We start from the raw sequence: 72,089 nt of genomic DNA, 5'->3' as shown, positions 1-72,089 counted from the left end.
GCACGATGAGCCAAACATTGCTTATGCAGCTTGAGCTGACTTGATACTCCTTCATTGAGAGGAGTGTGAGCCGATCGGTGTAGAGTAACTGTTGCTGGCAATGTTTTGCAGAGCGGGGATGCTAAAGAGTGTTACGCGACACTGATGTCCATAAAATGTAGGGGCGGGGTAGCTAGGAGGCGTAACCTCGCCATATAGTCTCTGATACTCTATTATTCGACGCAGATGGAATGTAACCAATAACCATCTACATAGTTTGCCTTACATGAGCATTAATAACCGTCCTGAAGTTGTTTCCTGCTTGGGCTACACTTAGCTGGATTCCCCCCAGTCTGATGTGGGTAGCGTAGGTAGCCGTATCAGACTATGGTGCATAGGCAAGGTTGTTATAAGAATACACAATGAGGTTGTTTTCTATGATAATAGACAACCAGATGTAGGAAACGCCTTATTGATCGTCCGAGAATAGGAAAACCTTGTTAATTATAAGAGAAGAGACACCAAATGTGGTGCTAGACATGACCTGAATTTATGATCCGCGACTTACGATGCGCGACAATACACGACTTATGTTGTGCGGCTTAGAAGAAAAGTTCGAGCTTAGCAGCCAGCGGTCATGGAGATGTCACGCGGGAAAGCATCGCGTGGAACAGATCGGGTTTGACTGCCAGCGATCGTAGATAACTCACGCGGGAGAGCATCGCGTGGAATGGATCGGGCTTGGCTGCCAGCAATCGTAGATAAATCACGCGGGAGAGCATCGCGTGGAATCATATAGCCAAAGGTTGCAAACTCGGGAGAGCATCCGCGTGGAATCATTAATAATCGTAGATAATACTACTGTAGTGGAGCCGGGATGGGGAGTCGGGCGACTCGAGGCGAGGGTACTGAACCTCGCATGTGGAACTTGCCGCTATAATGGAGTCGGGCTGAGAAGCCACGTGACTCGAGACGAGGGTACTGAACCTCGCATGCGGAGCTTGCCGCTATAATGAAGTTGGGCTGAGAAGTCAGGCGACTCGAGGCGAGGGTACTGGACGTCGCATGCGGAGCTTGCCGCCATAATGGATTCGGGCTTTAAAAGCCAGGCGACTCGAGGCGAAGGTACTGAACCTCGCATGCGGAGCTTGCCGCTATAATGGAGTCGGGCTGAGAAGCCAGACGACTCGAGGCAAGGGTACTGAACCTCGCATGTGGAGCTTGCCGCTATAATGGAGTCGGGCTGAGAAGCCAGGCGACTCGAGGCGAGGGTACTGAACCTCGCATGCGGAGCTTGCCGCTATAATGGAGTCAGGCTGAGAAGCCAAGCGACCGGAGGCAAGGGTACCGAACCTCACATGATTGGGCGTAGCGCCCTACAATCTATGTGTCTAGCTCGTGTGATCAGTCTGGGTTAAAGCGGAATGGTACCTGATGCTTTGCTGCATCGCTAGTCGTACTAATAATTGATGCCTCGGTGTCTTGGCTGTTTGCGGAGAGCTATGTGGCGGTGCTACTTAGAGCTTGATAGTGTAGGTTTTGTTAGGAGATGCGCAGCGAAACTGCTGCCAGGAACTGGTCAGCAGGGCCGTTGAGGCCCGGGCAGCGAGTTGCTAGCGATAGGTGAGTAACACGACTATTGAGAGTTGGGCAACAAGACTACCGAGAGTTGGACCACGATGCTACTCTTTCGATCCTGAATACCAATGTCACATCGGGTATGCACCATCATGCATAGTGTCAGTTCTGCATGTACTTTAACTCTTCCCCTTGGGAATAAAAATCACTTCTACATAGTGTCGTACCAACCCTACTCCCCCCCCCCCCCCTTCTTAGGGTAGGCGAGGAATGGAAACAATGGATGCATAGTTGCAGGAAATTGGGCGACACAGCTACTGAGAAAAACTAAGCGACCCAAGTACTAACAAAAACTGGGCAGCGCGACTGGCACGACTACAGGGAGTTAGACAATGTAACTGCTGATGCCTAGGCTTTGCAGCTGCTGAGCTGGGTCGCATCGCTACTGAGGGTCAGGTTGCGCAACCACTGAGAGCCAGGTAGCTTGACTGCTGAGGACTGAGCAGCGAGGCTAGCGAGAGTCGGTCAACATGAATGGTGAGGGGTGAGTAGCAAGACTGTCTGCAGCTGGTCAACACGGTTGCTGATAGTTGAGCAACGCGGTTGCCGAGGGTTGTTTCGAAATATTTCACTGGTAATAGGAGCTACTACTCTGTCTCTCCCTTTTTTTTTTTAAAACATCGAGTTGGTTTGACTGCAATGCAACTTCTGAAAGTATATTTATTGAACGGAGTTTGCGGCACGCAACTATTGAATTTCTGATTTTTGTCTTGTAAAGATGGCTCATGTTACTTGTTGACGTAGCCAAATATGATCAAATACCAATATAATATGAGCTAAGATGTATTTTGCAGCCCAATAGCTTGGGAGAAAACATCTTTAAGAAACCCACTATAGAATTATTACCCAACTTTCTTGTATGAGAAATGCCCAACAATGTGAAGAAGCCCAAATGGGAGATGCCCGAAATAAAATGGCAACCCATTTTCGAAATGGCAAAAGCCCAAGATGAGGATTATTAGAATCACTCGTGATTATCAGCCCAATATTAATTTTCTTGCATGAACTATATACACAAATGGGTATCACCGCCTTCTCTTCTCTCTCTCTCTCCCTTTTTTTTAAAACTAAGTGGTACGGACTGCAACGCATATTCCCAAACATATTTCGTTGAGCGAAATCGTAATATTTAATCGTTGAACAGTTGATTGTCTAATTTATTCTTGCAAAAGTCAGGTCATTTGAGTCTTGAACCAGCCCAATAAAACATTATGAATTACAGTCGTGTTTGTGACAAGGGAGCCCAGTTGAGATAAGTTAATCCATTGCGAGTTGTGAGCCCATTAACAATTTGTTAGCCAAAGTCATTTTCACTGTGAAAATGAGATTTAACTTGCAAGCCTTTTAGGGTAGACGTAGAGCCCATTACACTTTCTCATTTGCCGAAAACAACAAAGAATTTCCCGGTTGTTCCTTTTACGATCCGTCACCGGAGATGTCAACTGAAGATCGATGACCGGTGGTCTGATGGCATCGTCCCTACAATTTTTCGCCGGAGTTCATATTCTGTGCGAGAGATCAGAGCAATGGGTTTATCGGTTGTGCTGCTCTGCTGGGATTGTCAATCTGTTAAGTGACGGTTGTTGTTGTTTGAACTTAGCAGGCGGATCTATGTCGACGAAGATCGTCGACTGGTGGTGCTCGGGTTCTGTTTGGTCCTCATTTGCCGATGGCTTACGGCTGAAGCTTGCCAGGTGGTGACGATGGCAGTTGATGGGTATCGCGTTGGGATGTTGTTACAGATGGCGTTGAACGGCGGCGGGGAGTGGATCGAAACCCTGGCCCATCCGACGGCGCTGGTCTGTTGGATGGTTGGCGGTTATATAGCTTCATTTACCGGCGATAAATTGAGAGACTGATATCGGTGGTAGTTCAGAGGTTGACTGGGGATGTCGATTCAAGAAGGCGGAGGTTGTGGTCTGCTGATGACGCCGACTTGGAGGGTCGGCAGCTCTTGGCCTCGATGGTGGGCGTGAAGACCAATGCCGGAGCATCTTAGGGACCAGCCGGAGACAACTGGTGGTGCTCAGATTCGGTATCGTCAACGGGACGAGGCAGCAGTTGCAAGTGGCGACAATGGTAGGGCTTTGGCTGTTGTTTCCGGTGGTCGACGAGTGGTGGTTGATGTGGTTTGGGCGGTCGCTAACGATAGAGTAACGACAGTCGACCGGTGAGGTTTCTATAGCTGTCGTCGATTGATCTAATTGGAAAGGACGAAGGTCGCTTTCGAGAATGGGGATGCCGAAGGTGGTCGACAGTAGTGATCAGGTTCTACTCGCTGGAGCAAGAAACGACTGGTAGCAGAGCAGCGGTGGTCTCGTTGGCAACCGGTGATTCCCGGGTTTGGACCACCGATGGAGTTAGTCCTGGACTGGTGGGGCCTATTTTTGTCGTTTGGTAGCTTTTGTTTCCTTGAATTTTGTGGTGTAGACTATACACCCATGCCTCCTCTTTTCTTTTTTTTGTCGTGTGTAGGGTTAGGGATGAAGCTCATTGTTGTAATATTTTGTACAATTTACTGTAAATATGAGGTGTAAAATTTTCTCTGTTTGTGTGTGCAGTTGCGTTTGTATACATCTTATCACTTCTTTGTGTAGAATTCACTTTCTGTCTTTTTTTTCTCTCTTTTTTTAAAAGGTAACACAAAACAATACTGTTTTTTCTCTTTTTTTTTTTTTTTTGTTATGAACTAATTTTTTGACATGATGAACTGCAACATTAACAATAAATTGGAATGGTTGGGATGTCACAAAACACAGCAAATGTTTGCAACATTAACAATAAATTGGAATGGTTGGGATGTCACAAAACACAGCAAATGTTTTGCATGAAAGTCAACTAAAAAGATTTTTTTGGTAATATAAACTTACAGTGAGGTAAAAACTCATCAAATATTTTCTTCCTTCATTTTGCTGAATAAATCATCTAAATAAAATAAAAGTCATAAACACTGCTTCTCTTCTCAACTCTCTTAGTAAGTTATCAAATAGAATGACATAACTTCTCTAAGATGAAAATGAGTTTTTTTTTTAAAGTTTGAGAAGGTAAAAAATTCATAGGAGCTTATTTCTTTCTTCAAGTTTCTAAACAACTTGAGTAAACTTGTATAGAGAATATCATAAGCTAAATGATATTTTCTGAGAAATTCATGCACTGAAAGTGGGTTAAGACCCATCAAAACTTCTCCTCCCTTCTTTTTTTTTATATTGAAGGTTCTGTAGGATATACAAGCCATATGGCTGTGTGTACAAATAGTTGTTGCAGTGGGAGTGAAGATGCTCACAGAAAATCTTTACTAAAAACGATTTTCTGATAATATATGGATTGAAATGGGATAAAAATTCATAAAAATTTCTTTTCTGTTCAACTTTCTGGAAAGACATCAAAACATAAACAAAAACGAATCTGAAAGAGTTTTTTTTTTTTATAAACTCTCTTTTCTTCTAAATTGCTGAGAAAACCCCATATCATAAATAGAAAATGGATCTGATGGAGTGTTGTTCATGAAACTTCATTTTCTTTTCAGCTTGCTCAACAAGCTATGAAGATATGAACAAGGAACAGATCTGGAAAAATTTTAATTTTCTATCTCTAAGCTTTTAGAAAAAACACTAATTAGACAACTCCATAAGAGCTTTACAAAGAAAATCATAAACTGAAGGTGGTTTCTTTGTAACATAAACTGAAAATAAGGTAAAAAATCACGAAAAATTTCTTCTCCTCTCAAGTTGCCTGAGATGAACACCCAAAATAAAAACGAAAATGGGTTTAAGAACTCATAAGAGTTTCTTTCTTCGTGACTTGCTGAAGAACACATCAAAACATAAACGAAAATAAGATCTGATAAAGTCTTTTAAGACTTGAGAGTTGCTCAAATGAACTAAAACCAAGCATATTTAGACATCTGAACAACAAACAAAGTAGATCTAACGATCTGAACAAAAAACTCAACAGATCTTGAGATCTGAACGAAAAACTAAGCAAATCAATAGATCTGAACGAAAAACTCATAAAAATTTCTTTTATCTTCATCCTACTCAAGAAACCCCAAGAATATGAACCAAAAAACGATTCTAAGAAGATTTTTGCAAACTCGGGGAGTGTTTGAGTGAAGGAAATCATATAGATCCATAGATCTGGACTAAAAAAAACGTGATAGATCTACAGATCTAAAAGATGGTGAAGCAAATTTGAACAGATCTTGGCAAAAATAAACAGATTTGAACAAATGATACTAGAAATTAACAGATCTGAAGAAACATGAGATGAAAACCCATCAAATCTGAACAGATGTGAGGATGAGCGAGCTTGAAACCAACTGAGGCTTTTGCTACATGCTCGAATCCGGGATGGCGCCAAATGATGTAACATTGATATTGGAGTTTATTTAACCTTATAATGAGCTAAATCTGGAGATTTTGTTTCAATTCACGTTATGAAATGCTATAGCAAATAAAAGTATAAAATCACTTTTCAAGACTACATCGCTTCCATGTAAGCACATTTTTATCACATTATATCTATGTTAAGCTAGTTTAAATTTATTTTTTAAAAATTCTATATTGTTTTTTATTTATATTTATTTTTACAGTTTTTTAATTTATATTCACATACCTTAAGTTTCTTTTAAAAACCATCAGAGCAATAAATAACAAAATAAAAGCCAATAAAATGGACATACATGCATAGGGCTGTAAACGAACTAAACGAACACGAACAGAGCTTGTTCATGTTCGTTCGTTTAAGTTAACCGAACAAATAAACGAACATGAACGGTTAAACGAACAAGTTTTCTTATTCATGTTCGTTCGTTTAACAAATTACATTGTTCATGTTCGTTCGTTTATGTTCGTGAACATGCTAAACGAACATAAACAAACGAACATAAACAAACATATATGAACATAAATGAACAATAATATAGTAATGTAATCAAACACAATTAAACATATATGAAGATAAAAGGAACTTATATGAACAAACATGAACAAACGTAAACGAAGAACATAAACGAACGTTCACGAACATAATTGAACGAACGAGACCATTTTTCATGTTCGTTCGTTTAACTAAACGAACGAGAATTTGTGTTCATGTTCGTTCGTTTATTAAATAAACGAACTTTCCGCCGAACGGTTCACAAATAGTTCGTTGAACATTCAGTTCGTTTACAGCCCTATACATGCATATACAGCAATAACAAAAACACTAACACCAAAGTGTGAGACTTATTATACTTAATTTCGTTTGATTCCTATGGTTTATTATTGCAGATAAATCCGATTGCAAATGTAGACAAGAAACAGAATGTTGATCTTGCCAATGCAAATGTACAATAAAAATTGCACAAAGTACAACTTCACAAATCACAACCCTCTTACACATCTCAACCTATAAATACAAGTATGAACCCCAAATCATCCTTCATTCGCCATACTCCAAAACACTTGAATCAACCAATTTTATATTTTTAACCATTTTTATAATTTCTTGAAATAATGAAGAGAATTCAAGATTTATTGGTTTACTATGAATTTGTTGTGTAAACCAAGAAAGATTTGGTGTTTGTGTAACTTGATGCTAATAACTTCCCAGCATTTGTTGGCTAAGAGAATGCTAACTCAGAATGTTCTAGAATCACATCCGAACTAAAACTTTTCCTACAATCATATGAAAAAAGAAAAGTTTAAAACTTTAAAGGCATAAGTGTGTGTGTGTGTGTGAAGGGGTAAGGGTACCTTATGGACTCGAGTAAATGAGTGGCAATGTGTTTTCTTCTGTTGGAGGGTGTGACCCAAATTGCACGGATTCCACAAACAGCAGGGATTGAGTCTTTTTCACAAATGATGGCTCCAAGAAGAATGTCATTTGAATTTCTTTGATTTTATCTTTTTTATGATTTCTCTTTGGAAACTGTAGAGTGGTTGGAGTTGACTTTTTGACCTCCATTAGAGTGGTGGTGACATCATGGTTTTGGTCTGAGTTTGAAACTAATGGATACGCTTTGTTTATTGGCTCTGCAACTAGACATCCAGCAACCCGTTGGGAGGAGATATAAAGATAAACCTAAGCATGAAAATTGAAAGATTAGTTACAAAATGGGACAAAAAATCAAGAAAATATTAAAGGGATTTGTGAAAAATAGTCACCTTACAGTGTTTATGGAAGATCCATCCATCACCAAGTTCCATCTCCATCATCTTTATAACCTCCTCAACCTGTAATTACAAGATTTTATTAAGCAAGAAATTGATTATTTAAAAGATGTTGAATGTACCTTTTTTATATGAGCAGGAGGATCATCATTAAGGACCAAAATAATACGTCCATGTTCTAATGAGTGTGTATCTATAACTCTTTCATTACACCAGCCCTTAAGTGTAAAATCAATGAAGAATGAATGAGTAGAAGAAAATTTTGGAAACTAACATTAATGAAATAGTAAACATCAAAGATATAAGGATAAAGAATCTACCTTGAATTGGATACCATGAGTGTAGCTTTTGTGAAATTCTTTGTGAACCTTTGTATCTTCTTCATCTCTAGGAGCAAACTTGAATCCACAAGTTTTACAAGTGTGTAATAGAAAATCGGATTGACCTAGATCCAAATGAAACTGTGCATACTTCCTTTTCTTGTTTAAAACCTTTTTGGAATTTGTGGAAACTAACTGTTGTCCAAAATTAAGTTTGTTTGGATCATTTTCTTTGAAAAGATCATCATTAGCTCTGCGTATCCAAAACCAAAAGTCAACTTTAGTCAGGTAACTTCTTGTATGGTAAAAACGGAACAAAATGCTACTCAAGGAATATACCTATCTGCGTTTGGAGCTCGTCGAGTGTATATAATGGGAATTTCGGGTTCTCTGGTGAAGTCTTCATCATCGGACAAGTTATCCGAAAGGGGAAGAGGTGGATTTAGGGCTTGGCTTCGTGATGTGGAAGAACAAGAAGGTCTGAAGAATGAATTTATTTTCGATTGCATTGATTGTTGTTGCTGTGAATAACAACTTAAGCTGAAGAATGACTTCCTAAATTACATTCAACATATCATATAAGCATCAACAGCATTGCAGGTATCATAACTGAACATAGTATGGGCAGCCTATCACAAAATTGAACATAATTGAACCAAAATCAGATTCACAAAAACAAAGCAAATTCACATTCACAGAAACCAAAATCAGATTCACATTCACAGAAACTAAAGAACCAAATCTGATGCATCAATTCACTTTCATGTGCACTAATCAAAGTGGGTGTCCAGATTTTAACACTGATCAAACTAGAGAACCAAATCAGATTCATAAGGTAGTTCCAGCGATAAGAAGAAAGAATAATAGCAATAATACAGATTCCGTATATCTCTTATCTTGTAGATAAGAACAGATTCCATATGGAAAATTGAAGAAACACAAAACCAGCGATAAGAAGAAAGAGCGAACAGCACAAAAAAAATTAAAAAGAAAAAGAAAAAAAAAAGATAGAACGAATGCAGGAAGGGAGGGGGTGTTTGGCTTATCTTTGAGAGTCAAAAGTTCTTTTTGAAAAAGATAAAATGCAAAAGATGTTTGGTAAAAGTATTTTAAAAGCAACTTTTGGATTTTTTATACAAGGAAAACTGATTTTTTGGAAAAGTCAGGAAATCCTAACTTTTTGTAACTTTTGCCAAAAGGACTTTTGCCTCCCAAAAAGATTAGCCAAACACCCCCGAAGAAACGAACCTGTAGCTATGGGGTCGAAAGTCGAAGGTCTCCGGTAACTGTGGGGTGCGGCGCTCCGGCCGGTTACTTCATAGGAGAGAAGCAGCACAAATGAGGCATCTTTTGTTGTGTCGCTGTTTGGAATGCAAAACTGTGAGGTCATCTTTTGGCGCCGATGCTATGAAATTTGAGTTTCATTTTAATAGATTTTGATTTCCCGCCGGGGCAAATAAACCCTAGTTAAAGCCTTAAAATTATTATTTTAAATAAAAATCTTTTTTTGCTATATATCATAGTATTTTTATCATTTTATAGTTATTTTAAATTAAATTATTTTTCACATATTATTTTATGGATTTTTTTTATTTTTCACATATCATTGACCTTTGCCCCCTCGGGGAAACTGTTTTTTTACGGAAAGCGTTAGCAACATTTGCTAACCATCGTCTGCTCGCTATCGGGTCCTTCTCCCCGAAGTAGTATGGAGCCCCACGTACCCGGAACTCCATGAAGGTCATAGAATGTGCTCCTACCAAGGCCACTATCTCATAACGAAATGAGCTGTAACATCCTGTTTAATAAATAAATAAATATATGAAATTTGATGAACGAATAGTCGCAATAAATTCATATTATTTAGGGGATTCTTGGTTTTGGGAAGCCAAATGTTATAAATCGAATCATTCGAGGGTTAAAAAGTAATTTTGGGATGTAGTTTGAAAAGATTATGGAGGCTAAGGGGCTATTTGGTAAGTATTAGACTTATTATGTAAGGATTTTTGGAGGTAGGGGCTGATTGGTAACATTTCGGACTAGTTTTGTAAAGATTTTGGAAGATGGAGGGGTTGTTTAGTAAAATTCGGATTTATTTTGTAAAGGATTCAAGGGGTAGGGTTTAAACGGTAATTTGCAGACTTATATTGAAATGATTTCTGGTTGGAGGGACCAGTTCTGCCATTATGGCAATATGTTTGTGTGACCGGGTATATATATATATATATATATATATATATATATATATATATATATATATATATATATATATATATATATATATATATTACGAAACCCTAAACCTAAGGAAAAAGGTTAGCCGACATGTCACACCCCCGAACCAGACGACGGAAACGTCCGGGGGCTCGTGTGACTAACAATTGAATAATCATCACAATGAATATACATGAATCATAACACGATCATCGCCAACATTACATAATACAACTAGCATTGTTTACATCAAGTACTTTGTTAAAATGCATAAGTTCAAATTGTTAAAAGTACGATAAGTGTTGTTACATAAAACAAAACCTACACACTTGCATATCTTCCAGCTTAACGATTACCTGAGAATACAAGTTATTTTGAAAACGGTCAACATATATAATATTGGTGATTTCATAAGTATGTTGTTTGAGTAAAAGTCTTTGTATATTTCATAAAAACCCAGAAAATCCGATATTTTCTGTAAAATGTCTGAAAATGTAGTGAAAATCAAGTATAAATGCATGTGTGAATTTCATAGTTATAGCTTATAAAAGAGTAGTTTAGTTTCATTGTATTGTGAATAAATAATAAATGTATATGAATAATTTCCCCAGAAAATCCGATATTTTCTGTTTTATAACAATGTCTAGATTCTTGTATCGTTAAATAAGTTGTTTTGCATTGACACAATCGAAGAGTTTATCTTCGAAAGTTTACTTTTGGTATTGAATCCCTATATGAGCCGTTATAACCATGCATGATAATGACTAGGTCGCCCGTCTTGGTATTTTTCCAAATGTCGGTCTTGCTAAGGATGTTGTCGCCCTAGACTGGCCTAGTCTAGCTGTAGCGAACAGCTAAGGTGTGGGGGGTCACCCCGTATAGATCTATACACAAACTCCCGCTTTCCTACCAGGAAACTCTGATTATAACTACAGGCTACGATTGTACACTCAGAGGTGCCAACCGACATGTCTCGCTAAATTCTCAACCCCTTTTTGTATTATGTTTAATGTTTATGTATAAGTGGTATGTTTTTGTATTCGAAAGGTACATATATAGGTATACGACATTTAATGATTACACAAAGGATTAGTTACGGCATACTAACATGTGAAGTTTCCATTCCAAGCCCTATTAGCATGTAATTAGACCACAAAGGCCCAATAACATTAAAAAGAGTAATTTAGGCCCAATAGGCATGTAAATGGGCCATAAAAGCCCAATAAACATGTAATCCATAACTTAAGCCCAAATTAACATGTAAGTGGGTCGCACGACCCAATAAACATGTCATGGAAAACATTGGGCTCAATATACACTTAATTGGTCCCTTAGGGCCCAATGGCCAAGAAATGTGAATATTAGGCCCCAATAAATAGTTATCGGCGTATTTTGTTCGTTTGTTTTGTTCCGTTGTTTGTTTTAGCTCAAGGATTACTAGATGGATGATAAGAAGCTTTCTTTTGTAAAAATGACATTTTTGGCCAATAAACCTCAAATTTTTAGTTAAGGCCCAAAGTTTTGTAAAAATGACACTTTAGTCCATAATTTATAAAAATTTGTAATTTTGTCCCAAATGTTTGGAATTTCACAGATTTAGCCCAAAAAGTTATATTTTCACATTTAGAACCTTGTTTTTCAGAAAAGTACATTTTCAGCCCTTGGTTGTAAAAATTTACACTTTCGGCCCAATTTTGGAAAATTTTACATTTTTGGTCCAATTTGAAAATAAATGTTATTTTCACCCCTAAATTTGGTTTGTTTACATTTATGACTCAAACTTTGGCCAAATTACATTTTTAAACCTCAAAACTTCATTTTTTTCGCAAATTGGGCCCAAAGGCCGTGAGGCCCAAAAGTGTTGGCCCAATAAGCTTAAAATTGCATTTTTGGCCCTTTTTAAAGTATGTTTAACATAAAAATACCTTTTTATATATGTAGGACCGGTTTGGCCCTTATAAAAACATAAATGCCACTTTTTGCCCTTATCTTTTGTTTTCTTGACAATTTTGTCCTTTAACAAGGTTTTTGTTGAAATCTTTTGTATCTAAAACTTGTAATCACTTTTGGCATGATAATATGATGGGTATAATGTCACAGTTCATAGATCTTTGCTAATAATACTTAGAATTTCGAGATTTGTTAAGACCTAACACATTTTTACTAAATAAGTTAAGTATTCACACAAAACATGCATATAACACATAGATCTACACATTTTACTTGCATTCTCCCCCAAAAATCATATGAAAACCGAAAACAAGGGGGTATGAACTCACCTTTGCTTGATGTTTCGGTTTTTGAAGAAGAAGTGGAAAGAGATGAAGTGTTTTCGGCCCTAGCAACTTTCTTGAGTGGATCTCGAACTTAAGAAGTTTTCTAGGAGTATGATCACCAAAATCTTGTTTAGAAGGAGTGATCTAACATGAGAAAGAAGTTATGTAACTTGGATATGTAAAGACTTACCAAGAATGATGATTTTTGGTGGTGGAAACCTTCTTGAAGATGCTCTAGATCTCGAAAATTAGAGAGGAAATGAGGAGTGTTCTTGTGAATGTTGGAGAGAAATTTGAAATTAGAGTGTGTGTATGTGTATCTTCAGCCGAGAGTAGAATAAGAGAGGGGGGAGAGAGAGGTGAGGTGACTAGCATGGATATATGGTGGTCCTTGCATGGATACATGATGTATAAAATGGAGGTGGCATCCCCAAGTCAACCCCCCCCCATTACACTTCTTTTCTCTTTTTTTTTTTGTTCTACACATGGGCCGAGATTTTTGGGCCAAGAAGAAAGGGTGGAGTAGTTTTGGTCCCATTAACTTTAGTTAGGATATTTGGTTTCTAAACATAACTTTTTCGGCCCATTGGGCCTTTGGAAGCATTCACGGCCCAAATAGAATAAAAGAATGGGCTTATGGCTCACTAAGGTTAATTGGATTAGTTATGGCCCATTAGGGTTAGAATGAATCATTCTAGGCCCAAATGGTCCAAAATGTTTTATATTTATGAATTGGGTCCAATTAGGGCTTCTAATTCCAATAAAGTTGAATTGGGTGCTTATTGGTCCATTAGGCCCAATAAAGAACTCCTAGTCCAATATGGACTTAAACCATGGATCTTTGGGCTTCAGACTCTTTGATGAACATGAATGGTGAATCTAAATGAGCATTGAGTGAGATTTACTTAGAGTATATGTTTTACAATAGTTGAATGGTTACACGGGAATAGAATTTCCTAGCTAAAATGTCAGTTGTGACATCATCCCCCCGTTAGAGGGAATTTCGTCCCGAAATTCTTTTGAAAACTAGGATCGTGAAGGAAGGATTAAGTGAGGGTACTTTTGCTTCATCTGGTCTTCACGTTCCCACGTGAATTTCGGTCCGTGTTTTGCGCTCCATCGAACCTTCACGATCGGTATGTGACTTTGCTTTGTACGCTTCACCTCCCTGTCCATAATCTTTATCTCTTCCAAAGGAATGACAAGAGTTTCATCTGATAGACACTTTTTCATATTCGAAACGTGGAACACTGGGTGCACGTTGCTGGGCTCGACGGGTAGCTGCAGCTTGTAAGCCACTAGACCAATCCGGGCAAGAATCTCGAACGGTCCAATATACCGCGGGTTCAATTTTCCTCTTTTCCCAAATCGAATCATTCCTTTCCATGGAGAGACCTTTAACAACACGCGATCCCCGACTTGAAATTCTAGTGGCTTTCGCCGCTTGTCAGCATAGCTCTTTTGTCGGTCTCGCGATGCTTGAAGTAGAGCTTTGATTTGGACTATCTTCTCGGTTGTTTCACGAATGATTTCGGGTCCTGTAAGAGCACTGGATGGCGATTTCCCTTTTGCTATTTGAGTGTCACCTACTTCGGCCCAGCATAGGGGCGATCTACATTTACGACCATAGAGAGCCTCGAAGGGAGCAACCTTGATGCTCGTATGGTAACTGTTGCTATAAGAGAATTTGATCAGAGGCAAGTGGGCATCCCATTATTTGCCGAAGTCAATCACGCAAGCTCGGAGCATATCCTCGAGTGTCTGGATGGTACGCTCACTCTGACCATCCGTCTGAGGGTGGTAGGCGGTGCTCATATCTAGCTGTGTTCCCATTGCCTTCTGAAGAGATTGCCAGAATCTTGAAGTAAATCTGCTATCTCAATCCAAGATAATAGAGACTGGCACTCCATGGAGTTTCACGACCTCCTTGATGTAGATTCGGGTCAGCTTTTCCATATTGTAGGATTCTTTTATTGGCAGGAAATCAGCAGATTTTGTCAATCTATCGACAATTACCCAGATAACATCCAATCTGTATGCTGTCTTTGGCAATTTGGTCACGAAGTCCATAGTAATCCTTTCCCCTTTCCACTCAGGTATCATTGGTTGTTGCAATAGTCCCAAGGGCTTTTGGTATTCCACTTTCACCTTGGCGCAAGTAAGACACTTGCCCACGAAAGTAGCTATCTATGCCTTCATATTAGGCCACCAATATTGCTGCTTGATATCCAAATACATTTTATCTGACCCCGGATGAATAGAATATTGCGTATTGTGGGCTTCATGCATGACTATCTCTCTGAATCCCCCAATTTTGGGAACCCAGATTCTATTCATGAAGTAGTGGGTTCCGTCGTCTTTAACTTCGAGCTCCTTCTCCATTCCTCGTAGCGATTCACTAGCGACATTCTCTGGCTTCAATGCGTCCAATTGAGCTTCCTTGATCTGTGAAGCTAGATGAGATTGGATGGTGATTGACAGAGTCTTCACACGACGATTTGAATACTCCTTTCTGCTCAGGGCATCGGCTACCACGTTAGCCTTGTCGGGATGATATTTGATCTCACACTCATAATCGTTTAACAACTCAACCCATCTTCGCTGCCTCATGTTTAGTTCCTTTTGATTTAGAATGTGTTGGAGGCTCTTGTGGTCTGTAAAGATGGTGCACTTGGTACCATATAGGTAGTGCCTCCAAATTTTTAAGGAGAAGACCACCGCCCCCAGTTCAAGATCATGCGTGGTGTAATTTACTTCATGCGTTTTCAGTTGTCGGGATGCATAAGCAATTACCTTCTCTCGTTGCATGAGGACACAACCTAAACCCTGATTCGAAGCATCACAGTAAACTATGAAGTCTTCGGTTCCTTCCGGTAAGGATAGCACTGGAGCACTACAGAGGTCTTGCTTCAAGGTTTGGAAGGCAAACTTTTGCTTTTCGGTCCATTTGAAGGGTACGCCTTTTTGCGTTAATGTGGTGAGGGGTTTAGCTATCTTGGAAAAGTTCTGAGTGAATCTTCGGTAGTAGCCTGCAAGACCCAAGAATTGGCGAATTTCTATTGGCGTTGACAGAATTGCCCAGTTCTCGATTGCTTTGATTTTGGAGGGGTCCACATGTATTCCTTCCTGACTGACTACATGGCCCAGGAAGTTCACACTGCGGAGCCAGAACTCGCACTTGGAGAGTTTCGCATACAACTTTTCAGCACGTAGGGTTTCTAAAATCTGTCGAAGGTGTTGGCTATGATCTTCTTCACTTCGAGAGTACACGAGAATATCGTCGATGAATACGATCACGAATTTGTCAAGGAATGGGCGGCAGACTCGATTCATGAGGTCCATAAATGCAACGGGGGCATTTGTTAGACCGAAGGGCATTACGACGAATTCGTAATGACCGTAACGAGTTCGGAAAGCCGTCTTAGGAATGTCCTCATCTCGGACTTTGAGTTGGTGATAACTGGATCTCAGATCTATCTTTGAAAAGTAACTAGCTCCTTGAAGTTGGTCAAATAGATCATCAATTCGTGGAAGTGGATACTGGTTTTTGATGGTGAGTTTGTTTAATTCCATATAGTCGATGCACATCCTGAAGGATCCGTCTTTCTTTTTAACGAAAAGAACCGGATCTCCCCACGGCGAGAAGCTGGGTCTGATGAATCCTTTCTCCAGGAGTTCGCCCAGTTGGCTTGATAATTCTTGCACTTCAGTAGGGGCCAACCTATAGGGTGATTTGGCTATTGAAGTGGCTCCAGGCACTAGGTCGATTCGGAATTCGATTTGTCGTTCTGGGGGTATTCCCGGAAGATCTTCTGGAAACACGTCCGGGAAGTCACACGTCACTGGGATGTTGCGAATGCTCGCTTCCTCTTTGGTTTTATCCACCACGTGAGCAAGGAATGCGTAGTTCTTCTTTTGTAGACACTTTTGTGCCTTGATACATGAGATAAGGTGAAGGTTTGCGCCGGGTTTATCTCCGTAGATTATTAGGGTTTCATGATTAGGAAGATGAAGGCGAACGACCATCTCGTGACACATAATATCGACATGATGGGGGCTTAACCAATCCATGCCGATGATCACATCAAAATTCCTAATATTTACAGGCATTAAGTTTATTTGGAAGGTGTAATTGTTTAGTGCTAACGTACATCCTATATAGATATCTTCTGTCGTTTCTGATTTCCCATTAGCCATTTCCACCGTAAAGGCTTCGTTGAGCTTCTGGTGTTGTTGATTTAGCAAGTGTTTGAATTTATTACTAACAAAACTTCGTTCCGCCCCACTATCAAATAGGACGCATGCATACGAATTGTTAAGTAGGAACGTACCGGTGACAACGGCTGGGTCCTGCACTGCTTCACCCTGACCCATTGTCAGCACTCTCCCTGCTGCTCCTGCCCCTTGATTTTTCGCGTTGGGGCAGTTTTGCCTGAAATGTCTGGTCTTCCCACATCCGTAACAGGTATAGCTGGCTCCATCATTGGTGTTGTTGTTATTGTTGTTGTTGTTGTTGTTGTTGTTTGTCATCTGGTCTTGTGGGAGCTGAGTCCTACAATACTTTGTTGTATGGCCCTTCCGGTTGCACCTTGTGCAACTCATCTCTCTGCACTCTCCATGATGGTGGAAGTTGCATTTGTTACACTTGGGAAGAATTCCTGAATACTGCTTTGAAGCATTTCGCGTGGATGAGGCTGGAGCATGTGGTGATGCGGTAGCTTGTGTTGCAACATGGACAAACACCGTTTGTTGCTTCTTAGACGATTTCGAGTTTTGCTTTCGCTTTCTCTTGTTGTTTCTCCCCTTCTTGTTATCTTCTTCCTTCTTAACCTCCGCTTCCACTGTTTTGGCACCCTTTTTATTGCCATGATCATACAGTTTCTTGGCCAGTCTCTTGGCGCTATCAAACGCCTCAGGGTTTGCCGCAATGACATTCCCTTGGATAGGTGCAGTCAATCCCCAGATAAACCTCTCAATCTTTTTCTTTTCTGAGGTGATCATTCCGGGACACAGAAGAGATAGCTCGCTAAACCGGGATATGTATGCGTCGATATTGGAGTTTTGAACCGTGAGGTTCCACAACTCTTGTTCCATCTTCTACATCTCACCTCTAGGACAGTATTCTGCTAACAACATCTCCTTCAGCTCCTCCCAGGGCATCGCGTTCGCCACCGGAAGTGTCATGGCCTCTACGTGGCCATTCCACCAGGAGAGAGCTTGGTCAATGAACGTGCAGGCTGCAAACTTGACCTTACACTCATCCGGACATCCACAGATTTCGAAGACGGATTCTACCTTCTCGATCCATCTCTTCAGGGCTATTACGCCTCCTGTCCCATTAAAGGTCTGAGGTTTGGCGTTGGTAAAGTCCTTGTAGGTGCACGATCGTGCGGCTCCATGGTTTGTCCCGTGATTGGTGCTTCCGGCTCCCTGCCCGTTGCCTTCTCCGTTGTTTCCATTGCGAATCTGTGCAAGTGTTGCAGTGACCGCAGCAGACACTGCTACCTGGAATGCAACCGAGTTTATCTCAGGTGGGGTCGGTGTTGCGTTGTTTCCACGGTTGGGTCTTTGAGGCATCTTTTTGTCATGGAATGGAAAGATGTTGAGTGCCTATTGTTTTGCGTGTTTGTGATCCTATAGACTAGGGGTATAGCGTGTGCATTTAAGTAATTTCATGCATTAACATAAAACAAGGGAAATAAAACACATAGTAGATGACAACGTCATGATAAAGCATTTTCATTAATACTAATAGTTTTGTTACATGAAAATTTGCCAGAAGGCATACAGTACATGAGGAAAATATAAAATCCGGCAGCATAACGACTCTATGAGTAGTGGGATCACTTAAACATAGATTCGGTAGTACATGGCATAGTACGCCTAAGAGAAACCTAATACTAACGATAGCTACTGCTGGTCCTAGTCATGGTGGGATGTGCCAGGGGATGGAAACCAGCCATACTGACTGCACGAGAGTGAGTAAATAAATCACGTTTTGATCATCCCTATAGTATATTTTTAGTTATTTAAGTTTTGGGTTTCCTAGAGTTTTTGGAGAGTAAGGTAGGCTTTTGGATTTATTTCCCGCTATGATTACTCCCGAACACATGTTGGTCATATTCTGAATAAATATAGTTAAGTCAGGCTATATTTATCCCTAATATGACTACATAACTGCCCAGGTTTAATCATAGTGTTCAATTTCCTCCAGATGCTTTTATTAGACGTTGTTTAGATTATTATCCTAGTATGCGCACACAAGTGTGAGATTTTTGTTTTGTTCAGAGTTATTTAGTCCCATTGTGTTTATAGTTGCATATCATATATGGTTAGATATGCTAGTTCACTATAAACATTGCTCTGATACCAACCTGTCACACCCCCGAACCAGACCGCGGAAACGTTCGGGGGCTCGTGTGACTAACAATTGAATAATCATCACAATGAATATACATGAATCATAACACGATCATCACAACCATTACATAATACAACTAGCATTGTTTACATCAAGTACTTTGTTAAAATACATAAGTTCAAATTGTTAAAAGTACGATAAGTGTTGTTACATAAAACAAAACCCTACACACTTGCATATCTTCCAGCTTAACGATTACCTGAGAATACAAGTTATTTTGAAAACGGTCAACATATATAATGTTGGTGAGTTCATAAGTATGTTTGAGTAAATGTCTTTGTATCTTTCATAAAAACCCAGAAAATCCGATATTTTCTGTAAAATGTAGTGAAAATCAAGTATAAATGCATGTGTGAATTTCATAGTTATAACTTATAAAAGAGTAGTTTAGTTTCATTGTATTGTGAATAAATAATAAATGTATATGAATAATTTCCCCCAGAAAATCCGATATTTTCTGTTTTATAACAATGTCTAGATTCTTGTATCGTTAAATAAGTTGTTTTGCATTGACACAATCGAAGAGTTTATCTTCGAAAGTTTACTTTTGGTATTGAATCCCTATATGAGCCGTTATAACCATGCATGATAATGACTAGGTCACCCGTCTTGGTATTTTTCCAAATGTCGGTCTTGCTAAGGATGTTGTCGCCCTAGACTGGCCTAGTCTAGCTGTAGCGAACAGCTAAGGCGTGGGGGGGTCACCCCATATAGATCTATACACAAACTCCCGCTTTCCTACCAGGAAACTCTGATTATAACTACAGGCTACGATTGTACACTTAGAGGTGCCAACCGACATGTCTCACTAGATTCTCAACCCCTTTTTGTATTATGTTTAATGTTTATGTATAAGTGGTATGTTTTTGTATTCAAAAGGTACATATATAGGTATACGACATTTAATGATTACACAAAGGATTAGTTACGGCATAATAACATGTGAAGTTTCCATTCCAAGCCCTATTAGCATGTAATTAGACCACAAAGGCCCAATAACATGAAAAAGGGTAATTTAGGCCCAATAGGCATGTAAATGGGCCACAAAAGCCCAATAAACATGTAATCCATAACTTAGGCCCAAATTAACATGTAAGTGGGTCGCAAGACCCAATAAACATGTCATGGAAAACATTGGGCTCAATATACACTTAATTGGGCCCTTAGGGCCCAATGGCCAAGAAATGTGAATATTAGGCCCAATAAATAGTTATCGGCGTATTTCGTTCGTTTGTTTTGTTCCGTTGTTTGTTTTAGCTCAAGGTTTACTAGATGGATGATAAGAAGCTTTCTTTTGTAAAAATGACATTTTTTGCCAATAAACCTCAAATTTTTAATTAAGGCCCAAAGTTTTGTAAAAATGACACTTTAGTTCATAATTTATAAAAATTTGTAATTTTGTCCCAAATGTTTGGAATTTCACAGATTTAGCCCAAAAAGTAATATTTTCACATTTAGAACCCTGTTTTTCAGAAAAGTACATTTTCAGCCCTCGGTTGTAAACATTTACACTTTCGGCCAATTTTGGAAAATTTTACATTTTTGGTCTAATTTGAAAATAAATGTTATTTTCACCCCTAAATTTGGTTTGTTTACATTTATGACTCAAACTTTGGCCAAATTACATTTTTAAATCTCAAAACTTCATTTTTTTCGCAAATTGGGCCCAAAGGCCGTGAGGCCCAAAAGTTTTGGCCTAATAAGCTTAAAATTGCATTTTTGGCCCTTTTAAAGGTATGTTTAACATAAAAATATCTTTTTGTATATGTAGGACTGGTTTGGTCCTTATAAAAACATAAATGCCACTTTTTGCCCTTATCTTTTGTTTTCTTGACAATTTTGTCCTTTAACAAGGTTTTTGTCGAAATCTTTTGTATCTAAAACTTGTAATCACTTTTGGCATGATAATATGATGGGTATAATGTCATAGTTCATAGATCTTTGCTAATAATACTTAGAATTTTGAGATTTTTTAAGATCCAACACATTTTTACTAAATAAGTTAAGTATTCACACAAAACATGCATATAACACATAGATCTACACATTTTACTTGCATTCTCCCCCAAATTGTGACAACCCGGAACTTTTATCTTGTACAATTGTAACACCCAAATTTTCAAAACAATTTTTCACATTTTATAAAACACATTTTCATTCATAATCGTTATAAAAACACCATTGGATCACATAGTCAATCATAACATCATATCCCAAGATCATAATAAAAATCTCCCCGTGTGTGTACTGATCAAGCCGGCGCCTTCCCGCGATCCTCGTTGGTACCTGAGACACATAACACAACACTGTAAGCATAAATGCTTAGTGAGTTCCCCAAAATACTACACACAACATATATTAGCCACTCGAGGCTATAACTCTGATGACCCTCTGGTCAAGGTGTCTCTGTGGGACCCTCCAGTCCCATAACTCTGTGGGCCCTCTGGCCCTAACTCTGTGGACCTTCCGGTCCTAACTCTGAAAACTCTGTAACATACATAGCATATAACACATAGAAATCACATCATGCAAAAGCATACAACATACTCTGTCTCATAGCTCTAATTACCACTCTAGGTAAAGTATAGTGAGAAGACTCACCTCGGGTAACTCGGTAAAGCTCGAACTCTGTAAAATCAGGTCTAGCCTCCGCCTAATCATGTAAAATAAATACTCTCAATCAATACATCTCTCACGGCTAGACTATTCCTCCTCTTAGTACTCTCAGAAGGGTAAAAGACCATTTTACCCCTCTCATAACTCAAAGGCCCCACTATAGACCAAACCCTAAAAGTCAACCAAAAGTCAACCCTCCGGGTTACGCTGCGCGTACCAGATGTGTACGCTGGGCGTACCCGGCAGTCTCTCAGAATCGGGGAACGCCACCCCGTACGCCGCGCGTATTGGGATTACGCCCGGCATAAATCCCAGTTTCAGTCCCTTAGCTCTTGGGGTCTTAAACAGTTAAGACTCACGTCCAACTTTTAGATCTGACCATTTCTAAGCCTCTTAATCCATAAAGTCGATGACTTTAAGCCTTTGCATGGCTGAACAAGTCACTAACACCCAAAATATACCATTTCCTAACACTAGAAACCCCAATACTCAAGCATGATCTCATATCCACGACCAAGATGGGAACTTTATGGATCTATAACACAAATACCACTGAAATGGGACAGATCTAGGTCCATGGAGCTCATTACACTCATAAAGTCTCCACCTTTGGGACTTTTAACCCTAAAATGGTCCATGAAGCAACAAACCAAATTAAGAGGAAAGTTTGAACTTTATACCTCCAAATGCAGCTCCTTCCTCTGTAGATCTCAGATCCAAACTTGCACTTCAAGCTCTAGTCTCCACAAACTCCTCTCCTTCTTCTTCACTAGCACACCAAGGCACTTTTAGCTCCAAAATCACACACACTCACTAAGAACGATGAAAAGTTCTCTCTTAGGGTTTTACTCACTGCTATGGAGGCTGAGAAATGAGCCTTAGCATCCAATATATAGGGCACAAGTCAGAAATTAGGGTTTGCACCTGGACACATTACGCCCAGCGTAACCCTGAGTACGCCCAACGTACTCAGGCGAGTCCGCGTCCAAAATAAGCGCATGAGTACGCGCAGCGTACTCTTGAGTATGCCCAGCGTACTCATTTGCTACCAATTCCTCTTAAGGGCTTAACTTGACACTTTGAATAAAAGAAGGGTTAAATAGTTGTACCTGAATTTCGGGATGTTACAATTCTCCCCCACTAGAAATAGACTTCGCCCTCGAAGTCTCATTCAACAAATAACTCTGGATACTGCTCGCGCATCTCTAACTCCGGCTCCCGGGTCATTTCAGAACCCTTCCGATGTTGCCACTGGACTTGAACCAATGGCACCTCCTTGTTTCTCAAAGTCTTGATCCTTCGATCCACAATCGCAACCGGTCTCTCAACATAATTCAGGCTCGCATCCACCTGAATGTCCTCTAACGGAACCACTGCCGACTCATCAGCGATACACTTCCTCAACTGAGACACGTGGAAGGTATCGTGAATCTGGCTCAACTCCGTAGGTAGCTCCAAACGATACGCTACCCTGCCCACCCTGGCAGTCACCCTGAAAGGACCAATATACCGAGGTCCCAACTTACCCCTCTTCCTGAATCGGATCACCCCCTTCCAAGGAGATACCTTCAGGAGTACTAAATCACCAACCTGGAACTCAAGCCCCGAGCGACGTCTGTCCGCATAACTCTTCTGGCGGCTCTGAGCGGTCAACAACCTCTGTCTGACCTGCTGAATCTGCTCAGTCGTCTGAAGTACTATCTTTGTACTACCCATCACACGCTGCCCGATCTCACCCCAGCAAATAGGAGTCCGACACCTCCTCCCATACAACAGCTCAAAGGGTGGCATACCGATGCTCGAATGATGGCTGTTGTTATAGGAAAACTCAGCCAAGGGCAAGTATGTGTCCCAACTCCCTCCGAAATCCAACACACATGCCCGAAGCATGTCCTCGAGCGTCTGAATCGTCCGCTCACTCTGCCCATCTGTCTGGGGGTGGTATGCGGTACTAAAATGTAGCCTCGTACCCAACTCCTCATGAAACTTCTTCCAAAATCTGGAAGTGAAACGCACATCTCGATATGAGACGATCGAGATCGGCACTCCATGCCGTGATACCACCTCCCTCACGTACAACTCTGCCAACCTCTCAGCGGAGGAGCTCTCACTGATAGCAAGGAAGTGAGCACTCTTCGTCAACCTGTCCACAATCACCCAAATTGCATCGACGCCCCTCGCAGTCCTTGGCAATTTGGTGATAAAATCCATGGTAATCTGTTCCCACTTCCACTCGGGAACCTCCAACGGCTGCAACTTACCATGCGGCCTCTGGTGCTCGGCCTTAACCCTGCGACAGGTCAAGCACCTCTCAACAACCCATGCTACATCCCTCTTCATACAGGGCCACCAATAATCTCTTCTCAGGTCCAAATACATCTTAGTGGCCCCGGGATGGATCGAAAACCTCGATCGGTGTGCCTCCTCCATCAATATGGTACGTGCCCCGCCCACAAATGGCACCCAGATCCGACCCTGGAAGGTCATAAGCCCTCTGCTATCGGTAACAAACTCCGATACATATCCGATAACCCGCTCTCTCTTGTGGTTCTCCGGTCTCACGGCCTCAGCCTGGGCCCCTCGGATGGTGTCCAACACCGGAGTCATCACTGTCAATCTCATACAAACGTCCCGTATCGGGGCGCTCTCCGCCCTACGACTCAGGGCATTGGCTACAACGTTAGCCTTGCCCGGGTGGTACAGGATCTCACAATCGTAATCCTTTACCACGTCCAACCATCTCCTCTGGCGCATATTTAGGTTGGGTTGATCCATCAAGTACTTCAAGCTCTTGTGGTCCGTGTATATGGTACACCGAACCCCATACAGATAGTGACGCCAGATCTTGAGGGCGAACACTACAGCCCACAACTCCAGCTCGTGGGTGGGATACCTCGTCTCGTGAGGCTTCAGCTGTCTCGATGCGTATGCTATCACATGCCCTCTTTGCATTAGCACCGCTCCCAGCCCCGATATCGATGCGTCACAATACACCATAAAGTCCTCCATCCCCTCCGGAAGGGCTAACACTGGGGCTTCGCACAGTCTCTGGCGAAGTGTCTCGAAGGAGGCCTGCTGCTCTGGTCCCCATGAAAAAGCAACACCCTTCCGGGTCAACCTGGTGAGTGGCACGGCGATCTTGGAGAAATCCCTGATAAATCTCCGATAATAGCTAGCCAACCCTAAGAAACTCCTGATCTCGGTGGGGAATCTCGGCACCTCCCAACTCATAATCGCCTCAATCTTGGCCGGGTCGACCAATATCCCATTCTGGTTAACGAGGTGCCCTAGGAACTGGACCTCTCGTAACCAGAAATCACACTTGGAGAATTTGGCATAAAGCCTCTCCGATCTCAAAACTCCAAGTAACTCTCTCAAATGCTCCTCATGTTGCTCTCTGGATCTCGAATACACCAGTATATCATCGATGAACACGATCACCGAACGGTCCAACATCGGTCTGCATACTCTGTTCATGAGATCCATGAACGCCGCCGGTGCATTGGTGAGCCCGAAAGGCATCACCACGAACTCGTAATGCCCGTAACGAGTCCTGAACGCTGTCTTCTGGATATCCTCATCTCGTACTCTCATCTGATGATATCCAGACCTCAAGTCGATCTTGGAAAACCAAGACGCTCCATGCAACTGATCGAATAAATCGTCGATCCTCGGTAAGGGGTAACGGTTCTTGACCGTCAGTTTGTTCAGCTCCCGGTAATCAATGCACATCCGGTGTGAACCATCCTTTTTCTTGACAAAAAGGATCGGCGCTCCCCACGGCGAGCTACTCGGCCGTATAAACCCCTTCCCCAGCAGCTCCTGCAGCTGCGAGGATAACTCCTGCATCTCTGGTGGCGCAAGGCGATAGGGCGCCTTGGCGATAGGCGCTGCCCCCGGAACAAAATCAATACGGAACTCTACCTGCCTCTCGGGAGGCACACCCGTCAACTCCTCGGGGAAAACATCTAGGAACTCGCGCACTATCGGGACCTCATCGATCGACCTCGGTCTCTCTGCTTCTACTCTCGTATCCACCACATAAGCCACAAACCCACTACAGCCCTGCTGTAAACTCTGCCTCGCTCTAGCGGCCGAACAAAATGCTGACCCAGAACGGGAACCCTCGTTGTACACCGTAAGTACTCCCCCACTGGGGTCTCGTATCGTCATCAACTGTCGCTCATAGTCAATCACAGCTCCGAAACTGCTCAACCAATCCATGCCCACTATGACACATACGTCCCCCATAGCAATCGGGACCAGATCTATCGGAAACTCGACACCGAAGATCTCGAGTACACATCCTCGAATCACATCAGTAGCATACACTGCTCGCTCGTCAGCTATGGAAACTCGTAGAGGTCGATTCAACGCCTCACGTTGGGTACTGATGTGCTGACTAAACGCTAGTGACACAAAAGACCGACTCGCACCCGAGTCAAATAACACCAAGGCAGGTACAGAACACACAAGAAATGTACCTACGCATATCACAATATAAGCATAACACTACAAACTCAAAATAAACAGAGGAAAAAATACATACCAGCTACCACATCGGGTGCTGCGCGGACCTCCTCCGTTGTCAACTGAAAGGCTCTCCCGCGAGCCTTCGGTGCCTCAGCCTTCACCGGCCGACTCTCTGTAGCTCGAACAGCAGCAGGAGCAGATCCCTGAGAAGCTCCCTGAGCTGACCCTCGTAACTGTGGACACTCGGCCTTCCGGTGTCCGGTCTGGTTGCAGTGAAAACAGACTGCAAACCCCTTGGGGCAATCCTTGGCCATATGCCCCTCCTTGCCACATTTGTAGCAAGACCCTGCTCTGCACACTCCATCATGACTCTTGCCGCACTTGCCACAAGTGCGGCCCCTCTGGCTCCCTGATCTCGAATCGGCAGGCTTGGCCCGCTTGGCTGCCGGCTGAGACTGTGCCGGTCGCCGATCCCTCCCCTGAGACTCCGCCTCCTCCCTAGCCTGAGTCTCCAGCTCTATCTCCCTCTTCCGGGCATTTGCCTGAAGCTCGGCAAATGTCCGGTACGTCGAGTTCGCCACGAACTCTCGTATATCCCTCCTCAAAATGCTCAGATATCGGCTCATACGTGCCTGCTCGGAGGACACGTGCTCTGGGCAGAACATCGCCCGCTCATGGAACATCCTGGTGATCACTGTAACAGACTCTGTACCCTGCTTGAGGGTCAAAAACTCCTGGGCCAAACGCTCCCTCTCCACCTGGGGAACGTACTCTTCTCGGAACATAGCAGTGAACCTCTCCCAGGTCACTGCAACAAGCTCAGTAGGCGAATAGTGCGCCGTCACAAACTTCCACCAGTCCTTCGCTCCCAAGCGAAGCTGGTTCAACGCGAATCGGACTCTCAAATGCTCTGGAGATGAGCAAGTAAAGAAACACCCCTCAATGTCTGATATCCACCTCATCGCTGCAATCGGGTCCTGGGTCCCATCAAACTCCGGTGGTTTTGTGTTGCTGAACTCACGAAACAGCAACGCATCACCACCCTACGGCCTAGTCGCAGCTATAGCTGCAGTGGCCGCAGCAACCGCAGCCTCAGAAAGAGCAGCGTATCTCTCGTCAAATGTCTCTATTAGTGTGGTCTTGATAGACCCGAACATCTCTGGTATCTCTGCCCTGATGGCCGCAGCCACCTCCTCATGAATGATCCTACGGATCTCCTCATCACTAGTACCGCTGCTCTCTGGTGTGTGGCGTGTCCCAACCATGATGTCTCTGAAATACAACATAATAAATATCAGGGACTCGCTCGAGTATACTCGCACTCGATAACTCCACCCTACTTGCTCCTTAGTACCCAATGGATTCTTACTTAGGGTGCGCACTGCTCCGGTGTCTTCAGTAGTACGGGCCCTATACTACCGTCCACACCGCATCAGCATCCACTCTAAGTCCTCCTCCTTGGATCCCAAGTCCCAAGTACTCTACTCTCTTTAACCACATGCTACTCACTAGCAGCTCTCTCATAAACTCCTCGCTGCTATCTAAACACTCTCAAGTATCCCTAGCAGCAAAACTCCTAGACTAAGGCATCACATATCAGGCCACTCTAGTCCTAATAAGAATACCTAGTCTACTCTAGCATGCATAGCATAACTCATCATATATCATAACATAATATATCTCATAACACTAATTACAAGGGTATTTTGGGAAATCACCATTCGGGCGCTGGCTGATCGTACACACGGCTCTGCTCTGTTTGTCTCAAAACTCTTTTTACTCTTTTTAAAAAGTTTTTAGTCCTCAAAATTTCTCTCAAATCCTCAGTTTGAGTTCAGATACGCCCGAAGATGAATCTGAATCCCTCAAACCAAGGCTTTGATACCAACTTGTAACACCCAAATTTTCAAAACAATTTTTCACATTTTATAAAACACATTTTCATTCATAATCGTTATAAAAACACCATTGGATCACATAGTCAATCATAACATCATATCCCAAGATCATAATAAAAATCTCCCCGTGTGTGTACTGATCAAGCCGGCGCCTTCCCGCGATCCTCGCTGGTACCTGAGACACATAACACAACACTGTAAGCATAAATGCTTAGTGAGTTCCCCAAAATACCACACACAACACATATTAGCCACTCGAGGCTATAACTCTGATGACCCTATGGTCAAGGTGTCTCTGTGGGACCCTCCAGTCCCATAACTCTGTGGGCCCTCTGGCCCTAACTCTGTGGACCTTCCGGTCCTAACTCTGAAAACTCTGTAACATACATAGCATATAACACATAGAAATCACATCATGCAAAAGCATACAACATACTCTGTCTCATAGCTCTAATTACCACTCTAGGTAAAGTATAGTGAGAAGACTCACCTCGGGTAACTCGGTAAAGCTCGAACTCTGTAAAATCAGGTCTAGCCTCCGCCTAATCATGTAAAATAAATACTCTCAATCAATACATCTCTCACGGCTAGACTATTCCTCCTCTTAGTACTCTCAGAAGGGTAAAAGACCATTTTACCCCTCTCATAACTCAAAGGCCCCACTATAGACCAAACCCTAAAAGTCAACCAAAAGTCAACCCTCCGGGTTACGCTGCGCGTACCAGATGTGTACGCTGGGCGTACCCGGCAGTCTCTCAGAATCGGGGAACGCCACCCCGTACGCCGCGCGTACTGGGATTACGCCCGGCATAAATCCCAGTTTCAGTCCCTTAGCTCTTGGGGTCTTAAACAGTTAAGACTCACGTCCAACTTTTAGATCTGACCATTTCTAAGCCTCTTAATCCATAAAGTCGATGACTTTAAGCCTTTGCATGGCTGAACAAGTCACTAACACCTAAAATATACCATTTCCTAACACTAGAAAGCCCAATACTCAAGCATGATCTCATATCCACGACCAAGATGGGAACTTTATGGATCTATAACACAAATACCACTGAAATGGGACAGATCTAGGTCCATGGAGCTCATTACACTCATAAAGTCTCCACCTTTGGGACTTTTAACCCTAAAATGGTCCATGAAGCAACAAACCAAATTAAGAGGAAAGTTTGAACTTTATACCTCCAAATGCAGCTCCTTCCTCTGTAGATCTCAGATCCAAACTTGCACTTCAAGCTCTAGTCTCCACAAACTCCTCTCCTTCTTCTTCACTAGCACACCAAGGCACTTTTAGCTCCAAAATCACACACACTCACTAAGAACGATGAAAAGTTCTCTCTTAGGGTTTTACTCACTGCTATGGAGGCTGAGAAATGAGCCTTAGCATCCAATATATAGGGCACAAGTCAGAAATTAGGGTTTGCACCTGGACACATTACGCCCAGCGTAACCCTGAGTACGCCCAGCGTACTCAGGCGAGTCCGCGTCCAAAATAAGCGCATGAGTACGCGCAGCGTACTCTTGAGTACGCCCAGCGTACTCATTTGCTACCAATTCATCTTAAGGGCTTAACTTGACACTTTGAATAAAAGAAGGGCTAAATAGTTGTACCTGAATTTCGGGATGTTACAACAATTGATCTTTATGTCAATATTAAACTCGATTTTATCACCTTTTAACGCCGTTTAAGAGTTAGTTTAAGTGTTCTAAGCTTGAGTACAGCCGGGAATGAGATTAGAAATGAGTCAACAAGTCGTATAGAGACAAAACCGGGCCATACACCCTCTCGGCAGGAGTGTACGGTCGTACACCTGGGTGTGCGGCCGCACACCCACCCTCCAGTCGCACACTCACCCTTATATATATATAAGGTGACCCTCTTCATTCATTCCTTTCATTTGGCTGCACTCTACGTTTTCTCTCTAAAAACTTCATCCAAGAACACTCTAAAGGCCTCAAGAACGTGAATTACTCCATCATTCAGCTTGTTATAGTGGTAAGACACCTCGATCTAAGCTTAAAACTCATCATGTTCTTCGTGTTCTTCATCACTTGAAGGTGTACGGCTGCACACCTTCATAAGGTGGCCGTACACACCTTAAACACTCTCCAAGGTGAGAGTTTGGCCTTCATTTGCTAGTTAGACTTGGTATTGGCCTTGAAACACCCGAAAAATCGGCATTTTGAGCATGAATGAAGAGTGTACGGCCGCACACCCCTGTGTACGGCCGCACACACACTCTGTACGGCCGCACACTCCTGTATGCAACCGCACACGCATGCTGACCGCACACCCTGGCCGCACACACACTCTTTTGGCCGTACACCTCCCTTGTTTGATCATATAGGGTCCCGAAAAGCATTTCCAAGTCTTTAGGGTGGTTTCCCGTCATGTTTAGTCATGAAACACCCAAATTCTAACACACGTATGTGTTATCACATATTAATAGGATCCACTTGCGTACGAAACATCGATTGACACTCAGCATTCGTAACCGATCATTCACCCAGATCCTACGTCAAACGGTGAGTTCATACCCCTACACCTTTTCCGAGTTTTTCATGTTTCCAGTGGGAGAATACAAGAAAAAGTACAAGGAAACTTGTGCTCAAGTATATTATTTTGTTTAAAATAATTATATGTTCAATATGCTTTTAACATAGAAAAAACAGCTTTACCAAGCGATTAAGAAATCAACTCGTAGAAACAGTTTTCAAAACTAAAGCAAGGAACTTGTGAATCTTGTCATAAAATGCGATATTTTGCAAAAAGGATTCATACAAAACATAAACATGATTTTCAGTATTATTACTTGTAAATTTGTTAGGCTAAGTTTTGAGACACGTCCTTGCTAACACTCCACCGGATTCGCGAGTGTAGAACTACCCTTGTAACCAGAATTTATTGGAGGGAGAGCGTGACTATTGTGTATAGATCTATATGGGACTGACTATCCCGCACCTTCGCTTCTAGCTACAGCGGGACCGTTAGGTTCAGGGGTGACAAAGTCATAAAAAGATACTGGCCCCCGTTACGTGCCATATCCAGTCTAAGTACGGTTATGACACTCACAACCTAGATAGCGAAAATTTACTTTTGTAATAATGAAACAAGTGAACTAACCTCAAAGTAATAACCGATTTGATTACTAGAGGGCATTAGTAATACCCTTAGGATCTAGTTCACTACTTATTTATTAGTTTTATTTATGTAATAAGGCTAATACACCTCACAGAGAGCAAACAGGGTTTTTCAAGGAATCTACATCTAACGATACAAGTATGGTAGATACTTGTACACCTCATTCCAGAACCGTTAACCAACTATCAACTTTTAAGAAAAATATAGGATTTTCCTGGGATAACTCAACCTTACATAAACAGGCTGTTAAACAAATAACGAATGGGTAATCAAACATCTTTCATAAGAAAATATAGGATTTTCTTGGGAAACACTTTTCAAAGGATCAAAGAAACATTTCTTTCACCAGAACTAAACGCTTATGAACTCACCAGCTTTATGCTGATATATTTTAAAACTGCGTGTATTCTCAGGGCAACAATAGACAGGTACTCTTGCCAACTTTTGGAGCAGACGAAGCATTTTGGAGTCACGTCTATTACTTTTGTTATATACTGTTACGTATAAACCATGTTTTCAAACAATGTAAATATTATTATTATAATGTATTGGTTGTGTTTACTTCGCTTACTATGATACAACTGTTGTGATACTATGCATGACGTCCTCCGCCCCGGAACGTTTCCGTCATCGGTTTCGGGGTGTGAACTCACCTTTGCTTGATGTTTCGGTTTTTGAAGAAGAAGTGGAAAGAGATGAAGTGATTTTCGGCCGTAGCAACTTTCTTGAGTGGATCTCGAACTTAAGAAGTTTTCTAGGAATATGATCACCAAAAGCTTGTTTAGAAGGAGTGATCTAACATGAGAAAGAAGTTATGTAACTTGGATATGTAAAGACTTAACAAGAATGATGATTTTTGGTGGTCGAAACCTTCTTGAAGATGCTCTAGATCTCGAAAATTAGAGAGGAAAGGAGGAGTGTTCTTGTGAATGTTGGAGAGAAATTTGAAATTGGAGTGTGTGTGTGTGTATCTTCGGCCGAGAGTTGAAGAAGAGAGGGGAAAGAGAGAGGTGAGGTGACTAGCATGGATATATGGTGGTCCTTGCATGGATACATGATGTATAAAATGGAGGTGGCATCCCCAAGTCACCCCCCCATTACACTTCTTTTCTCTTTTTTTTTGTTCTACACATGGGCCGAGATTTTTGGGCCAAGAAGAAAGGGTGGAGTAGTTTTGGGCCCATTAACTTTAGTTAGGATATTTGGTTTCTAAACATAACTTTTTCGGCCCATTGGGCCTTTGGAAGCATTTACGTCCCAAATAGAATAAAAGAATGGGCTTATGGCTCACTAAGGTGAATTGGATTAGTTATGGCCCATTAGGGTTAGAATGAATCATTCTAGGCCCAAATGGTCCAAAATGTTTTAGATTTATGAATTGGGTCCAATTAGGATCCAATTAGGGCTTCTAAGTCCAATAAAGTTGAATTGGGTGCTTATTGGTCCATTAGGCCCAATAAGGAACTCCTAGTCCAATATGGACTTAAACCATGGATCTTAGGGCTTCAGACTCTTTGATGAACATGAATGGTGAATCTAAATGAGCATTGAGTGAGATTTACTTAGAGTATATGTTTTACAATAGTTGAATGGTTACACAGGAATAACATTTCCTAGCTAAAATGCCAGTTGTGACACGACATCCTCCCGTTTGCGGCCACAAGCCTCACGACCCCCCCCCACCAGTCATGTTTCCTCGCCTGTTGAAGTCGGAGTGCAAGTCACCAGCCACCTAGAAGCACCGGATCATCCGGCGTCGTTGTTGTTTCAACATACCGACGAAGAGAGACGTCAAGGAAGCGTCCCGACTGTCGCTACTGTCGTTTGCGGTTGTGTACCCTCACAGCCTCCCCGCCGTAATCAACCTCTCCTTCCTTTTATGTGTGTCGTCAGCCACACCACTGGTACCGCCAATTGAGATGTCGCCTCCGACGTGAACCGCCGTCTTGCGCTGCTGCTGTGATTATTATTTTCGGGGTGGATTGTCACCGTTCTCCCACCGTAAACGCCTCTCTGTTCCCGTTCACGGCTGGACTCGTTCACGGCCAGAAGTGATTGTGGTGGTTATGTTCGATCGTGGTGTAAGTATGAGACTGCTTGATTGACGCTTGGTCGGAAACCCGAATGAAAGACCTCACTGCCACCACTCGCCACCGCCGGCCACCACTAGGTGGTTATATGTGTGTGTGTGTGTCATTTGGGGACTAAAGTCTGTTGGATATAGTGTCTAAGTCCATAACTATATTTGGTATGTACTTGACCCGACCCAGCATGGTCCATTTGGGTTGCACTTCACCCGAACAATTTATGGATAATCGTTTGAGAATAGTATAAGTTATGATTTATTAATATATTATAAGTCCTAATATATTAATATAAAATCATATTATTTAATTAGTATTGATCTATAATTAATCTAGAATTAATTTAGAGATCAAAAGTATGACTAATTAAATATGGGCTCTTGTATTTATATAATGTGGGCTAATGCTTATTTGGAATGGGCTAGGCTTGCATGGAAAGTCCATGGATACTCCATGGAGCTTTAACCCATGGATCTCATGGAAATGAAAAGACATGGGTATTAGGGTTTACATGGATGTAACCCTAATCCACCACACTATATAAAGGAGGCTTTGGTTCTTGAAATCACACGAGTTGTGGTGAGTAAAGTAAGAGGGCCGATTTCAAGAAGGTGATTACTATTCTCTCAAAGTTCCAAGTTTGTGGTGATTTGTGATTTCCATTTGAGGCATCCACACTATTGGTGCTAGGCTCTAAAACTCCAAGCAATAAACTACAACTACAAGGTAAGTAATTCTACTAACTTTATTTGATTCAAGTTCCCCATGCCATGCTAGATAGGATAAGAACCTTGGAAAAATAATTATTTGCATGTATCATAGTCAAACATAGATCCAAGGTTTCTAGGGTTGCATGTACACCATAGGAGTGTTAGAATTGCTCAAAACCCATCAAAGTCTTGTAAAATGTAATAGAAAATGGAATAATGAAAAAAAGGAACCCTAACCACGACCGTGAGGTGGTGGCTGCCGCCACTGGCCGCCATGTCGGGTGGTGGTGTGCTTGCATGATTGTGTTTGATTCGATTGGATGTTGAAACCCTAATGGGCTTAAGGATTTGGCTTTGGGCCTATTGGGCTAAGATGGGTTGGAAACCCTAATTAGGGTTTGGAAAACCCTAATGTCATGAAACCCTAATTTGGGGCTTTTCGAGACCGCATCGAGATTATTTAATGAATTTAAAATATTAATTAATAATCATTGGTAAATGAACTTAAGGCAATAATGGACTTAACAGATTAAGTCCTTAATGGGTTAAGTAGGAACACTTAACCCTAATCGATATTTTATGTGAGAAACCCTAAATTGGATTTGGGTTCTTATTGGGCCAATTGGGAACATGTTATGGACTAAAGAAATCATTAGGCCTTAGGATAGGACCCATTAGAGAAGCTTGGGCCCAATTTGGAAAGTTGGGCCATAAGTGGGCCATAATTGGGCCTTGAGGACTATTAGCTATTGGACCATCAGAATGCCAATCATTTGGACTGGAATAAGTGGTTGGGCCTTAAGATAAGCCTATATAGAGGTCCAAATTGGGCCATGTGTTGGGATTTGGTCCATGGTTTGGCTTTTGGGCTTTGAATTGGGCCTTGAATTGAATAAAGTTGAGTTAGGGTAAAGTAGACTTTTACCCCAAGTACAGATTTGTGGTTATGTGTTGGAACCCAATTATTAATTGGGTATTGTTTGATGTTGACTGTTCGGGAATCTGTCAACCAGCAAGGGGAGTCTTATTTGCGAGGCTACAACAGTGCCAGGTGAGTCTTCTCTCCATACCAATGGGTCTAAGGCACCAAGGCCGGCCCATGTTATGTTATGTGGTACACTAGTTGTAGTAGGGATATGTGGTATGATAGATAGTTGTATGCTAAATGGTATGCTAGTGATTATATGCTATGTGATATGCTAAATGTCTTTGTGATACTTGCATGGAAGACCCCGAGGGGAGCCCGTGGCAATTGGATGCATGTGGGGTAGCCCATGGCATTCCTAGGTAAAGACCATGTGGGGTAGCCCATGACACTATGGTATAAGACCCTGGAGGGAACCTACGACATCCTTACATGTTATGTTAGTATTATGTGTAGATATTTCTGTGATATATGACATGTTATGTGATTATGTGTGTTATTGCATGGAAGACCCCGGGGGAGCCCGTGGCAATTGGATGTAAGACCATGTGGGGTAGCCCATGGCATTCCTAGGTGAAGACCACGTGGGGCAGCCCATGGCACGCTGTATGTAAGACCATGTGGGGTAGCCCATTACATTCCTAGGTTTATGTATGCATGGATTTTGTGATATAGGTAGCTTTTATAGCTAACATGATATGTGATATGTGGATTTTGTGTGTGGTATGCTCTGGGAAACTCACTAAGCTTCGTGCTTACAGCTTTGTTTATTGTTTCAGGTATCATCGATTTGGAAAAGAAGGGCTCGGATTGATTGCAGTGCACACACCTATGATTTCCGCAATGATTGATTTTGGGATGAACTCTGATAAATGTTTTACTTAATGATGACTTGAGGTGTTTGAAATAAATGGTATCAATGTTTTAGCTATATTAAAAATAAAAATTTTACCCTTGATTTTTGGGTCATTACAAGTTGGTATCAGAGCCTTGGTTTGAGGGATTCAGACATACTTTCGGGTGAGTCTGAACTCAAACTGAGGATCTGTAAAGTTTTCAAAAGGAAAATGTTTTTAAGTAAAGAATTTCTAAGACAAGAAAGGGTGTGGTGCATGCAATCAGCCGAGCTCAAGTAAGTTTCCCATACCCATATATGTTACCTATTATGAGTTGATTTATGAATCTGAGAATCACATGCTAGTTAGGGCTAGGGGAGATGCCTTTATATGCTGTATGAGCTGGTAGACTTACATGCTAGGGTTGAGTAGTAAACAATAGATTGGCCTGATATGTGATGCTTGTAGCCTTGGGAATATTTGATGCCATGCTAGAATGAGAATGATTATTGGTATTAGTAACTGCTACATGTATGCTTTTAAAATTGTACACGGTTAGGATCTTATAGCCTTAGAATAATAGATTTGGCCTTATTTCCTATTCCTTGTTTGGTTGTGGTCCTAGGGTAGAGTCTATTATTCGACAGTCTATTAGATCCTGTTTTATGTATAATTTGCATGCATAAGGCAGTCGACAGTGAGGATGGATGGATGTGGATAGCGCGAGTTGCGATATGTGGGCTGAATATTTATGGCAGTTCTTTGGGTCGGAGTGCGTCTGCACGAATGTTGCTTGCTTTGTGCTTTGTGGAACTCTTAAGTGATGGGAGTCAGCTACTAAGTGGATGTGACGATATCTAGGAGGTAGATGACTGGCATCGTGGGGAGTTCCTCAGTAGCTGATGGCAGGGCGAGGTTGGGAACCTAGGAAAGCCCAGGATATGCTCCAGTGAGTTAGTGGAGCGGTTCAGTGAGGTTGGGAGCTTAGGGGGAGCCTAGTAGGTGCTTCGGTGGATATTGTGTTGCTGTTTGGCGGATATTTGGTGCATCAGTGGGATAGGTGACTTAGAGGATCCGGGAGGATTGCTGAGGAAAGTATGGATAGGTGTGGAAGGTAGTATGGGCCCGTACTACTGAAAGCACAGGATCCATACTCGAATCAGTGAGGGCCTTGGAGAATCTAAGAAGCTGATAGGAAGGGGAATTCTTGGTTATGTTTGATAGTGGGGATAGCTTCTGTGCCAGATGAGGATGAGCACACATGAGGGAGGACCAGGGTTTGGTCCCAGCTCCGGAGGTGAGCCAGATAGCGAGAGGATTGTCAGGAGTTTGAGTTCGCCTTGGATCTCTTGTATCAGACGGCAAGGATTAATTGTATGATCCATTGCACTTTCGGGATTAGACACTACGTCGTAGGGGTAGTTTGTAGCCCGGTTTAGGGTAGAGATTGCTTCAGCTACTGCAGATCGGCCGTAGACGATTGAGCTGGTGAGTGGGCCAGGGTGCGAGACCCTGAATGGTATGAATTCTAGAGCGCTAGAGCAGGGATTGATTGGAGCACATTGAGCTGAGGGGACCAGATCAGGTACATACGTTGGAGGGTCTCAGGAAGAGACCCAAGAGTTGGGTAAGCTTTTGAGAGGCCAGGAGGGCAGGATTCAATGCAGTTCTTGTGGGAAACTGCACGAGGGTTTTTGTTTCAAGGGTTTTAGTAAGCGTATATCGGGATTTTTCTCCATGCTGGTGTTTGGGGTTATATCTTTAAACATTGTCTTATGCTGTTTGCATACCGTAAGTTACGGGGTGGTTAGTGAAAAGTTGTTTCCCTCTTTGCTGGTTTGGAGTGTTCAATGTTATCTGGGTCTAGGGTCGAGATCGGTTCAGGGACATGATGCGGAAGGCCTACGGACAGGATTGGTGACTCAGCCATTATGCTCGAGTCGGCTTTTGGAAGCGCCAGGGGAAGTGGTTTACTGTTGAGGCCTTGGCCTGGACATCGGTTATTTGGACTTTAAGATATATGTGGGGCATCATTTCAAGGTGTCTGAGATTATTAGCCTTGCTGGGACTCGGGAAGTGTTTGCCTGATCTTTAGGAGTTGCGTGGTCCTTGGAGGGTTGGGCCGTAATAGAACACTCGCACGGACAAGAAGCAGGTTGTCAGCAGTTGGTTATTAACGAGTAAGAAGGACCGGGAATCCTTCAAATCTCATGTATTGCGAAGACTTAGTCGAATCTAAGTGGGGGCGAATCGTGCAGGTATTCAGGACAGGGACAGGTACGAGACCGGGATGGACTTCTCGAGGAAAAAGGCGGCCCAATTGGCTATTGGGTTAAGGGTTATGCGAGTTTGGAGTTCGGTAAAACTCCCCAGCGTGTGAATCGCGTCTTCATGGGGGCTTGATAGCAGAATCTGGGGAGGCAGGTCGGAACTCCAGTTATGAATAGAGTTCAGTTCCGGTGTTCGGTCGAGTGCGTATTTGACCCTGTATGCGTTTGAATCAATAGATTAGGAGTAAGGTATTGGACTACGGTTATGTTAGGATGAGGGTGTTGTAAGACTGTAGGGGAGCCGTAGCATTCACTAATGGTCAGTTGGTATGGAAGTGTTGTAAGACTACGGGGGGAGCCATAACATTTACTAGTGGCCAGGTAGTATGGGAAGTGTTGTAAGTCTGTGGGTGTAGCCGTAGCATTCACAAGGTTAGCAGTTAATGCTAGAGTGATGAAAGTCTGTGGGTGTAGCCACAACATTCACTAGGCTGATAGATAGCATGAGTACGTTGTTAGGACGCAGAAGGAACAATAGTACCCACCAGTCGGGTGTAGCAGGGAGGATATAGAAATCCACGAATTGGGTTTCAGAAATTCCCAGATGGATTAGATCTGTTTGAGACAACAATAAGCCTGTAGAATCGTCCCTACAGTTATGAGAGCACGGAAGTAATGGACTGGGTAAGGTCATTTGGTATATTAGGCTACCATTGGTCGGGTAGCAATCACCTTTAGCCTTGGATGCAGTAATGTCAGGATTCGACGCATGAACCCGATTAGTTGGATCAGGAGGTTGTTAGAGCCATAGTGGCATGATAACTAGTTCCAGGTAAGGATTTCGTTCAGAAGTCGTGTAGAGCGACTGTGTATGAGTCTTTTGGCTCCGTAGCCGAGTTGGAACCCGGTAATTCAGATGACTGAGGGATGAATTGGGACCAGGAAGGTCTCGATAGAATTTGGAAAGCAGCTATGTAACAGCATACTGCTTCAGGTAGTTCAGTGTTCAAGCAGTTTCAGTGTTTGGGCAGTGTTAGCATTTGTGCTTTAGGTTGCGAGTACGGACATAATTGCTAGATGATTTGGGGAGTGACAAGTCACTCACAGCGGGAGTATCTGATCCTTGGCCAAGTATAAGTTCTCTGCAAGGATAATTGAGTCTCTGACCCTGTTTTATAGTGGGAACCTCGAGTTATCAGAAGTTGAGTAGTCAGTTGAGGGATAAGCAGGCTGGTTCCATCGACAATGATTCAGTATGAGTGGTCTGTCAGGGATCCAGACCATCTCGAGACAACAGATTTCAGATGGAGTAGATGTGATATTGTTGTAGGGAATTCGTTCATCTTTAGGTTTTAGAACCCTGCTAGAGTGGGTTATGGTTGCCTTGAAAAGGCTGGTCACAGTTATCCTCGGAAGGCTAGGGTGTGCCCAGGATTGTGACCATGTTGCCTAAGTTGTCGGGCGTGTAAGGGATGGTAAGGAATGATTTCGAGGACAAAATCTAATTTAAGTGGGGGAGAGTTGTAACATTCTGTTTAATTAATAAATAAATAGATGAAATTTGATGAACGAATAGTCGCAATAAATTCATATTATTTAGGGGATTCTTGGTTTTGGGAAGCCAGATGTTATAAATCGAATCATTCGGGGGTTAAAAAGTAATTTTGGCATGTTGTTTGAAAAGATTATGGAGGCTAAAGGGCTATTTGGTAAGTATTAGACTTATTATGTAAGGATTTTTGGAAGCAGGGGCTGATTGGTAACATTTCAGACTAGTTTTGTAAAGATTTTGGAAGATGGGGGGGGGGGGGGCTGTTTAGTAAAATTCAGATTTATTTTTTAAAGGATTCAAGGGGCAGGGTTTAAACGGTAATTTGCAGACTTATATTGAAATGATTTCTGGTTGGAGGGACCAGTTCTGCCATTATGGCAATATGTTTGTGTGACCGGATATATATATATATATATATATATATATATATATATATATATATATATATATATATATATATATATATATATATATATATATATATATATTACAACACCCTAAACCTAAGGAAAAAGGTTAGCCGCCATCCTCCCGTTTGCGGGCCGCAAGCCTCACGACCCCCCACCACCAGTCATGTTTCCTCGCCTGTTGAAGTCGGAGTGCAAGTCACCAGCCATCGAGAAGCACCGGATCATCCGACGTCGTTGTTGTTCCAACATACCGACGAAGAGAGACGCCAAGGAAGCGTCCCGACTGTCATTGATGTCGTTTGCGGTCGTGTATCCTCACAGCCTCCCCGCCGTAATCAACCTCTCCTTCCTTTTCTGTGCGTCGTCAGCCACACCACCGGTACCGCCAATTGAGATGCCGCCTCCGAGGTGAACCGCCGTCTTGCGCTGCTGCTGTGATTATTATTTTCGGGGTGGATTGCCACCGTTATCCCACCGTAAACGCCCCTCCGTTCCCGTTCACGGCTGGACTCGTTCACGACTAGAAGTGTTTGTGGTGGTTATGTTCGATCGTGGTGTAAGTATGAGGCTGCTGGATCGACGCTTGGCCGGAAACCCGAATTAAAGACCCAACTGCCACCACCGGCCACCACCAGGTGGTTATATGTGTGTGTGTGTGTGTCATTTTGGGACTAAAGTCTTGTAAAATGTAATAGAAAATGGAATAATGAAAGAAAGGAACCCTAACCACCACCATGAGGTGGTGGCTGCTGCCTCCTGCCGCCACCAGCCGCCGTGTCAGGTGGCGGTGTGCTTGCATGATTGTGTTTGATTCGTTTGGATGTTGAAACCCTAATGAGCTTAAGGATTTGGCTTTGGGCCTATTGGGCTAAGATGGGTTGGAAACCCTAATTAGGGTTTGGAAAACCCTAATGTCATGAAACCCTAATTTGGGACTTATCGGGACCGCATCGAGATTATTTAATGAATTTAAAATATTAATTAATAATCATTGGTAAATGAACTTAAGGCAATAATGGACTTAACGGATCAAGTCCTTAATGGGTTAAGTAGGAACACTTAACCCTAATCGATATTTTATGTGAGAAACCCTAAATTGGATTTGGGTTCTTATTGGGCCAATTGGGAACATGTTATGGACTAAAGAAATCATTAGGCCTTAGGATAGGACCCATTAGAGAAGCTTGGGCCCAATTTGGAAAGTTAGGCCATAAGTGGGCCATAATTGGGCCTTGAGGACTATTAGCTATTGGACCATCAGAATGCCAATCATTTGGACTGGAATAAGTGGTTGGGCCTTAAGATAAGCCTATATAGAGGTTTGGGCCCAATTTGGAAAATTGGGCCATGTGTTGGGCTTTGGTCCATGGTTTGGCTTTTGGGCTTTGAATTGGGCCTTGAATTGAATAAAGTTGAGTTAGGGTAAAGTAGTCTTTTACCCCAAGTATAGAGTTGTGGTTATGTGTTGGAACCCAATTATTAATTGGGTATTGTTTGATGTTGACAGTTCGGGAATCTGTCAACCATGTGGGGTAGCCCATGACATTCCTAGGTTTATGTATGCATGGCTTATGTGATATAGGTAGCTTTTATAGCTAACAGGATATATGATATGTGGATTGTGTGTGTGGTATGCTCTGGGAAACTCACTAAGCTTCGTGCTTACAGTTTTGTTTATGGTTTCAGGTATCATCGATTTGGAAAAGAAGGGCTCGGATTGATCGCAGTGCACACACCTATGATTTCCGCAATGATTGATTTTGGGATGAACTCTGATAAATGTTTTACTTAATGATGACTTGAGGTGTTTAAAATAAATTGTATCAATGTTTTAGCTATATTAAAAATAAAATTTTTACCCTTGATTTTTGGGTCGTTACACGAGCTTAACCGCTCATCCATAATCTTCAGAATGCCCTCTTTAATCGTACCAAAGATCACACGCTTATTAATATATAAGTTATATGAAACGGGTATTGCAAGTGGAGGCTGAAAAATGATGAACTATAGGGTTAATGGTCTTTAAATACTCCAGAAAAAAAAACCTAAAAACGCACAACCCACTGGTTCGGAGGCACCCTGCGCTCCTTAAAGGGCTCTCCGTGCTTCTCAGATAAAATTATGGATGTTCAGTTTTCAACGAATTATTCAAACAATCATAAGTTGTTCGTTCTAACTCCGTTTTCAGTGATCTTTATATGCACACGAATGTATTGACATGCCCCAGAGTTCTATCTAATTACATTTAACTTAAATCATTCAAAACTTAATTTATTAATTAATACAAAAAGTCTAGAATATTACTTTTTTTGCATTCCACCATTTGGCTCCAAAATAGAATTCAAGAGCTTAAATCACCTAACCAACATTATCAACATCTAATAAGGTTTAAACTTTATTTTCTTGAAGCCCAAGACCTTTACACGACCAAATTACGTCCGCTATCCCGAAATTAGAAAATCCAGAAACTAGGTGTGGCAGTCCATTGTTATAGCCACCACAAACTACCATGACCATGACCGATCACGAACCACTGGAGTGGCGTTCACGGACCATGGTCATTGCCACGTAAACCACAAATCCCTCCGTTGAAAGTACTCCGAATGGCCATAGATCTATAAAATAAAATTTTATAAAAATGAATATTTTACATATTAATAGATTTTTTCAATAAAATTAAAATGAAAGATTAATAATGGATAATAACTTCTGAGGGTAACGAACTTTCAATTTTGTTCACATTTAATTATTTTTCTTTTTGTATATATATCCGGTCACAATGATATTTTTTAACACAAATTAAATTCACTAGTAAATTATGTACGTAAAAAAAAAAAGTAAAAACTCGTTACCAATCATAAGTCATTTTCCCAGGTTCATCTATTTTACTAAGGTCTTTTTTTTTTAATTTTAATTTTTAAGATGCTTCATGTTAAGCAAATGTAACATTTTTATGAACCTGGTTTCACATCATAGCCGTGAAACATTTAAGAATCATGTCGACTTTGCATGTCTTCACAAGGACAACAAAGCCTTCAATACGGAATGTTCTCTTTGTTATTATGTATGTGTCATCGTTTTAGTGTTTGTTAGTTTTAGGTAACTCGACATGATATACATTATCTGCAACAATTTATTTTTTTCTTTGTTGTCCATGTATGCATAAAACTTTAGTTCCTGGATTGAAACTCTTTGTCCTTTATGTACTTTTTCCATTGAAATTTAGTGGCTACAAAATTTTGACCAAACAATACACAAATACACTAGTTATGCCATGATCCCACCATTGTTTGTCACTAGCAAATCTCAGCTTCACATTTTATAAGTGTTGTCATGTTCCAAAGCCGTGTGTTCATTTCTTAATGATGGTGTATACAAATGTTGTCGACAATTGGCTAATAATCCAAATGTAAATATAAAGGTTATAGTATAAAAATAATGGAATAATTTTGTAAAATTTTATAGGTGTAATTTAAAAAGTTATTATAATTTGAGTTAGTTAAAAATTACAAATTGCACCACATAATAAGGTTTAACAAATTTATAACATGCAAACTGCTCCATAAAAATTTAAATAATGTTATGTAATATGATTTGGTGCGGTATCAATACAATATAATAAATGTCGTACTAAATAGTGTCTTGATGAACCGGTTTTATTATAATAAAATACGTGAATCTCCGCATATTACATGAATATATAATTATATAGTTAAAATAATAATTATTAACAAATTATTACTTAAAATAAATATAATTTCTTAAAAATAATTAATAAACACAACAATTAATTAAAATAAAAACACTTCACTACTTAAAAAAAGATACATAAAAAAATCAAGATTTAAAAAAAAAACCTAAAAAAACCAAGATTAATAAAACTAAACTTAGATTTAAAGAAAAAAAACCTAGAAAACATAATTAAAAATTACATAATATCCGAATTTGAAAAAAATACGTCACTCAGAATCATCATCCTCGACTTCATCATCGTTATCCAAATCTCCGTCCGAGTCCTCAACGAACATATCTGAATCTTCATCTGATTCATCAAAAAAATCATCTCGCCAATACTCTATCTGGAGTTGTATGTGAGCCCTATAAACGTGCTCCACCAAATCCGCACAAAGGGAGTGATGAATGTCGCGATCATGTACTTCTCTTCTATTTATCCTATACTCGTGCGTACCAACGACTACTCCTTCCACGTTTGACAAAAATTCGTTTTCGTTGTATCGACATATTGCTTTTCCTTCATCTTCTAGAATCATACGGAGTATTATGTAATATGATGCACACATACATTATGTGTTGCAACATTTTCACTTCATATGACCGTTCCCCTACTTGTAGTACTTGCCAACGCATCTTGAATACACCAAATGTTCGCTCCACGTCCTTCCTAGCTGACTCTTGTGCTTCCTTAAACTTTTTTCTTTTTTCGTCGTTCGAACATATGAACGTTTTCACAAAAACAGACAAGGGAGGATATATCCTGTCAGTAAGATAGTACCCGAGCTTATATGCTACCCCATTTGCTTCAAACATTACATCGCATGACTTTCCAAGATAGATGTCGTTGAATACCAACGACTGGTCTAGAACATTGATATCATTGTTTGCACCAGCTGGGCCAAAGAATGCATGTCATATCAAAAGATCATGTGACACGATTGCTTCTAGAACAATCGCTGACTCTTCATGGTCGCCTCACATGTATTGACCACGCTATGCGTTGGGGCACATCGCCCAATACCAGTGCATGCAATTGATACTACCTAGCATTCCCGGGAACCCATGCTTACTTTCATGCACTGTGTACAATTGGTGGACATCGTTGATTTTTGGTTTGCACAAATATTGTTGCCTGTAAAACCAAAGTAATAGATTTCGAGAAATTGTACGCACTTTCCCGTGTGGTACGCTCAGACATCCTCAAATATTCATCCCATTTGTCTGCACCCATGCCGTATGCTAACTGACGAATTACGATTGTGCATTTTTGATTTGGAGAGAAACCTTTTCTGCGTCTAGCATCCCGCTTCCACTGGAAATATGGAAAAACGGCATTCCAAATCGCCAACAATACGTAAAAATAACTCCTTCCCCATCCGGAACCGCCGTCAAAACTTTTCAGCGTAGACGTCGTCATTTGCAAAATAGTATTCTATAAGACGATTGTGTCCGACTTTTCGATTTCTCCGCAACTAAGGGTTTCTTGTTTGAGATCGTGGACGTGAACTTTGACATTGTCAGTTTCGAAAATACGTCATAGTTTTTGCCATGACGGGATCGACAAATAATGTCTCTTCTTGAACTGTCGAATTAGAGGACGAAGAAGACGACATTGTGTTTTAGCGGGTTTATTGAGAGAATATGTAGAAATAAGTGTGAAAATTAAGTTAAGTTGGGTTGATATTCATAGGGTGATGAATGATCTATTATTATTATTATTTTTTTAAAAATTAAATGTTTATAGATGTTGAAGTTAGAAATAAAAAAAAAATCAGAAAAAAAATTGGCCAATAAGGTGAAGAAAGAGGAGGCGAGATAGCCTCCCCCTCGGACCGACCCCACACCACCCAAACCGTGGTGGCGGTGTAGTGTTCCGGCTGCAATTCCCCTTCACGTACCCTCTTTCTGTTCCGCTCCGTATAGTTTTAAGTCTATTATAAGTCAAACTGTAATATTATATTATAACTTCTTTTCGAAATAAAAACTTTATATTTTCTTGATTTTATACGATTTGCAATATTTTTCTTATCTCATCAAACCTATCATCAACCCCTTTTCTGAATTTTAAAGTTTATATGAGATATCACAAAAGAAAATTGTTTGATAAGAAAAGTACATTTAGAATTGCCGACATAGAACCCGGTCACGTTTTAAAATGTATCATCATATACAACATGAGTGTTAGGTTTGCTTTTGATAATCACGAGGCTTTAGTTTATATAATACGTTACATTTTGGTTTATTTTTCTGTTAAGGATCTAGTCATTACTAAATTCTATGGATTTTATCATACTAAAAAACAAAACAGAGGTTGAAAATAAAATATGTAAAATATTTAAATAGCCAAGCACATGTCCTTACAATATTTTAAGGAGTGTCTAAATTTTGACTACATTATAATAAAACTTTATTATAAACATTATTTACAACAATTAAATTATCAGCAAACTTTATTAAGAAGTGTCTAAACTTTATTTACAATAATTAAGTTATCAGCAAACTTTATTAAGGAGTGTCTAAACTTTATTATAAACTTTATGATCACACTTAAGAAAACATTTTTTAATATTATACATATGCACATTGATAAATATTTGATAGCAAATTAAAACACCTTTATGTAAATGACTAATTATTCATTTGGTTGAAAATATTTATCTATACAAAATTAACCCTCAAATTTATTGGATGGATAGCAATTTACTCATTATTTTATTTCACATTTTTTTGGAGGATATGCCAAGAATCTTCCGGCAAAGTCGAGAAAATAGAGACTAACCAAAGAACCTATAGAAACTAAACGTATTTCCACGTAATTATCGATTTCATCCTAGGGTCCCACCAAAGAACCTATAGAGACTAACCACGTCAGCAAGAAAATCCTATATCCACATGGGACGCCACGTGTCAGCAACAAAGTTGGGCTTAAACCCAACAAGAAGATACCGGAACGAAACAAATTCTCATCAACCGTTAATTTCTCAGCCAACCCTTTTTCCCAAACACACACAACACGACACACGAAACACGGCTTAATCGGTACACCTGCAAACCTCTCATCGGAATCTCCATCGACTTATTGATAAGATGATAAACTTCAGGCCGTCGGAGACTCGAACCTCCACGACGAGTTCATCCGTGACTGCGGAGAAAGCGTTTTCGTTCATATCGAAGGGATGGAGAGAAGTGAAAGATTCGACTGAAGCGGATCTCCAGTTGATGAAAGACAGAGCGACGTCGTTCAAGAACCTTGCGTCTTCGCTTGATCGGGAGTTTGAGAATTTTCTTACTTCTGCGTCAAGATCGACGTTTCCGGTAGCTGCTATCGCGAATTCTTCGTCTCCGACTCCGGCGGAGATTGATTTCGTGAAAAATTTGCAGCCGAAGCTTTCTGAGTTCCGTCGAGCGTACTCTTCACCGGATTTTAGTAAGAAAGTTCTGGAAAAGTGGAGCCCTAGAGCTAAGATTAGGATCGATTTGTCGGCGATAAAGAATGCTATAGTATCGGAGGTGGAGGAAATTGATGAGAGAGAGAGGTATAGAAGGAGGTCGAGGACGAGGGTTGGGGATTTTAGCTGGGAGTGGAAAGGAGAAGGGATTGGGGACGCCGAGGAAGGGCAGCTTTCTCGAAATTGGGAGCCGATTAGGGCATTGAAAACGCGGTTACGGGAATTGGAACAGAAGAGTTCGTCTTCAGAGATTATCGAAAGCCTCAAGAACAGTGAACTAGTCGAGAAAGTTAAATCTACTCTGGTAAGTTTCCCAACTTTTTTCCATAGAAGCAACATGTATGCTAAAATTGCCAGAATGTTTTGCTGTTATCAGTTTCGTATTCTTTTCTCGTCACAAAAAAGGCCACAACGAATTATATATCAGAACTTGAAATTAATCTAAAAATGAAAACACTCAATATCAAAGAGTTTAGGTCATCACTCAACTTTGCTGAAAGATGTAATGTCAGTTATTTAGGGATCTCTCTATGAACACACCTGAATACATGCTTTAAAGTACTTTATTCTTGACTTATTGAAGCTTTAAACTCCTTAGGATTCATCTCTGTTGAATTCAACCCCTTTTCTTGTTATGCCTTTTCTTACATGCTTTTTCCATTCTTCTTGCAGAAAGCAATCTGTAAGGAACCAGAGTACTCAAAGGTATGGATCTACATCTATTAAATTCTCCCCTTGTATCATTCAGCTTAATATCACTCTATTTTTTCCATTAATTGAAAATTTTTATGCTAAATATTCTGTTCATTTCACTTCGATCTCCCAGGAAGTCCCACCTTTAGATTTCCAAGAACTTCTGGCATGTCTAGTTAGACAATCCGGGCCATTTCTAGATCACCTTGGTGTCAAAAAAGGTAATCAAACTCAAAATTTTCCAATAATCTAGTTAACTTTTCCCAAAATAACACTAATAATCAAGTTATAACATATGTGCAACAGATATATCTGACAAGATAGTTGAAAGCCTATGCAACAAAAAGAAAAACCAACTTTCATTGAGGTCATTTCCCACAGGAGAATCATCCATTCTTGAAGGCGATAACATAAACGATGAACTCGATTTAAGAATAGCAAGTGTGCTTCAAAGTACAGGTCATCATTACGATGGTGGGCCATGGGATGATGTCAGCAAACGAGATGGAAAAAGACACGTAGCCATTGTTACAACTGCTAGTCTCCCATGGATGACAGGAACAGCTGTCAATCCCTTATTTCGTGCAGCATTCTTAGCAAAATCCCAAAAACAAAGTGTCACACTTTTAGTCCCTTGGCTCACCCAAACAGATCAAGAATTAGTCTACCCAAATAATATTACATTCACCTCCCCTGAAGAACAAGAAGTTTACATTCGCAACTGGCTCAAAGAAAGAGTAGGCTTCAATGCCGATTTCAAAATCTCATTCTACCCCGGAAAGGTACATTTTTGGTCCCTGACTATATCTGATGTATTCAGTTTTGGTCCCAAAAAGTTTTCTGTTCGTTATCTGAGGTTTTTGTAATGTTTTTTTTTTACAGTTTCAAAAAGAAAGGCGAAGTATAATCCCAGCTGGCGATACTTCAAAATTCATTTCATCAAAAGATGCTGACATTGCAATCCTTGAAGAACCAGAACATTTAAACTGGTATCACCATGGTAAAAGATGGACTGATAAATTCAATCATGTTGTTGGAGTTGTTCACACAAATTATTTAGAATACATTAAACGCGAAAAAAATGGCGCCCTACAATCCTTTTTTGTCAAACACATAAACAATTGGGTCACACGTGCCTATTGTGACAAGGTACACAGTCTTTTAATTCCATTTTCTTCAACATTATTCATCTTCAAACACCTAATTTATATCTTTTTTTTTGTGTTTTTTAAGGTTCTTCGGCTTTCGGCTGCAACTCAAGATTTACCTAAGTCAGTTGTTTGCAATGTTCATGGAGTGAATCCAAAGTTTTTGGAAATCGGGGAGAGAATGTCGGCTGAAAAATTCTCGAAGGGGGCGTATTTTTTGGGGAAAATGGTTTGGGCTAAAGGATACAGGGAGTTGATAGATTTGTTATCCAAACAGAAGAATGATCTTAATGGGTTTAAAATTGATGTTTATGGAAATGGTGAAGATGCTAATGAAGTACAAATCGCTGCAAAAAAATTAGAATTAAATGTCGATTTTATGAAAGGTCGTGACCATGCTGACGATTCTCTTCACAGGTAACATAACTTTTTTTTTTAAATTATCAATTTACTTTAAAAACATAAAAATGATAACATGAAAACTTTTTTTTTTTTTTTTTGTTGCAGTTATAAAATCTTTGTAAACCCGAGTGTGAGCGATGTCCTCTGCACAGCAACAGCTGAAGCACTAGCGATGGGTAAATTTGTAATTTGTGCAGACCACCCTTCGAATGAATTCTTCAGATCATTTCCCAACTGTTTAACCTACAAAACTCCTGAGGAATTTGTGAATAAAATTCGGGAAGCAATGTGTAGTGAGCCACACCCGTTGACACCAGAACAGAGATACAATCTTTCATGGGAAGCAGCTACACAAAGATTCATGGAGTTTTCAGATCTTGACAAGATTCTGAATAATAATAATTTGGAAATGGAAGGTGGTGTTAGAAAGTCAAAATCAGTTCCCAATTTGACTTCTGTGGTGGATGGAGGGTTGGCTTTTGCGCATTATTGTTTGACTGGGAATGAGTTTTTGAGGCGGTGTACGGGTGCGGTTCCTGGGACACGGGATTATAGTATGCAACATTGTAAAGATCTTCGGTTGTTGGCCCCACATGTGGAGAATCCTATTTATGGTTGGTAAATAGATGGAAAATAAAATTGGATATTAGGGTTTGTTTATATATTGGTTGATATTTGATAATGCCTAACCACACTTTACTTTGTTGCTAGTTAGTGTAGTTGGATATTAGGGTTTATATATTGGTTGATTCTGTCCGTATAGCGTTGGTGAACACATTAGGTTTTTGTTTGTTTACGTGATTGGAATTTGTCATTTGTGTGCTATTATAGATTTGTTTTGTAATTATTGGTATGTATATTAGATGAATGTTATTTACTTTTTGGATCACTAATCTCACGACAACGTCTGTTAAGATAAAATGATTTTGCAACTCGTAATATAAGTTACAATTGGTCAAGTTTCTGAATTGTTGGTCATTTTCACTTTTTGTCTGAAGAGGTTATCAAAATGTTAAGTACAACCAAAAAGATGTGGTTATTTTAGTGGATATCACTAACTTTTGAAAGCCATATAATTGTAAGTCTTATAATTTGCTCTTATGTATTAACTTAGTGAAGCTCAAGGTGTGTTATGACAAAAGTTAAATAAACAAAAGATTCGATCATGCATTCTCAGATGAAATGGTCACATTGTTCTTGTACATTTTACAGCTGTATAATCATTTTTTTTTGTTAATACTAAAAAATTAAAAATCACATCAATTATATAGTTACCATGAATATTAATTAATTTGACTAATGTAAAAACCAAAATTCGTTATTAATTTATTATATTTAGTTATAAAAAACCCATCCAACGATTTTAGAAATTGCCAGAAAGATGTCTTTCAACTAGATGTTAAATGTTGAGTGTTCAAGACGTGACGAATATATATATATATATATATATATATATATATATATATATATATATATATATATATATATATATATATATATATATAATGTATGTGAGGAATTTACCGTTCTAAAAAATTATTATAGAGTCAAAGAAGGGTTTGATATGTGTAGTCGTTCCTCTTAAATACTTGTGGTAAGTAGCAATATTTGAAAATTTCATATAATTTCATTAAGTAACGCATGACGTGGCAAACATGGCGGGTTCTAATCTCTGAAGGACAAAATGTAACAGTTTGAAATGTGAAGGAGGCAAATTGGCAAAATATGAAACAACCCACGATTTACGACTAGAAACTAGAAAGGCCTCGAAGCTGTTTTATGGGCCCCGTTAACTCCAACTTTGACTAGAAGATTCGGTGTTTACTGAATAGTGGTCGACGTTGTATATTTTTTTCTATTCTCTTTTCCATGCATTATTTTTACTTTTTTGGCATATTTATTCATACGTGAAACACGTTTCGTCGTTTCGTTTTTTTTTTTCGGTAATTGAATATATAATTATATATAGGCATATCCCAAAAGTAGATTGGATCGATGAAGTATATAACCAATGGGCAATTTGCAAGTATCTAAAATAGGTTAATCGGGTGAGGTCAAGGTGTAAAAGTTATTGTTTCCCTTTCTTTTTTTAGTTTTATAAATAATTTTTATATTTTTACATTAAAGCTATGTTTGGAACATAGCCAAATAGCGGAAAAGTTGGTTGTTAATTGACAAAAAATAAAGTTTGACAAAACTAACTCATAAGCTTGAATATATAAAATAACATAATTGAATATATAAAATAACATAAAAGTACATTTAGGATAATTAGTTCTTCTATAATTAATTAAGAAAATATTTAAAATAATTTAAAAACGTTCATGAAAAATTAGTCTAAATAGTTCTTAAAAAAATAATTTATAAGTTTATTTTTGATTCGGCAAACATAACAATTTAAAAAACTTGAAAAACAAACAAGCTTATACTAGCTGTGACGTGCGCTAAAGTCTAAACATAGTCAAAATATGTTTATAAAATATATTATTAGAATAATAACTTAATTATAGTAGGTTCATGATTTAAAAGATTGTAATTAATAACTTTGATATGGTTTATCATTTTATGTGAGTTGTTATCCATAGACAATCCAAGTTAATCAGTTTAAACATAAACGAGGTTAAGATTTATCCTTTAAAAATTGTATATATAAAAGTTCAATTAGTTAGATTGGTTGGTGATCAAATATTATCCAACTTCCAAGCACCATTTCATTAGCATACGTTTTAATAGACTATGTGGACGATAGTATTTAGTTATTGTTATGATCAAATAATTATATATATTAGTGAAATTGAATGATTATAGTCGAAGTATATATAGATTTCATAAATTAACCTAAAGAGAAAAATTATACATAATCGTATCTAAGTAACATATTACTTACTCATGTTCATGTATAAATCATTTACAAATTGATCAGTAAAAATACCTAAACGGGTATCTAACTTTTACCCTGTATATCTTACGTACAAGAAACCCTAGAACGAAACTTAGATCGACAAATTATGAACCTTGATGATGTTATTCATAACTTTTTAAGATCTAAATTCCTTTTTCTTTTTGGGTTTTCGGAATCATATAATTAAGTTTTCCTTTTTTTTTCCTTCTAAGATGGATATGCAGAAATCAAATCATTAGGTATACAAGAAGATTTCTTCCAAACCCTAGAATGCATCTTTAGAATCTCCTTTGCTTTCTCCTTCATCTTGCATCCACAATCCACTTGCAACACCAAGAAAAGCTTTCCGACCACCCCCAACTGCACCATCTCCTCTAGAACACGGGCGTTGCCGGAAAACATCGCCACCGAGTACAATATTCTCACCGCCCTTTCGCTAGCCACCGACGACACACGGAAGATCTTCTTGGAAACAACCGGTAAACCACCGCCATGTTTCAACAGATCCGCCCTTCCTTCTGCAGACTGACAAAGCTGGTCCAAAACGATCATAATCATCTCGGTGAGTCTCTTTTCTGTAGTATCGAGGAGGGTGTCGATTAACACCGGAACCACCCCTGCCTCCGCCGCTTTTATCCTATTCCGCCCCCATGGACAAACGCTGATGAGTAGCTTCAGTGCTGCTTTCGTGGCTTTTTGCGAGATTTGATCAACCAAGATGTGTACAAGCTCTGTGAAGAACTGAGTGTTTAATGACGTCACCTGTATAGGCTCCGCCACCTCGAACATTGATTTTAGTAGCATGACGGCGTAAGCGCGTGACTCGAAACTGGCGGCGCGTTGCATCACCCGCGTCAACGTTACGACGAAATTTTCTGTCTTTCCGAACAAGGACTTAAGACCCGTTGGTGACAGCTTCAGATGGTAAAGGATTCTTAACGCTTCGTCGGCTTCGGTTGAAACACACCCATCGACGCCGGAAACTTCTCCGGCTCCGGTGGTTAAGATGGATGCTAGGTAATCAGCCGCAGAAACTGATTCCATCAACCGCCTGTTCTTTTCGTTCTCCATAACAATTGTTTTTAACCTTTTCAAGCTCTTCATTTGTAACTGTGGAGACTTTGAATCCTTGAGGAGCTTTACGATTTCGGTTCTGGAGATCGGAAGGCGTGGCGTCGGAAACCTCTCGATGCCGGAAGACGCGTTAATGGTGCACCAAGATTGGATCAACCGGCGAAGGGTGTGATTTGGGGTGAGCTCAATATCAACGACGACTTGTTTGGTTACCGGACAAACGTCATTCTTCTGAGAGAACAACCATTTCTCGATGCTATCACGATCATATGTGATTCCGGTGGAGAGTGTTACAGGGTCTTTCATGATCTCAAGTGAAATTGGGCACAAGAAAAACCGAGGAACTTCAACATCGTTTTCGAGATCGGTCATTGTTGTATCAAGAATTTGAACAAAAACCCAGAAATGATTTGAAGAAAGATTGGAAATTTGAGAGCTTTTTTGGTTATGAATGATGTATCTGGTTTTATTTATATATAGAGGACTTGTGAGGGGAATCAATTTTGTTAAAAGAAAAGTCAAAACACGTTAAAAGTTTGACTTTTCAACCTGCATTTGATTTTGGTCATAAATGCATGTGGGATAAAACCCAAGTGTGCGTGCTGTGTTGATTGTGTACATGGAGTGTCGCAATTAAAAACTTGTGGTACTGGTGCATCGTTACTTGGGTTTTATTATTTTAACACTTTTATTTATTATTTTATTTTATTTCTCAAAAGAAGTAATAAGAGGATTGCATGAGTTATGATTCGGGTTAAAATGAAGTATCCCTATTTGAATTTTTGTCGTCGACGTTTGTTTGTTTGTTTTTTTTTTTTTTCTATTTTGTTTTTAATTTATTATTATTATTATTGTTATTATTATTATTATAAATTTCGCATAAAATTTTAACATTTGGACGATATTATAAATTCGAATAGCTATATAAAATCTGTTTTTAAATATTTTTAATATTTTAATATTAATATTATTATTGTTATTATTAGAGTTTAGGTCACTTAACTTTTGATTTTGTGTTCATTTGGTCACTTAATTATTTTTAAGTTTTAAAAGGTCATCAAACTTTTGACTTTGTGCTCATTTAGCCACTTAACTTTTGGTTTGGTCACTTAACTTTTAGATTTGTGTTCATTTAGTCACCTAACTTTTAAAATTGTGCTCATTTAGTCACTAAACTTTTAAAAAAAAAATAAAAGCTTAGTGACTAAATGAGCACAATTTTAAAAGTTAGGTGACTAAATATGACCAAACCAAAAGTTAAGTGACTAAATGAGTACAAAGCCAAAAGTTTGATAACCTTTTAAAACTTAAAAAGAGTTAAGTGACCAAATGATCACAAAACCAAAAGTTAAGTGACCAAAAATAACCTGAACCATTATTATTATTATTATTATAAATTTCGAACAACATTTTATAAATCGAACATTATAAATTCGAACGGCTATATAAATTCGGAACAAAAGCAAAGTTTGTCTCTATTAGACTTATCCAAGTGGGAGACTGTTTGATTAGGTGTCTAAGCCCATAACTATAATTGATATGTATTTAAATTGATAGTAGCAATGTTCTTTTGGGTTGCCTTCAAACCTGGCAATTGAATAGGATAACTGTTAGAGAGCGAAGAATGATTTATTAATTTATTACTTGGTTAATAAATTAATTTGAAATCAAGATAAATGATTTATTAATGTATTATGGATATAATATATTAATTAGAAATCATATTGTTTAATTAATATTTAATCAGAAATTAATTTGGAATTAATTTTGGGATTAAAGGAATTAATTGAAACTGCAGGAACTAAAGGTGACACTGTTCAATAGTTGAACATTGAGCATTCTAGAACCTCCCTAAAGGGGGGGGGGGGGAACAAATTCTAGGGTGTTCCTAGGGTTTCCTTGGGCTCTAAGAGTGCCTTAGATGCCTTAGGGAGGAAGTTAAGGGTTAGGGTCATCTTGGATACACCTGCCTAATCCAATACCTTCCTAGCACCAATATAAACCCTCTTTGGGTTAAATTTCGGCCAATGCACTCCAAAAGGAACCTAAGGGCCGAAATTCCACTCTACTTCTCTCTCTCTAAGGTATTCATTGGTTGCTAGGTTTGTTTGTGAGCCATTAGAGGCGCGACACTTGTGGCGCTAGCTACCAAAGTTCAAGATCTTCAAGGATTTGAATGTTATTACAATATAACAATCAAGGTATGTACCCTAACCCTAATTATATGTTAATTTCGAAAATTACATGTGCCTCCTAGGGTTTCTAGTTTTTTGTGTTCAATGCTTGTATGTCTAATAGTGAAAACATAGATCCTAAAATTAGGGTTGCATGCACACATATGATTGTTTGCTATGTATGCAACCCATCACAATCAACACGCCCTGTGGGTTATGAGCAACCGTGAAGACTACCTGAAGTCTCACTCATACATAAACAACATAACACAATAATAACAGCTAGACCCAACTGGTCATCAGTCACAGATACAACTATTCTACCACACAGGTAAGAATAAGTGAGGAGACTCACCTGATACTGATGATAGATAAATCTCACACCCGAACTGCCGGAACTAGGCTCCGCCTAATAACACAATAATTAACTCTAATTAATAATTTATGTCCATAACCCAAATAACAAGCCCAAACCCCACAATTATGCTCCTTAAGGGCAAAAGACCATTTTGCCCCTTCCATGGTCCAAAACCCTAAATCTTTGACCAAAAGTCAAAGTCAGCAAAAGTCAACTGTCCAGCGCATACGCTGGGCGTACGCTCCCTACGTGTAGTGTACACGAAGAACAAGGTGAGTCAGGGTCAGGCCTGGCTATGCTGGGCGTAGCCAGAAGTACACTGGACGTACGCTGGCTGATCCAAAAAGTCATTCCACAACGTCTTAATCATTAAGACATGCAATCCAAACATAGATCTGACCTCCATAGAATGTCTTAATCCATAAAGTCCATAATTTTAAACCTTTGCATGGGTGAAATTAGCTTAAACCTCAAAACCCTAACTCAAACCATACTCAAAACCACCACACTCTTACATGGAAAGAAAGTGACCTTCAAGCAAGCATTTTTATGCCTCTAGATTACCTAAAACACATGAAATGACAGCTAATATGCTTTGGAGTGCACCATACTCACAAAGATCCAAGCTTAGAACAAAAAGCTCATAATAACCCATTTAAGAGATCTAGAAAGAAACACACCAAGGTATAAACTTTAGACCTCCAAAAGATGCACAAGGTGAGGTAGTTTCTGGATCCACAAGTTTGCAAGCAACACCACCTTATTCAATAGACTTCTTCTTCAACAATAGAGCACCAAAACTCTATAAAGCTTCAAAATCTTCACACACAACGATGAAAATCGAGATCAGGGTTTGGAAGGTGTGGAGGCTATCTCTAAAAGGTCCAAGGGAGGTATAATGTTGGTTAAATAAGGAGCAAACCCCTAAATTTAAGGTTTAGGAGCTGAGCTAGTACACCCTACGTACCACATGTACGCCCAACTTACTAGCATGAGTCCCGCACTTCCAAGGCTCGATCATGTACGCTGCACGTACCTCACGCACGCCCAACGTACGGGCTCAAATGCAAGGATTTTTGACACAAGAGACCAATAATGAAAACAATACCTAAAAATTGGATGATACATTTGTGCTTATGGTTGTGGATTAAATGTTTTTCAGGTACTTATCGAATTGCGAAGGCGGGACTGTACACACACCTCAACCGTTTTATGATTCGAGATTCCACATTCTCTTCTTATAACTTTGATTTTGAAATATGGTTTATGAACAAGTGGTTTGGCGTGAATGTAAATTTAATAAAAATGGGTGTTTGTTCTATTTTAAAAATAAAAATTTACTCTGGAATTTGGGACGTTACACGCCTGCGAAGTTTCTCAAGAAGCTCGATAACTGAATCAGGAGCCTTAAAAAGAGAGAAGAAAAACAAAGGCAAGCGTCCAAGAACCAAATTGACAAGAGTTAACCAACCTCTAAAAGAAAGACTTTTGGCTTCCAAGCGGAGAGCTTGGAATGAACTCTATCAACCATGGGTTGCCAATTTTTTTTAAGATTCATATTAGCACCAACCGGGAGAACTAAGTATTTGAAAGAAAAGGAGGCCTCTTCACATACAAGAATCCTAGCATAACTTGAGACTTCAGATTTAGAAACACCGATACCAAACACCTTCGACTTATGATAATTAACTTTTAAATCGGAAGTGACATAGAAGCACTTAAGAATGTGAACCAAGTTAGCAAAATTTGAGCTCACCCAATTCCCCACAAATAAAGCATCGCCGACGTAAAATAAGAGCGATAATTCGGGTCCATCTTTTGGAATTTTGAGACCTTGAAAAAGAGATATTTTGGAAGCGGTTCTCATGGCAACATTTAAGCCCTCCATGGCAATGATGAAAAGGAACGAAGATAAAGGGTCGCCTTGATGGACGCCTTGACGGATGCCTTGATGGGACCTTGATTATTAACGGTTAGTAACTGAAACGTTGATAAGAACCGAACCTCTAGAAGATGAAAGACGCCCCTTTATAAAAAAGAATCTATTTATCTCCAAAGCCCATTTGACTCATAACCGATTCTAAATATTTCCAACTTATGGAGTCAAGGCTTTGTCAAAATCAACCTTAAAAATAAACAACTAATTTTTGTTTTTCTTTTTTCGCCCACGTACACACCTCGTTAATAATCAGGGTGTCACACCCCCCAACCAGACGGCAGAAATGTACGGGGGCTTGTGCGTGACTTCATCCTCGTAGTATCATCACATAGTATATAATTGAAACATAACATCATCATCACCACACATGTAATATAACAACATACATTGTTTACATCGAGTATTGTGTTTGAATATTACATGCCAAAATAATTAAAGTCTAATGAAATAAAAAATATAACAAAACATCCATTAGTTTATTCACCCCAATCTGCTTCAACGGTTTCCTGAAAATACAAGTTAATTTAAAAAGGTCAACATAAAAATGTTGGTGAGTTCATAAGCATGTTTGAGAAAATGATTTGTATAACCTTGTAATCACAAGAAAATCCAGTATTTTCTTAAAATAGTTTAGTATGTTTGTGTCCGGTCTTGTATTAATGCATGTGTGTTATTGTTTAATAAAATGCCAAAAATGAATGAAGAGAATGTAACAAAAATGTAAAGAGAATGCCTCCAGACAACCCTATATTGTTGTAAAAAGAATGCTGGTATGTCAACCCCCGAGGTCGAGTATCGGCGCGAGTATGTTCCCGAGTAATCCAAGAGAAAATAGAATGGTCTCCCGTAAATTTATAATGTTAATTCCTCTAAGTGAGTCGTTATAACCATACTAGATAATGACAAATTCGCCTGTCTTGGAGTTTATGGACGCCGACGGAAAATAGAATAAGGTTTTCGTAACCCTAGACTGGTTTAGTCTAACTGTAGCGAACAACTCAGGTGTGGGGTGTCATCCCCGTATAGATCTATACACAAATCCACGCTCTCCATCCAAGCGACTCTGGTTATAACTACAGGCTACGATCGTACACTCAATAGGTAACACGTCTCACTAGATCCTTAATCGAATTTACGCGAAGAGAAACATATAATACACATTCCAGACCCAATGAACCATGTAAGTCATTTTCAGGCCCACAAGGAATGAGATTATATAACATGGGCCCAAAATATATGTAAAAGGACAACTAAGGCCCATTTCACATGTAAGGTATTTACAGGCCCAAATAGCACGCAAATAGTATCCAAGGTCCGTCGAGCATGTTAATGGGTCAATGAGGCCCAATAAACATATAAAGAGTATTCATGACCTATCAAGCATATAAATGGGCCTCTAAGGCCCAATAACATGAGAATGACAAAAATTAGTCCGTTTGTTATTATATTGCTAGTATTAGCTAAATTATTTACCAAAATGGCATAAAAGGCCCATTTTTTATAAAATGACATTTTGTGGCCCATTAAGCCAAAAATTTACAATTAAGGCCTAACTTTAGTAAAAATAACATTTTAGGCCCCTGTTTGGACAAAACTTGTATTTAAGGCTAGTTTTTGTAAAAATAACATTTTTATCTCACTTTTGTCAAAAATATCATTTTTGGCTTGATTTTTTATAAAAATATACATATTCGGCCCATTATAGAAAATATTATCATTTTGGCCCAAATTTTTATATTTTCACAACATTAACCCTTCTTATCAAAATTTTACATTTTTGGCACAACTTTCTTGAAAATGACATTTAAGCCCACAAAAGATCAAAAATTACAATTTTTGGGCCCAAAACCGTGAGAAGCCCAATAAGGCCCATTTATGAAAATGTTTACATTTTTAGTCCTTGTAAGGTCTCAAATGTCGAGATTAGCCTTGTTTAGCAAAAAATTCCTTCTAAACCCCTTACTAGCCGTGAGTTACATAAAAAACCCATACTTTTGTCATTTTGTCGATTTTAGCCCCTTTCATGAAGTTTTTCTTAGCTTCAAGTAAACTAAATGTACTTTAAACCTTTTTCTTGTAAGATGAGTTGAAATAAGTGTTATGTCAAACCAATATCATCATCTTTTAGTAGATCTTTAAGTCCATGAAGTTTATAACACATAAACACATATATAACTAGAAAAACACACAAAATCAGGCAAACACACATAGATCTACACAAAACAACTTCTATTCTCCCCCAAAACAAAGTAAAAATCGAAAATAGGGGGTATGAACTCACCTTGCTTAGAGTACAAGTCTTGCAATAGATGATGTTTACATGAAAATAGAATTTCCTAGCTAAAGATGCTAGTTGTGTGTGACAACCGTCAATTTTTGGCCAAGTCAAAGTCAACTAAAGTCAACAAGTCAAACCGGTCAACTCTTCTAACCCTTGTATATTAGGGTTTCCATCATGACTCTTATTGTACTACTCCCAATCTTAATATAAAGTATCACTTAGAGTTTTCACGTGTTCGGAAATTCTAAACCCTAATCAGGGTAAGTGATGAATCTACTCGATAGGACATTATTTCATACCGCTCGAGAGCATATAACACTCATAACAAGGCTTAACAGAGTGTAAGAACCTTGTGTTGCGAAACCAAACACTCAAAAAGGTCACAAAAAAAGTCTCTCCCAATCTCTTACACTCTAACTCTCCCAAAACTCTCTAAGTAGGAGAAATCGCTCCAAGAACGTGAAATCTCTCCCAAATCTCTCCAAGTATGTGAAATCTCTCCCAAATCTCTCTCTGTATGAGAAATCTCTCCAAGTATGTGAAATCTCTCCCAAATCTCTCCAAGTATGTGAAATCTCTCCCAAATCTCTCTCTGTATGAGAAATCTCTCCAAGAATGTGAAATCTCTCCCAAATCTCTCTCTGTATGAGAAATCTCTCCAAGTATGTGAAATCTCTCCCAAATCTCTCCAAGTATGTGAAATCTCTCCCAAATCTCTCTCTGTATGAGAAATCTCTCCAAGAATGTGAAATCTCTCCCAAATCTCTCTCTGTATGAGAAATCTCTCCAAGAATGTGAAATCTCTCCCAAATCTCTCTCTGTATGTCAAATCTCTCCAAGTATGTCAAATCTCTCCCAAATCTCTCTCAACTTCTTATAATCACTCGGGGCATCCCGACCCTTAATTTAGTCGAAAACTGCTCGAAAACGGAAGTCTACGCGAAAAACAGCCTTAAGGAGCCGAAACTCCTCTTAGGAACCGAAACTCCTATTGGGAGCTGAACCTCTTAGGAGCCGAACCTCTTAGAGCCGAACCTCCTGAGAACCGAAACCCTCTCAACCGAAATGGACCGAGCGCTCTGTCTATTTCGGTCCCCTGAATCATTCCGAACCGAGCCTGACCTTCTGCTCTTCCCTTCTCACTTTCGGTCCGAGAGGACTAGGACTTTCGGTCCGAGAAGGCTATACCTTCGGTCCTTTCTGATGAGCAGCCTGCGAGACCTCTCGGTTCCCATGCACAACCGAGCCTTACCTTCGGTTCTATGCTCCTAAGGAGCCGAACCTGCGCACCTTCGGTCCTGAAGTTCGGATTTCAGCAATTCCTACCCGGTTTTCAATATTTTTAGCGTTTTAAGCCCGTTTTTCGTGATTTTAACGCGGGATTTTCACCCAAACTCGTATTTTAACATAATAAACCCTAAATATTCATATTTTGAATATATTTTGGGGAAAATCCTTGCCTAAGAATAAAATCTAGTAGGTAAGATTTATGGGTGGAGTGTTGACTTTGCCTTAGTGTATGACACAAGCAACCTCCCCATACCTCCATAGTACAACCCCTTGTCCTTCCACCATACCCAGTCATCCCATAGTACTTTTCCCACCATTTTTCAGCTACACACTTGGTCAAGAGCTGGAAAACTATCCTCTCTCCTCACATTACTCCATTTTCCACCAAGTGACAACTTCATTCTCTCTCACTTCCTCTCTCTAGATTTCGAGATTCAAGGCTTGTCTCCAAGCTTTCCTTCTACATTTGGTAAGTATCTTACTCCTACACTCAGATATTCTATTATCCTTCATCCAAATCATAGATTGCTTACACAAATATCGTCATATTTGTTGTAGATCTTCAAATCTTCAAGCATCATCCATCTACTGAAATCACTCAAGGTGAGTTCATACCCCTATCTTTTCATGTTTTTCTTAAGTTTTAAGGGGGGGGGGGGAATACAATTTAAAACACCAAGAACACAACTAAACTCATTTAACAGCCTTCATCAGAAAAGTTCAACTCCATTCACGGACTGTTTTGGTCAACTTAAACATTTTAGTTTTCAAAACTGTATTAGGTGCAAATAGTTCAGGTTCATACCTTTAAAATGACTACTTGCACATCACCATACGATTTTTCTACGATTTATGGTGATTTTTACAAAACTGCCTATCATTTCAAAAACGAATTCGGACCAGTCTGTGAATATGAACATTTTAACACAAGTTAAAGACTTCCAAAAATCATAATAAAAATTATGAACAAACTAGACACATTTTATGAACTCTCAGGATTTACGGATTCAATTTTCGACTTCGTATGATTTTTCTAAAACAGTGCAGAACGGTTAAAAACTAGTTAACAGCTTATAACTTTCATAACACTTTGTATTATGTTGAGCAAAGTGTATAACAATAAGTTTTAAATATTGAATGTATTATCTTGTTAGTTTATCATCTTAAACTGCAATTTAGTCATTCATGATAAGGTTTACTCATTCGTTTCGAACACATATAATAAACTTCAATAAGCATAATTTATGGATTTTACTACATGAAAAAGGTTTTACTCTCAAAACAAATGGGTTTTTCATATCCTACGTGATAAACTATAATAGTAATAGTTTAAGGATTTCATATCACTATTTATTCAAAGAAGGTGATTTTTCTTCCTCCACGGAAGAGGTTTTAATATCAAACTATGTGTAAACTTAGGTTGTGAGGCAATTCTCTCCCCGTACGTTCGAGTACGGGATCCCAATTCCTGTAAGTTATAACCAGAGTCTCTTGTAGGGAGAGCGTGATAATTGTGTATAGATCTATATTGGGTTTGACACCCCACACCTTGCTGCTAGCTACAGCGGGACCTGCAGGTCTACGGGTGACAAGAGTCATAGTATCTTAACGTCTGAAAAACGTTGTGCAGGTTATTTCTCGTCATAGTATGGTTATAGCGACTCACATAGGTAGTTAACTATCTTTCAAGTTTACATGGAAAATTTTACTTTGAAAAGGGGTTCACTTCCAAATCAAAAAGGGTTTTATGCCGATTTAAAACCACTTTTATATCTTTAAGTATGGAAAATACTTGTTTATTTCCGGTCCTGGGATTTAGGACCACATAACTTTTATAAGGAAAATATAGGATTTTCTTTGGAATCATATCTCTGTTAAAACTATATTTCATCTAGAATTGTTAGACTTCAGCTATAATTGCTAAGTGTATATGCTAGAGTTATATAAGAATCTAGTTATAATCGACTTAGAATTGGTGGGCCCGCCTTACTTCCTGTTCCTTGTTTGGTTGTGGACCTAGGGCATACCCATTATATTCAACGGTTTATTTAACTTAAATTTTATATAACTTATATACACTGGGCGATTATAGAAGGAATCTATGGGTCTTTCTAGGGTTCATTATCGCATAACATAGAAGCATTCATTTCACTTAACAAAGAAAATATTGGATTTTCTGGAAACATACTTTGTCGCTTTTACAAGGAAAACGGTTTCTTTCTCAAACAAAACTCTTATGAACTCACCAACTTAATTGTTGACACTTTTTCAAAACTACTTGTATTCTCAGGAAATCAGTGAAACAGGAAAACCAACGGCATTTTGAAGATGGGACGATAAATCGTCAAATAGTTCATTTTGTCATCATAATGTAATTGATTTTGAAACATGTAAACTTATTCTATGGTGTAATCTTTTCAATTATATTTATGATGGTTGTATTTACTTTGAGCACTATTATACTTGTTGTTATGATACTATACATGAAGTCCTCCACCCCGGACGTTTCCGCCATCCTTGGTTTGGGGGTGTGACAGATTGGTATCAGAGCATTGTTTATAGTGAACTAAGTATATCGAACCACATAAGATATACAAACTATAAATACATTGGGACTAAGGTCTCTGATTTAACATTTTCAAATAACTATATTTTTAGAAATAAATAGTTTCATGTTAAAAGTATACATGCATGCATACATATTAAGGACAACATTATACTAGAACAAAACAAAAGTAATGATTGTTGAACGACACAAGTAGGCTTGGGGATGTATGGTCAGGTCTGGGAATGACATAGCCTGATCAACTATGTCTGACCCAGAAGTGATTAGCATATGCCCGGGAATGGTTGTGGCGTTGCAACAAGTCTAAAAACTTACCAACTCTATCTACAAACAAACATCGAAAACATAAGACAAACATTAAAATACTATAGGAGTATTTGGTGATACTATAACCAGCTTATGTGAAAACTAAAGGCCCCTATTAGTAGGTCTATAATGACTAAGTGCATACGCTAAGGTTATACATGATTAAAGATGTTATAGACTCAGAATCTATGACTATTGCTCTACTTCCTGTTCCTTGTTTGGTTGTGGACTTAGAGTATAATCATTTATTCGAAGGTCTATTCTATCTCAGATTATGTATAACTGGTATGCACTATGTGATTATAGACGTGACTGATAAGGATCACCCCCTATAAGTAATTATCTAGTTAGTTCGTCTATTAATTATTTCTTTACCCCTTTTCTCGCGTAGATATCATGGCTGGATTCCATCTTCCCGGAGACCCGTACTATCCCAACAACGGCAATGCAGGATGGCTAGGGGAAGAGACAGAAGATGATCACCCAATCCCTTTGGATGATCACCAAGCTGAAGGATTTTCTGATGGTTCTGACTCAGAGCCAGAAGTCAACAACCTACCCCCAATAGCTCAAAACCCAAATCCTAACCCCCGTCCAGCATTTCAAGGCCCCACACCTCTGTGGGCAACAAACTTGATCAGATGGAGTCACGAGCAAGGTCAGCCGTTACCTTACAACGGAGACCGAAGCTTCTATGACTTGAGCGAGGGAGGCTCAGCGGACAGAATCTTGCCCATTCTAGTCCGCAGGGTTGCTCGTACTGATGTGCAGGGTAGAGCGGCTATCCATCAAATCCTGCAGGTTGATGCCGACACTGGAGTTAACACTGTCCGCATCCGCCAGCTGGAGTCTGCTCATGCAAGAACTCAGAACCAAAATGCAGCTCTACAGAGAGAACTTGCCGAAACCCAAGCCGAAGTCAGGGAACTTCGAGCTCAGCAAGTAAGATCTGAAAGGCGTATGAGGGACATAGAACGCCTTCTGTCAGGATCAAGGACCCACTCTAGTAGTTCTCGTCGCAGATAGAGTCTCCTCGACTTCTCTTTTGGATATAAATTAGTTATGTAAAACTCTAGTCTAATTTCCTATCTTTGTTAAAACTTAGACCTGTTAGGCCTTGAATAGGTCGTAATTCTGTCAAAAGTTTTCCCATCTTGGTTGATGTAAGACCTACTTCTAAGTCATTTGTTTTCCCCGAACTTGTTACATCTTTAATTCCAGTTTTATTGACAGATATCTAATCTCATGGAAATTATTATCCAAATGATTTCATCTTTTAGTACTAGATCTACATTCAATCATGCTATTCAATTGTGTTGTTGGACTATGGAGAGTTAGTCCATGAGTCACTCTCGTCATTTGTCCTTATTTTATTCTTACCACATATCTCATAACCTGTTATTACAAACGATTTGCTTATGGTAACTCTAAGATTACTTAATGTATACCTCGAGGTTACGCGTAATTAAGAGACGATCAACTTAGAAATGGTAAGTCCGCCTTAGGTCCTGTTCCTTGTTTGGTTGTGGACTTAGGGCAGGCTCATTAAGTTCAACGGCCTATTGGACCTTAATTACACACAACTGGTATACATTGGGTGATCTTAGGAGTGGATAGGGCATGGAACAAATCACAAGTTACAATCGAGTCATTCCTACTAAATTCATAAGTTTATTTATATAGACCCCTGGTATGAATTGTTTTCCACATTCGAAAAATCGGGAAATACTATACTTGAAAACTAATAACCTAGTTTTTACGACGCCCGACTAATAACCATTACTAAAAGACTTATACTTATTTCGTCTTTGAAATTCTATAACAGAAAGATGCCGCCTCGAAGGTCTGTTAGACGCACTAGCGGAACGCAAACAAATCCACCACCGCCGCCTCCCCAATATGATCCTGTTATGTTCCAAGCTGCGGTCACAGCCGCGGTGGCAGCTGCTATGTCCCAAATCAGCACTGATGGTGCAGGACGGACATGGAGCGGTACTAATAACTCCACTCAAGGAGATAGCCAAGGGCGTTCTAGAGAATGCTCCTTTAAAGACTTCACCAATGCCAGACCCGATTCATTCAATGGCAGCGGGGGAGTCATCGATTTGATGCAGTGGTTCGAAAAGACCGAGTCTGTCTTCGAAATCTGTGCGTGCCCCGAAGCAATCAAAGTCGAATTCGCAGCTCGCACTTTCTCCGGCCGGGCCCTTACTTGGTGGAACGACCACGTTAAGTCACTGACGCTTACAGTGGCTAACTCGATGAGTTGGGAGGACTTGAAGGCAAGGATGCTGAAAGAGTATTGCCCAAGGGGCGAGGTGCAAAAGCTAGAGCAAGAACTGTGGAACCTCAAAATGACAGACTCTGACCTTGCAACCTATACCGTCTGATTCTGTGATCTAGCACTCTTTTGTCCCGCTATGGTCACCCCGGAAAGCAAAAAGTTGGAGCGATACCTCTGGGGATTGTCCCCCCAAATTCAAGATAGCGTGTTGGCCTCAAGACCAACTACCTTTGAGAGTGATAAGGAGTTGGCACAACAACTCATAGATCATCGTGCCAGCCATGACACTACGATAACCACCCCTGAACAAGCAAGAGGAGGGAACAACAAAAGGAAGTTCTGGGACAACAAGAAGGACCAACCAGCCCAGGACTTCACTAAGAAACAACAAATCGTTGTTGTTCATGCTGCCACAACCCACGCCACGCCAGCGCCCATAAATCGATACGCTGGAACCCTTCCGAAATGCAACAAGTGTAACTTCCATCACACTGGGGCTTGCCGAGAGATACATTGCAAAAATTGCAGCAGAAAGGGGCACACTGTCCGTTTCTGTAAGGCACCAGCACGACCCATCAACCAGGTCCCTGGCACTGGAGTTAGCCCAGCCTGTTACAAGTGCGGCGAAACGGGACACTTTAAAAGGGACTGCCCAAGAGCACGAAATGCCGGTGATGGTGGAAGGGTGCTTGAGATCACTGCAGGAGAGACCACCCCGGAACCACCCATAAATATCAGTACGTGTTTCTGACATCGACGTTTAATTTTTTTTTTTTACTAAATCTAGCATCGATTAAAGTATTCCAACCATAAATCTCGAGAACACGACAAAACCCAAATAAGTCTTACCTCCTATATAAAAACGCAGGGTTTTTACAAGTGAATCTATGATGGCTAGTGTAAACATTATGGTCATATATCATTTAAGATTCTACGGACTTAGAATGTGTGATTCCGCCTCATTTCCTGTTCCTTGTTTGGTTGTGGGCTTAGGGCGGGGTCACCCATCCGAATGCCCTTGCAATCTTAATGATATACGACTAGTTTACACCAAGCGATTATAAAAGAACTGGTAGGACTTATAATGCAAATTTCATCACAATTTGTTGAAACATTCGTAATGCTGGAACTCGCTAACTACATTATAAAATATTCATAGTAGTAATACCAAGTATAAAGTGGAGAGCATAAAGGCACACGTAGAATACACTATCATTCCAAAACAATAACTCCTTTTAAATCGACTCAGCTCAAGTTACAATAAGAAATTCCAGGGTCATCATTTAACACCAGGCGGATTGTTGCCCACCATAATCAATTTCTTGTACCACGAAAAAACAATAACTGGTTCTTCGACGAACAAGAGATTCTCGTTTATTTCGATCTCTTCTAGAGGAATGACAAGGGTTTCATCTGATAAGCACTTTTTCAAATTCGAGACGTGGAACACGGGGTGTACGTTGCTGAGCTCTGAAGGTAGCTGCAACTTATAAGCTACCAGACCAATTCAGGCAAGAATATCGAACGGTACGATGTATCGTGGGTTTAGTTTTCCTCGTTTCCCAAAACGAATCATCCCTTTCCAGGGAGAGACCTTTAATATCACTCGATCTCCGACTTGGAATTCCAGAGGTTTTCGTCGTTTGTCAGCGTAACTCTTTTGTCGGTCACGCGACGCTTGGAGTCGGACTTTGATTTGGATTATCTTCTCTGTAGTCTCTCGAATGATTTCTGGCCCTTTATGGGTGCTGTCCTGTGATTGCCCTTTTGCCAGCTGGGTGTCACCCACCTCAGCCCAGCAGACAGGCGATCTGCATTTGCGACCATATAAGGCCTCAAAAGGAGCAACTTTTATGCTTGTGTGATAGCTGTTGTTGTACGAGAATTCAATCAGGGGAAAGTGGGTAACCCATGACTTGCCGAAATCAATCACACAGGCTCGGAGCATGTTTTCGATTGTTTGGATGGTTCGTTCGCTTTGGCCATCGGTTTGAGGGTGGTAAGCAGTGCTCATGTCTAGCTGTGTTCCCATAGCCTTCTGGAGTGACTGCCAAAACCATGAGGTAAATCTACTATCCCGATCCGAGATTATAGATATTGGCACTCCATGGAGTCTCACGACCTCTTTGATATAGATTCAGGTTAATCTTTCCATCTTGTACGATTCTCTTATTGGCAGGAAATGAGCGGATTTAGTTAACCTATCGACAATCACCCAAATAGCATCCAATCCGTCTGCCGTCTTAGGTAATTTGGTTACGAAGTCCATAGTAATCCTTTACCATTTTCACTCGGGTATTACTGGCTGTTGTAATAGTCCCGAGGGCTTTTGGTACTCCACTTTCACCTTGGCGCAAGTGAGACACTTGCCCACATAATTGGCGATCTCTGCCTTCATATTTGGCCACTAATAATGTTGCTTAATGTCCAAAAACATCTTATCCGACCCTGGATGGACGGAATATCACGTCTTATGGGCTTCGTTCATGATTATTTCTCTAAATCCCCCAAGTTTAGGGACCCATATTCTATTCATGAAGTAGTAAGTTTCGTCCTCCTTGGCTTCAAAGTTCTTATCCATCCCACGCAGTGTTTCATTCGCGATGTTCTCCGGCTTCAATGCATCTGATTACGCTTCCTTGATCTGCGAGGTTAGGTGGGAGTGGATGGTTATTGATAAGGTTTTCACTCGGCGACCTGAGTATTCTTTTCTGCTCAGGGCATCGGCTACCACGTTAGCCTTGCCTGGGTGGTACTTGATCTCACATTCATAATCATTTAGTAGCTCAACCCACCTTCGCTGACTCATGTTTAGCTCCTTTTGGTTTAGAATGTGTTCGAGGCTTTTGTGATCGGTGAAGATGGTGCACTTTGTACCGTAGAGGTAGTGCCTCTAAATTTTTAGGGCGAAGACCACAGCTCCCAGCTCGAGATCATGAGTGGTGTAATTTACTTCATGCGTCTTCAATTGCATGGATGCGTAAGCTATCACCTTTCCACGTTGCATGAGGACACAACCTAATCCTTGATTCGAAGCATTGCAGTAGACTACGAAGTCTTCGGTTCCCTCCGATAAGGATAGCACTGGTGCACTACAGAGGGCTCGTTTCAAGGTTTGGAAGGCGGCTTCTTGCTTTTCCGTCCAGTTGAAAGACACACCTTTTTGTGTCAACGTGGTGAGGGGTTTGGCTATCTTGGAAAAATTCTGGATAAACCTTCGGTAGTAGCCTACGAGACCCAAAAATTGTCATATTTCTGTTGGTGTTTTCGGGATCGCCCAGCCTTCAATGGCTTTTATCTTGGAAGGATCTACGTGAATCCCCTCCTTGCTGACTACGTGGCCCAAAAAGTTTACAATGTGGATCCAGAACTCGCATTTGGAGAGCTTCGCATATAGTCTTTCAGCTATTAAGGTTTCCAAGATTTGACGGAGATGTTGACCATGCTCTTCTTTGCTTCGAGAGTATATAAGAATATCGTCGATGAAGACAATCACAAAATTATCAAGGAATGAGCGACATACTCGATTCATGAGGTCCATAAATGTTGCGGGGGCATTTGTTAGACCGAAGGGCATCAAAACAAATTCGTAATGACCGTATCGAGTTCGAAAGGTAGTTTTTGGAATGTTCTCTTCTCAGACTCGAAGCTGATGATAACCGGATCTCAGGTCTATTTTGGAGAAGTAACTAGCTCCTTGAAGCTGGTCAAATAGATCGTCGATCCGAGGGAGTGGGTATCGGTTTTTGACAGTGAGCTTGTTTAATTCCATGTAATCGATGCACATTCTGAAAGACCCGTCCTTTTTCTTGACAAACAAAATCGGAGCTCCCCAGGGTGAGAAGCTTGGTCGGATGAATCCTTTGATCAACAACTCGCTTAGTTGGCTGGATAACTCCTGCATTTCGGCGGAAGCTAACCTGTAGGGTGATTTGACAATTGATGTGGCTCTTGGTATTAGGTCGATTCGAAATTCGACCTGTCTTTCTGGGGGTATTCCCGGAAGGTCTTCTGGAAATACATTCGGGAAGTCACATGTCACTGGGATGTCTTTAATGTTTACTTCATCTTTGGTTTTATCCACAACATGAGCGAGGAAAGCATATCTTTTCTTGTGCAGGCACTTTTGTGCCTTGATGCATGAGATAAGACGAAGGTTGGTGCCAGGTTTATCACCATAAATTATTAGGGTTTCGTGATAGGGAAGATAAAGGCGAACGACCTTCTCGCGACACATAATATCGGCATGATGGGGGCTTAACCAATCCATGCCTATTATCACATTAAAACTCCTAATATTTACTGGCATCAAATCTATTTGAAAAGAGTGATTGTTTAGTGTTAATTTGCACCCTATGTAAACATCTTTGGTTTTTTTGGTTTTCCCATTAGCCATCTCCACCGTGAAGGCTTCGTTGAGCTTTTGGGGTTGTTGATTTAGTAAGTGTTTGAATTTATTACTACCGAAGCTTCGCTCTGCTCCGCTATCGAATAAAATGCATGCATAAGTGTTGTTAAGTAGGAACGTACCAGTAACAACCCTTGGGTCTTGAACTGCTTCACCTTGACCCATTGTCAATACCCTTCCTGACACTCCTGCCCCTGGGTTGTTGGCGTTGGGGCAGTCGCGTTTGAAATGACCAGTTTCTCCACACCCATAACAAGTGTAGCTGGCCCCAACATTGTTGTTGTTATTGTTGTTGCGATTGTTGTTGTTATTACTGGACTGTTGGTTATGTGGAGGCTGAGTTCTATAGTATCTTGCGGTATGACCCTTTCGATTGCAACTCGTGCAATGCATCTCCCTGCATTCTCCATGGTGGTGAAAATTGCATTTGCTACACTTGGGTAGGGTCCCTGAGTATTGTTTGGGAGCAGTTGGTGTAGATGAGACTGGAGCATGTGGTGTTGTGGTAACTTGAGTAGTAGCAGCATGGACAACTACTGTTTGTTGCTTCTTTGATGTTTCTTGGGTTTGTCGTCCCTTCCGCTTGTTGTTCTTTCCTTTCTTGTTATCACTTTCCTTCTTGACTTCCGCTTCTCCTGCTTTGACACCCTTCTTGTTTCCATGGTCGTATAACTTCTTGGCTAGCCTTTTAGCACTGTCATACGTTCCAGGGTTTGCTGCGATTACATTTCCTTGAATCGGAGAGGTCAATCCCCAAATGAATCTTTCAATCTTTTTCCCCTCAGACGTGATCATCCCTGGACACAAGAGCGACAGCTCACCAAACCTTGAGATGTATGCATCAATGTCAGAGTTTTGGACCGTGAGGTTCCACAGTTCCTGTTCTAACTTCTGGATTTCTCCCCTTGGACAGTACTCGGCCATCAACATTTCCTTGAGCTCCTCCCATGGCATACCATTTGCCACAGGGAGTGTCATGGCCTCCACGTGACCATTCCACCAAGAGAGAGCTTGATCAACGAATGTGCAAGCCACAAACTTCACCTTGCACTCCTCGGGACACCTGCAGATCTCGAACACTGATTCCACTTTTTCTAACCACCTCTTCAGAGTTATCACGCCTCCTGTCCTGTTGAAGGTTCGAGGCTTGGCGTTTGC

General features: G+C 40.2%; 3 protein-coding genes across 4 annotated transcripts; 1 reads left to right on the top strand and 2 right to left on the bottom strand.

Moving 5' to 3' along the window:
- Positions 1-6,753: 6,753 nt before the first annotated feature.
- Positions 6,754-9,085, bottom strand: LOC145155251 (protein CHROMOSOME TRANSMISSION FIDELITY 7-like). 2 transcript variants are annotated; one of them, XR_013735716.1, is made up of 6 exons: positions 8,432-9,085; positions 8,093-8,345; positions 7,895-7,990; positions 7,772-7,835; positions 7,356-7,683; positions 6,754-7,277 (listed from the first exon to the last, which is right to left on the bottom strand). XR_013735716.1 is itself a non-coding variant. In XM_079075587.1 (6 exons), the coding sequence occupies exons 1-5, from the start codon at positions 8,599-8,601 to the stop codon at positions 7,357-7,359; spliced, it is 915 nt and encodes a 304-aa protein (XP_078931713.1). In that variant the 5' UTR covers positions 8,602-9,081; the 3' UTR covers positions 6,754-7,277; position 7,356. The 2 variants fall into 2 exon arrangements, 1 of the variants encoding a protein (XP_078931713.1); XM_079075587.1 differs by having other exon boundaries at positions 7,767-7,835; positions 8,432-9,081.
- Positions 9,086-46,606: 37,521 nt separating this feature from the next.
- DGD1 (UDP-Glycosyltransferase superfamily protein) lies at positions 46,607-50,238 on the top strand. The gene is made up of 7 exons (XM_079075585.1): positions 46,607-47,410; positions 47,779-47,811; positions 47,933-48,020; positions 48,106-48,581; positions 48,682-48,948; positions 49,033-49,364; positions 49,455-50,238. The coding sequence occupies exons 1-7, from the start codon at positions 46,745-46,747 to the stop codon at positions 49,969-49,971; spliced, it is 2,379 nt and encodes a 792-aa protein (XP_078931711.1). The 5' UTR covers positions 46,607-46,744; the 3' UTR covers positions 49,972-50,238.
- Positions 50,239-52,213: 1,975 nt separating this feature from the next.
- On the bottom strand, positions 52,214-53,781 carry LOC145155219 (E3 ubiquitin-protein ligase PUB23-like). Its single transcript, XM_079075584.1, has one exon. The coding sequence runs from the start codon at positions 53,695-53,697 to the stop codon at positions 52,459-52,461; it is 1,239 nt and encodes a 412-aa protein (XP_078931710.1). The 5' UTR covers positions 53,698-53,781; the 3' UTR covers positions 52,214-52,458.
- Between the last annotated feature and the right edge of the window lie 18,308 nt (positions 53,782-72,089).

Source organism: Lactuca virosa, chromosome 1, assembly GCF_052849685.1.
Source record: "Lactuca virosa cultivar CGN04683 chromosome 1, Lactuca_virosa_CGN04683_v6, whole genome shotgun sequence".
Taxonomy (NCBI): domain Eukaryota; kingdom Viridiplantae; phylum Streptophyta; class Magnoliopsida; order Asterales; family Asteraceae; genus Lactuca; species Lactuca virosa.
The sequence above is the reverse complement of the archived record's forward strand: the minus strand, read 5'-3'. Positions and strand labels throughout refer to the sequence as shown.

What these genes read in the sequence shown, in the direction of transcription:
- LOC145155251 (XM_079075587.1), bottom strand. Translation starts at nt 8,601, where the DNA reads ATGCAATCGAAAATAAATTCATTCTTCAGACCTTCTTGTTCTTCCACA. An exon ending in CGAGCTCCAAACGCAGATAG is followed by an intron (nt 8,346 to 8,431) that starts GTATATTCCTTG and finishes TTGGATACGCAG; the next exon opens with AGCTAATGATGATCTTTTCA. An exon ending in TCTTCCATAAACACTGTAAG is followed by an intron (nt 7,684 to 7,766) that starts GTGACTATTTTT and finishes TTTCATGCTTAG; the next exon opens with GTTTATCTTTATATCTCCTC.
- DGD1 (XM_079075585.1), top strand. Translation starts at nt 46,745, where the DNA reads ATGATAAACTTCAGGCCGTCGGAGACTCGAACCTCCACGACGAGTTCA. An exon ending in AGAAAGTTAAATCTACTCTG is followed by an intron (nt 47,411 to 47,778) that starts GTAAGTTTCCCA and finishes TTCTTCTTGCAG; the next exon opens with AAAGCAATCTGTAAGGAACC. An exon ending in TCTCATTCTACCCCGGAAAG is followed by an intron (nt 48,582 to 48,681) that starts GTACATTTTTGG and finishes TTTTTTTTACAG; the next exon opens with TTTCAAAAAGAAAGGCGAAG.
- LOC145155219 (XM_079075584.1), bottom strand. Translation starts at nt 53,697, where the DNA reads ATGACCGATCTCGAAAACGATGTTGAAGTTCCTCGGTTTTTCTTGTGC.